At 44.0% G+C, this 72,089-nt stretch overlaps 2 protein-coding genes across 2 annotated transcripts; one reads left to right on the top strand and one right to left on the bottom strand.

Annotated features, from left to right (window-relative positions):
• Positions 1 to 55,387: 55,387 nt before the first annotated feature.
• On the bottom strand, positions 55,388 to 57,334 carry LOC134204460 (uncharacterized). The gene has a single exon (XM_062679286.1). The coding sequence runs from the start codon at positions 57,332 to 57,334 to the stop codon at positions 55,388 to 55,390; it is 1,947 nt and encodes a 648-aa protein (XP_062535270.1).
• An 11,960-nt stretch (positions 57,335 to 69,294) lies between these two features.
• LOC134204459 (uncharacterized) lies at positions 69,295 to 71,472 on the top strand. Its single transcript, XM_062679285.1, has one exon. The coding sequence runs from the start codon at positions 69,295 to 69,297 to the stop codon at positions 71,470 to 71,472; it is 2,178 nt and encodes a 725-aa protein (XP_062535269.1).
• Positions 71,473 to 72,089: the final 617 nt, after the last annotated feature.

Genomic DNA, 72,089 nt, shown 5'->3' with positions numbered 1-72,089 from the left:
ATTTTATCACTATAATATTGGATTTGACACCAAGTACAATTTCTATCCCGAAGGGTATTGAAAGCTTTGATATTGATCTCTATTATTGGCTCTCTGAAGAACCGTTTGTTTTTTGGACACATGCTGCACCATGTGACTTTTCTTCAGCCTGTCTCGGCTCATCACCGATGCCGGCCGGTCTCGGCTCGACTCAGCTGATGCTGCTGCCGGTATCTGCTCAGCATTGCTGCTTTGGCGCGTCTGTAGGGTGGACTGCTGCTGTATTGGCTAGGTTTCGGCTGATGATGGTGGCTTCGATGACTTCATTCCCTGCTAAAAGGTGTGAGTGCTGTTCAATCGATGATGCGGTTGCTTCGCTTGTCCCGGTCAGAATGAAAGGGAAAATCGCGTTGCGCTATTTTATGGCTTCTCGGCAGACCCAGCGGCTGCTCATTCGCTGGTGTCTGCACCAATCAGAACGTGGTAATGGAATGATGCAAGAATTATGCGGTACCCATATTTATAGGTTCCCTTGATCTCAATGTTTTTCATTGAAAACAGTTTCATGCCTATTGAAACAAGTTTTTCGGGTCTTATCAAGCATGAACATGAAAGGCATACTTGAAATCTGTCGATTGAGGGGCTTACCGCAGAAATTCGTCCACTGAGACGAACGCTATTAACGTTTAAAATCTTTCAACACAGCGTAACGCGGTCGATTATAATATTTTGAAATGACACCCGGTATAGTAAAGAGAGACGTAAGTCCTACGTCAAAACTCTTTAGTAAGTATATTAGTGGTTCTGAAAAGATCCATTCACAATGTTAGATGTAAATTTCCTCTTGAGCGGTTCAACTGGGAGTTTATGATTGTTTAAAACATTATGAATCGATGTCTGCAGGAATACCAAACGCTTAACCGCTGCTGCCATCGGCCGAGAAAACTTGATCAGTAGTGTTGTCGTAGACACTCTATCGTCACACACCGCCGTGCCGCACTTACTGTTGGCTTCTCGACAATGCCGGGCTGAAAATGCCGATGATGCTGACCTGAGAATGCTGACGATTCTGCCTTGCTCTTAAAAAGGCTTAGGTTTGCGAATGCGTGGCTGAGACGATGATGCAACCGTTCACAAATTCCGACGATGCGCTGCTGTTATTGCTTTGCCTGTTTCGTTCAGATTGAGAGGAAAAATTCGCGCTGCGCTATTTTATGCCTTCTTAGCAGACCTAGCGTGAGCTCATTCGTTGACGTCTGCACCAATCAGAACGTGGTAATGGAATAATGCAAAAATAGTAGTAGTAAAATTCTTCTTTATTGTTTCATTTTCTGTTCTACAATTATTTTTTACATGTACAGTGCTCGGCCTGCTTGGCCCTCCAACTTCAATTTTAAATTTTTATGTTTACATTGTTATTTAAGTGTTAATATGATATATCATGACGGCCTTTAGGAGGCGCTGGTGTGTTTTTTTTTAAATTTGATAACCTAACTACTATGTACACTAATATTTACAATAAGAAATTTGATAACCTAGATTGGAACTAGCGCCCTAATTGGAGCCTGATCCGAATGCAAGCAACGGACCCTAAACTTTTCTTTACACTCACCAAAGCGTTCATGTAAGGTTTTATTCCGGCCAGACGGTGGACCTCGGATGTTCTTGTCCTGGGAGGGTGTTGAGGATCATCCTCAGGAATTTGTTTTGGACCCGTTGAAGTTTGAGGTGGTGGGTTTTAGCGCAGCTCTCCCAGACCGGCATGCCATATTCGATCACAGGGAGGATGATTTGCTTGTAGACAGCAAGCTTATTTTTCAGGGACAATGACGACCGACGGTTGATCAAAGGGTACAGTAGTTTCAACAAGACGTTACACTTTGTCACCGTTTTGTCAACCTGTTGCCTGAAAATAAGCTTGCTGTCGAGGGTCAAGCCAAGGTAGCCGGCCTCATTGGCCCATTCCACGGTCGTGCCATTGAGGATGATTTTACAGTCCCCAGGCGGAACAAGTTTAGGGGATTTGGAGTGGGGGAAAATGATGACCTGGGTCTTCGCCGCGTTGATACAGATCTTCCAGCTGGTGAGGTACTCTGTCAGGGCATCCAGGCCTCGTTGGAGTTTTGCCACTGGCGCTCTGATCACTCTACCGTTGTAGACGATGGATGTGTCATCTGCGAACAGAGACAGAATGCCGCCTTCTGGAGGTTCTGGCATGTCGGAGGTGAACAGATTGAAAAGCAGGGGCCCGAGGATACTGCCCTGGGGAACGCCTGCGACGATGTTGTGCGCATTGGAACTCGCTCCGCTGATTGAGACCCGGAATGACCTTGCCGACAGGTAATTGTTGATGATTTTCACCAGGTAGCTGGGAAGATTGTAGCGTTGTAGTTTGTACACCAGGCCATCATGCCATACATTGTCAAATGCCTTCTCGACATCGAGTAAGGCCATGGCGGATGTTTTCGAGACAAACTTGTTCCGTCTGAGGACGTTGGTAACTCGGGTCAGTTGGTGTACAGTTGACCGACCGCGTCGGAAACCAAACTGTTCCTCGAGCAAGATGTTGAGATTTTCGGCAGACTCAAGTAACCGATGATGAATAGCTTTTCGAATAGCTTGGATAACCCTGAGAGAAGGCTGATGGGTCGATAACTTTTGGGAGAGGAAGGATCCTTCCCAGGCTTCCGGATGGGGATGACTTTCGCTGACTTCCAGGACGATGGGAAGTAGCTAAGCCGGAGACACTGATTAAAGATCAGCGAGAGGTGCTCAAAGAACGGAGCACTCATGTGTTTGAGCTCGAGATTCAGGATGCTGTCGAAGCCTGGGGCCTTCATGTTCTTCGACGATTTGATATAGGCCGTCAATTCGTCAGCTGAGATCTCCAACTCCTCCGAGAAGTCGTTGGGAATCAAATGGATGTTGTTAGCATGCTCGTTGACGGCTGCTTCGTGTGGACTGACGATGTTCTGCCCAAGATTGTGTGAGCTGACGAAGTGACGACCTATTTCAGCGACCTTCTCTGCAGGAGTTATCAAGCGATCCTTAGAGCCATTATTGTCTAGTGGGATCAAAGGTGGAATGGGCCGAGGCTTGGATTTTAGAATTTTGGTCATTTTCCAGAACGGCTTAGCATAATCTGGGAGAGTGCGGATCTTATTCGAGAAGTCGTTATTTTTGAGGTCCACCATTCTGGCCTTGATAATTTTTGTGATTCGATTGCAGCGTGCCTTAAGCTCAGGCAGTCCAGTACGCTGAAACTGCCTGCGAGTGACATTCCGCAATCGAATCAAATCTTTGGTGAGTGTATCGATGTTTAAGGAGTTGCTTACCTGCCGAGCCGTCGGTACGTGTTGCTCTCGGGCCGCCGTGATCGCCTCCTCGATAGCGCACAGCTGGTGGTCGATACTTTCCGGCGTCTCCGGACGCACCTCGTAGTCGACGGTGTTATCGACGCACTGCTGGAAACGCTGCCAGTTCACTCGGTGGTAGTTCCGCCGTAACTGCTGGTGCCGATTGACCGAGGGAGCCCAGTTCCGCCACCACCGGATAGTGATCCGAACTGAGCTCCTGGTATACAACCGGCTGCGAGACGTGGTCACTCAGGTTTTGTTACGTAGAGGTCGAGCGTTGCGTGGGCACCGGACCGACTCAGCCGAGTGGGGAATCCGGGCTCAGGATCGTGTAGTGGCCTTCCTCCATGTCGTTGCTCCAGATGGTGCCGTTTCGATTGCCGCGACTGTTGCCCCAGGCTTGATGTTTGGCATTCAAGTCGCCGGCAATGATATACTGGCCTTGCCTCCGCGTCAGCTTTACGATGTCCCTCCGAAGGGCAGCCGATGATCCATCGCCGGCTTTGGCTTGCGTTGGACAGTACGCCGCGATGAGCGCGATTGTGCCGACCGAAGTGGTGATTTCGACACCGATGGCCTCGATGACACTGAGCTGGAAGCTTGGAAGCAGACGACAGTTGATGTTGTAGCGAAGAGCGATGGCCACACCACCTCCCTGGTCGGCCGGTCGAGTCGCACGATGCGGAAGTCCGGGATGTTGATGTTCACCTCCGGTTTTAGGTGCGTTTCGGTGATGAACGCCACGTCAATTTCCTTCTCCTCAAAATCCTTCAGCTCGATTGTTTTGCTCTTTAGCGAGCAAGCGTTCCAGTTGACCAGGCCCACCCTAGCAGCCATTTTCAATGATGAACATGCCAAGTGTGAAGACCTGGTCGAATCGGGTTTTGCAGCCGCGCAGTCAGAAGTGACGAGCTGCGCGAAGAGCAGCATCAGTTGCTCCGGAGTGGACAGCGGGGAAGCATCTTCCGGTGGGACGGCTTCGTGCTCCGACTGCGCACGGAGCGCAGGAGGAGAAAGCGGGGCCATTCGCTGGTGGATGGTGCCGACGATGCTGGAGCTTGGACCGATGCAGCTGCCGCTGCCAGTCGCTTGTGCGGCTGTAGCGGTGGAAGTATTGGAATCACACGACGGGGAGCCGGGATAGCTGGAAAGTTCACCTCGTTGATTACAGGAACACGGTTCTTCTTCGGAATGGTCCTGGTGGAAGCCTTCTTCCGGATTTCCAGGAACACGGCTCGCTTTGGGCAGCCCTTTGTGGTGGCCCGATGTTTGTCGCCACAGTTGGCGCACTTGGGATCGGCCACCTCCATTTTGTTGCACTCGTCCGTCGGATGGGGTTCGCCACACTTGTTGCAGCGCGGCTTCATGCGGCAGTTCCTGGTGCCGTGCCCGAAATTGAAGCAGTTGGTGCATTGCGTGACATCGCGGTGCACTGGCCGATATCGCTCCCAGTCAACGACGGTGTAATTTATAACGCCAACCAGCTTCAGGTCCTTCCAGGTAGTGGAACCGTGCTCCAGATGGATCAGGTAAAGCTGGTCGCGATATTTCCTCGCCTTGTCGTGACGAGCGATCTTGTGGACGGCTACTGGCTTCAGTCCGCAACTTTCAAGCTCTGCTTGGAGCTCTTCCTCCTTCATGTCGTGAAGTCCTCGCAGCAAGGCCTTGAGCGGCTTCGTGCCGGGGTGGTCATGAGTGTAGTACTCATACTTGTGGACCTCGAGGAACTCAGCGACGGATTGATGATGGTCCCTGTTGGCCGGCATCACTTTCACGCCCTCGCTGCAGAGCCGAAAAATACATTTCAGCCCTTTAGCGATCAGCTGGCGAATTTTTGGGCGTAAATCCGGCGGATCGACCTTCACAAACACAGGCGGGCACTTCTCCTTCCGCTCCGGTTGCACCTGCGGCAGCTGCGATTGCTGCTTCTTCCTCTTTTCGGCGGATTGCCGGCGTCATCAAGCGGCAACGGCGAGAACACGTTGCTCTGCAAAAGCTGCTTGGAGGGTTACCCGCGCCTCCAAGAGCAGTGCGCTTAGGCACTTTTCCAGCGACCGAATCGGCCACCGAGTCTCCCATGACGGGTCCGGAGAAAATAACGCCAACGCGACAAGCGAAAACGTAAACAGCGAAAGAACGAGAAAAACACTTCGAAAAAATGCGCGAGCAAAAAACACGTCCGTACGTGTTGCTGTTTCGAACTGGAATGAGTGTCTGATGAGAGGAAAAATTCGCGCTGCGCTATTTTATGCCTTCTTAGCAGACCTAGCGTGAGCTCATTCGTTAACGTCTGCACCAATCAGAACGTGGTAATGGAATGATGCAAGAATGATGCGGTACCCATATTTATAGGATTTCGTGAATTCAATGTTTTGCTTTGAAAACAGTTTTAGGCCTATTGAAACAAGTTTTCGGATATTATCAAGCATTAATATGAAAGGCATACTTGAAAGCTGTCGATTGAGGGGCCTACTGCAGAAATCTGTTCACTAGGGTAAAAGCTATTAACGTTTGAAATCTTTCAACACAGCGTAACGCGGCCGATTTAGAAATTTTGAAATGACACCCGGTATAGTAAAGAGAGACGTAAGTCCTACGTCAAAAGTATTTGCATTCTCCGTAATCAATCTAGCCGCTGCCTTCGCTTCAATAGGAGAGCAGCGGGCATGAAAATATTTCTCACATTGAAAACAAAACAGTGGGAAATCGTTGATTGCGATCCCCACTTTGCTCTTTTCGCACTCCATCGTCTACACAGCAGTGGACTCAAACATGCAACAACACACTACACGATTCAGAGACGAATAAAAGAAATGGGGCAAGCAAATGAACAACAACAGCTTGCCGCGCGAACCTATAGGTAGAACCTGGTAGAACTATGGCTTCACGGGGTGCTGTTGAGTTGTTCTGTTGAGTAATAAATATTAAATTAAATGAAAATTTGGCACTGAGGCTTAATGCCTCCTTCTTATCCTGTTAAATATGATCACAAAAAGAGCACACAATAGAAGATTTTTCCCGCGGCACAAGTTCACTTTCACACGTAAAATTAACTTTCCTTTCCGCACAGAGGAAAACAAACTATGATGTCCATCATCACCACACATAATAATAGTTTTAAGTTAGTATAAGACAGAATTGTCCTTCCACCTCTCGGGGTGAGAATGGAAGTTGGGTTGTTTACTTTCAGTAGAAAGCGAAAAGTCTAAATTTTCTCGGCATTAAACGAGACTTGACGCGTCGTTTTACAAAGTTTGAATTCAATCAAATCAACAGAAACAAACTGCGCATCACCGCACCTACATACCAGGTGGCGAATAAAATTGCTGGCGACAGGGCGTACAATATTGAATGTTTAGTTTACATATGTATGTCCCCTCGCGGGAGGTCGAAATAGAAGGGCAGCGAGCTTATGGATGTGCTTGCAGGGAAAGGTCGCTCAAAGAATGCACTGCAATCTACCGTGGATATCCTGGACTGCAAGGAATTGCATTCAGCAACCACAATAGATGGTAAAAAGGTATATGCTAAGTCAGGCTCGCTTTGGGTGACGTTCGCCGGTTCGATGCTCCCAAAATATGTAGGTACATTCTCAATGCTGGAACTATCTATGTCTCCTCTTCTTTCTTCGAACAACTCTGCCCCGGGATGCGATAACATCAAATTCAATCTTCTTAAAAATCTTCCAGATATCGCAAAAAGACGATTATTTGACCTGTACAACTGCTTCATGGAGTACAACATCGTACCTCCAGAATGGCGACAGGTCAAAGTAATAGCTATTCAAAAGCCTGGGAAACCAGCGTCTAATCACAATTCATACCGACCGATTGCCATGCTATCATGCATGAGAAAGTTATTGGAGAAAATGATTCTTTCAAGAATCGACCATTGGGTCGAGCAAAATGCATTACTATCAAATACTCAGTTTTGCTTTAGAAAAGGTAAAGGAACAAACGATTGTCTAGCGCTGCTCTCTCCAGATATACAGCTGGCCTTTGCACACAAGGAGCAACTGGCTTCAGTTTTCTTGGACATTAAGGGCGCATTTGATTCAGTTTCCATTATGATCCGAGTATCCCAAAATTAAATATGTTTTCAGGGGATGTTGGAATGCGATTTTAGGTGAGCAATAAGAAACTTTCGATGCAGAATCAAGACCCATATTAGAGAAGGCAGTGCAAAACTGTAATCGCGGATGCACAACATGTTGGCTTTGGGGGAGTTGATAGTAACTAACAGCGCTCAACTGCGACACATGAGGGCGCCGGTAGTGCGAAGTCGTACTCGCGGATGCACAACATGTCGGCATTGCGGGGGGTGATAGTAACTAACAGCGCTCAACTGCGACACATGAGGGCGCCGGTAGTGCGAAGTCGTACTCGCGGATGCACAACATGTTGGCTTTGGGGGAGTTGATAGTAACTAACAGCGCTCAACTGCGACACATGAGGGCGCCGGTAGTGCGAAGTCGTACTCGCGGATGCACAACATGTTGGCTCTGGGCGAGTCGATAGTAACTAACAGCGCTCAACTGCGACACATGAGGGCGCCGGTAGTGCGAAGTCGTACTCGCGGATGCACAACATGTTGGCTTTGGGGGAGTTGATAGTAACTAACAGCGCTCAACTGCGACACATGAGGGCGCCGGTAGTGCGAAGTCGTACTCGCGGATGCACAACATGTTGGCTTTGGGGGAGTTGATAGTAACTAACAGCGCTAAACTGCGACACATGAGGGCGCCGGTAGTGCGAAGTCGTACTCGCGGATGAACAACATGTTGGCTTTGGGGGAGTTGATAGTTAAAACCGATTGGTTTACTATTTTTGTACACACAGATGATAGTAACTATCATACTGATACCTATGTAGGCGAATCTGAGTTTCAATTAGCTAAAATAGACCAAAACAGATTTTTGCTTTAGTAGAAAGCTTCTTAGTTGTCGACTAAGCGTGACTAAACAGGACAGCAGGGCTGTATGATCCGAAGTATCCCAAAATTAAATATGTTTTCAGGGGATGTTGGAATGCGATTTTAGGTGAGCAATAAGAAACTTTCGATGCAGAATCAAGACCCATATTAGAGAAGGCAGTGCAAAACTGTAATCGCGGATGCACAACATGTTGGCTTTGGGGGAGTTGATAGTAACTAACAGCGCTCAACTGTGACACATGAGGGCGCCGGTAGTGCGAAGTCGTACTCGCGGATGCACAACATGTTGGCTTTGGGGGAGTTGATAGTAACTAACAGCGCTCAACTGCGACACATGAGGGCGCCGGTAATGCGAAGTCGTACTCGCGGATGCACAACATGTTGGCTTTGGGGGAGTTGATAGTAACTAACAGCGCTCAACTTCGACACATGAGGGCGCCGGTAGTGCGAAGTCGTACTCGCGGATGCACAACATGTTGGCTTTGGGGGAGTTGATAGTAACTAAAAACACTCAACTGCGACACATGAGGGCGCCGGTAGTGCGAAGTCGTACTCGCGGATGCACAACATGTTGGCTTTGGGGGAGTTGATAGTAACTAACAGCGCTCAACTGCGACACATGGGGGCGCCGGTAGTGCGAAGTCGTACTCGCGGATGCACAACATGTTGGCTTTGGGGGAGTTGATAGTTAAAACGATTGGTTTACTATTTTTGTACACACAGTTGATAGTAACTATCATACTGATACCTATGTAGGCGAATCTGAGTTTCAATTAGCTAAAATAGACCAAAACAGATTTTTGCTTTAGTAGAAAGCTTCTTAGTTGTCGACTAAGCGTGACTAAACAGGACGGCAGGGCTGTTCCATAGAAATACTGTCAGAAAACTTGCACAGTGATGGATTACCCGTCATTCTAAATAATTTCTTGTACAATTTGTTGTCAGTGAAACATATGAACTTTACTCTCGGCACACTTACAACTTCCAGAAATAGCTACATGGGCCTTCCCCAAGGATCTTTAAGTCTCTTGCTTCATAATTTTTATGTAAAAGATATTGACAATTGTTTGGAAGGACAATGCACGCTCAGACAACTTGCAGATGATACCGTGGTCTCTCTAAGAGGTCCATGTGCAAATGTCTTGCAAGGACCATTGCAAAGTACCCTGGATAATCTGACTGTTTGGGCCAGACATTTTAGGGATCGAGTTTTCACCGCAAAACGAACAGTGGGTAATGTCTGTGACATAACCGCTAAGTAGACGTAGGACTTGACTTGACCATGCCTTTAAGACACATAATATGTCCAAATTTCTCACATCAACTATTTTGGATACATAATCGGCGTTGCATACCATTCCTTGGCCAAATCTTCTCATCAAACCGACACAGAAATCAAATCTACTTCGAACAAGAATCATCAAAAAAAATTCAGGAAGTATCTGTCCGGTCACGAAATATTAGCCTCGACAGTGGCAACCTTCCCACTGAAGGACTGCCTGAAATTAACCACAAGTTGGCTCAGCAGGGATGTAGACTGTATCTCAGCCCTTCCACTGAAGAGCCTTCTAATCCGATGCGATAGCGACTGAAGGAGAACATTATTTTTAACTCTTAGAGCCTTGCAAAAGGCTGTTTGCTTCAACTAAGTGCAGAAAGTAAGAAAACGATCTTTTCAAATAACCGCGAATTTCTAGTGATGGTATAAAAAGACTGAATGCTCTGCGAGCGAATGCACTTTTCTTTTATACTACTTAATTTTGAATCTTCTCTGCTTCCCAATTGGTGGGCCAATCAGCTAGTGTCTTGTATCCCGCTTTTGTCAGACAAAGCGTCATCATCATCAACGCGTTCGAGAAGGGCTTCTTCTTTTTACGCTTGTTGCTCGCTGCTGGCGTCTATTTCCTAACGGGACTTCGTTTGATACAGCCAATAAGCCGTGTGCGTGTTCTTTTCTGAGACAACATTATTGTTGAAAGTAGTAGGGAAGGAAACACCCGGACATGGGATTTCGGGTGATAAGATTTAGAATTGGTAACATGGGACGATCATTCGCTATTTATGAAAATCACGCATAAAATTTTATCACTATAATATTGGATTTGACACCAAGTACAATTTCTATCCCGAAGGGTATTGAAAGCTTTGATATTGATCTCTATTATTGGCTCTCTGAAGAACCGTTTGTTTTTTGGACATACATGCTGCACCATGTGACTTTTCTTCAGCCTGTCTCGGCTCATCACCGATGCCGGCCGGTCTCGGCTCGACTCAGCTGATGCTGCTGCCGGTATCTGCTCAGCATTGCTGCTTTGGCGCGTCTGTAGGGTGGACTGCTGCTGTATTGGCTAGGTTTCGGCTGATGATGGTGGCTTCGATGACTTCATTCCCTGCTGAAAGGTGTGAGTGCTGTTCAATCGATGATGCGGTTTCTTCGCTTGTCCCGGTCAGAATGAAAGGAAAAAATCGCGTTGCGCTATTTTATGGCTTCTCGGCAGACCCAGCGGCTGCTCATTCGCTGGTGTCTGCACCAATCAGAACGTGGTAATGGAATGATGCAAGAATTATGCGGTACCCATATTTATAGGTTCCCTTGATCTCAATGTTTTTCATTGAAAACAGTTTCATGCCTATTGAAACAAGTTTTTCCGGGTTATATCAAGCATGAACATGAAAGGCATACTTGAAATCTGTCGATTGAGGGGCTTACCGCAGAAATTCGTCCACTGAGACGAACGCTATTAACGTTTAAAATCTTTCAACACAGCGTAACGCGGTCGATTATAATATTTTGAAATGACACCCGGTATAGTAAAGAGAGACGTAAGTCCTACGTCAAAACTCTTTAGTAAGTATATTAGTGGTTCTGAAAAGATCCATTCACAATGTTAGATGTAAATTTCCTCTTGAGCGGTTCAACTGGGAGTTTATGATTGTTTAAAACATTATGAATCGATGTCTGCAGGAATACCAAACGCTTAACCGCTGCTGCCATCGGCCGAGAAAACTTGATCAGTAGTGTTGTCGTAGACACTCTATCGTCACACACCGCCGTGCCGCGCTTACTGTTGGCTTCTCGACAATGCCAGGCTGAAAATGCCGATGATGGTGACCTGAGAATGCTGACGATTCTGCCTTGCTCATAAAAAGGCTTAGGTTTGCGAATGCGTGGCTGAGACGATGATGCAACCGTTCAAAAATGCCGACGATGCGCTGCTGTTATTGCTTTGCCTGTTTCGTTCAGATTGAGAGGAAAAATTCGCGCTGCGCTATTTTATGCCTTCTTAGCAGACCTAGCGTGAGCTCATTCGTTGACGTCTGCACCAATCAGAACGTGGTAATGGAATAATGCAAAAATAGTAGTAGTAAAATTCTTCTTTATTGTTTCATTTTCTGTTCTACAATTATTTTTTACATGTACAGTGCTCGGCCTGCTTGGCCCTCCAACTTCAATTTTAAATTTTTATGTTTACATTGTTATTTAAGTGTTAATATGATATATCATGACGGCCTTTAGGAGGCGCTGGTGTGTTTTTTTAAATTTGATAACCTAACTACTATGTACACTAATATTTACAATGAAAATTTGATAACCTAGATTGGAACTAGCGCCCTAAGCGCTTCTTGGTCCGAGTGCAAGCAACGGACCCTAAACTTTTCTTTACACTCACCAAAGCGTTCATGTAAGGTTTTATTCCGGCCAGACGGTGGACCTCGGATGTTCTTGTCCTGGGAGGGTGTTGAGGATCATCCTCAGGAATTTGTTTTGGACCCGTTGAAGTTTGAGGTGGTGGGTTTTAGCGCAGCTCTCCCAGACCGGCATGCCATATTCGATCACAGGGAGGATGATTTGCTTGTAGACAGCAAGCTTATTTTTCAGGGACAATGACGACCGACGGTTGATCAAAGGGTACAGTAGTTTCAACAAGACGTTACACTTTGTCACCGTTTTGTCAACCTGTTGCCTGAAAATAAGCTTGCTGACGAGGTCAAGCCAAGGTAGCCGGCCTCATTGGCCCATTCCACGGTCGTGCCATTGAGGATGATTTTACAGTCCCCAGGCGGAACAAGTTTAGGGATTTGGAGTGGGGAAAATGATGACCTGGGTCTTCGCCGCGTTGATACAGATCTTCCAGCTGGTGAGGTACTCTGTCAGGGCATCCAGGCCTCGTTGGAGTTTTGCCACTAGCGCTCTGATCACTCTACCGTTGTAGACGATGGATGTGTCATCTGCGAACAGAGACAGAATGCCGCCTTCTGGAGGTTCTGGCATGTCGGAGGTGAACAGATTAAACAGCAGGGTCCGAGGATACTGCCCTGGGGGACGCTTGCGACGATGTCGTGCGCATAGGGACTCGCTCCGCTGATTACGACCCGGAATGACCTTGCCGACAGGAAATTGTTGATGATTTTCACGAGGTAGCTGGGAAGATTGTAGCGTTGTAGTTTGTACACCTGGTCATCATGCCATACATTGTCTTTTCGACATCGAGTAAGGCCATAGCGTGTGTTTTCGAGACATACTTGTTCCGTCTGAGGACGTTGGTAACTCGGGTCAGTTGGTGTACAGTTGACCGACCGCGTCGGAAACCAAACTGTTCCTCGAGCAAGATGTTGAGATTTTCGGCAGACTCAAGTAACCGATAATGAATAGCTTTTTCGAATAGCTTGGATAACCCTGAGAGAAGGCTGATGGGTCGATAACTTTTGGGAGAGGAAGGATCCTTCCCAGGCTTCCGGATGGGGATGACTTTCGCTGACTTCCAGGACGATGGGAAGTAGCTAAGCCGGAGACACTGATTAAAGATCAGCGAGAGGTGCTCAAAGAACGGAGCACTCATGTGTTTGAGCTCGAGATTCAGGATGCTGTCGAAGCCTGGGGCCTTCATGTTCTTCGACGATTTGATATAGGCCGTCAATTCGTCAGCTGAGATCTCCAACTCCTCCGAGAAGTCGTTGGGAATCAAATGGATGTTGTTAGCATGCTCGTTGACGGCTGCTTCGTGTGGACTGACGATGTTCTGCCCAAGATTGTGTGAGCTGACGAAGTGACGACCTATTTCAGCGACCTTCTCTGCAGGAGTTATCAAGCGATCCTTAGAGCCATTATTGTCTAGTGGGATCAAAGGTGGAATGGGCCGAGGCTTGGATTTTAGAATTTTGGTCATTTTCCAGAACGGCTTAGCATAATCTGGGAGAGTGCGGATCTTATTCGAGAAGTCGTTATTTTTGAGGTCCACCATTCTGGCCTTGATAAGTTTTGTGATTCGATTGCGGCGTGCCTTAAGCTCAGGCAGGCCAGTACGCTGAAACTGCCTGCGAGTGACATTCCGCAATCGAATCAAATCTTCAGTGAGTGTATCGATGTTTAGGGGTTGCTTACCTGCCGAGCCGTCGGTACGTGTTGCTCTCGGGCCGCCGTGATCGCCTCCTCGATAGCGCACAGCTGGTGGTCGATACTTTCCGGCGTCTCCGGACGCACCTCGTAGTCGACGGTGTTATCGACGCACTGCTGGAAACGCTGCCAGTTCACTCGGTGGTAGTTCCGCCGTAACTGCTGGTGCCGATTGACCGAGGAGCCCAGTTCCGCCACCACCGGATAGTGATCCGAACTGAGCTCCTGGTATACAACCGGCTGCGAGACGTGGTCACTCAGGTTTGTTACGTAGAGGTCGAGCGTTGCGTGGGCACCGGACCGACTCAGCCGAGTGGGGGAATCCGGGCTCAGGATCGTGTAGTGGCCTTCCTCCATGTCGTTGCTCCAGATGGTGCCGTTTCGATTGCCGCGACTGTTGCCCCAGGCTTGATGTTTGGCATTCAAGTCGCCGGCAATGATATACTGGCCTTGCCTCCGCGTCAGCTTTACGATGTCCCTCCGAAGGGCAGCCGATGATCCATCGCCGGCTTTGGCTTGCGTTGGACAGTACGCCGCGATGAGCGCGATTGTGCCGACCGAAGTGGTGATTTCGACACCGATGGCCTCGATGACACTGAGCTGGAAGCTTGGAAGCAGACGACAGTTGATGTTGTAGCGAAGAGCGATGGCCACACCACCTCCCTGGTCGGCCGGTCGAGTCGCACGATGCGGAAGTCCGGGATGTTGATGTTCACCTCCGGTTTTAGGTGCGTTTCGGTGATGAACGCCACGTCTATTTCCTTCTCCTCAAGGAAATCCTTCAGCTCGATTGTTTTGCTCTTTAGCGAGCAAGCGTTCCAGTTGACCAGGCCCACCCTAGCAGCCATTTTCAATGATGAACATGCCAAGTGTGAAGACCTGGTCGAATCGGGTTTTGCAGCCGCGCAGTCGATCAGTGGCGAGCTGCGCGAAGATCGGCATCAGTTGCTCCGGGTGTACAGCGGGGCAGATTCTTCCAGTGGGACGGCTTCGTTCTCCGACTGCCGACGGAACCCAGGAGGAGGAAGCGAGGGCCATTCTCTGGTGGATGGTGCCGACGATGCTGGAGCTTGGACCGATGCAGCTGCCGCTGCCAGTCGCTTGTGCGGCTGTAGCGGTGGAAATATTGGAATCACACGACGGGGAGCCGGGATAGCTGGAAAGTTCACCTCGTTGATTACAGGAACACGGTTCTTCTTCGGAATGGTCCTGGTGGAAGCCTTCTTCCGGATTTCCAGGAACACGGCTCGCTTTGGCAGCCCTTTGTGGTGGCCCGATGTTTGTCGCCACAGTTGGCGCACTTGGGATCGGCCACCTCCATTTTGTTGCACTCGTCCGTCGGATGGGGTTCGCCACACTTGTTGCAGCGCGGCTTCATGCGGCAGTTCCTGGTGCCGTGCCCGAAATTGAAGCAGTTGGTGCATTGCGTGACATCGCGGTGCACTGGCCGATATCGCTCCCAGTCAACGACGGTGTAATTTATAACGCCAACCAGCTTCAGGTCCTTCCAGGTAGTGGAACCGTGCTCCAGATGGATCAGGTAAAGCTGGTCGCGATATTTCCTCGCCTTGTCGTGACGAGCGATCTTGTGGACGGCTACTGGCTTCAGTCCGCAACTTTCAAGCTCTGCTTGGGCTCTTCCTCCTTCATGTCGTGAAGTCCTCGCAGCAAGGCCTTGAGCGGCTTCGTGCCGGGGTGGTCATGAGTGTAGTACTCATACTTGTGGACCTCGAGGAACTCCACGACGGATTGATGATGGTCCCTGTTGGCCGGCATTACTTTCACGCCCTCGCTGCAGAGCCGAAAAGTACATTTCAGCCCCTTGGCGATCAGCTGGCGAATTTTTGGGCGTAAATCCGGCGGGTCGCCCTTCACAAACACGGGCGGGCACTTCTCCTTCCGCTCCGGTTGCACCTGCGGCAGCTGCGATTGCTGCTTCTTCCTCTTTTTCGGCGGATTGCCGGCGTCATCAAGCGGCAACGGCGAGAACACGTTGCTCTGCAAAAGCTGCTTGGAGGGGTTACCCGCGCCTCCAAGAGCAGTGCGCTTAGGCACTTTTCCAGCGACCGAATCGGCCACCGAGTCTCCCATGACGGGTCCGGGAGAAAATAACGCCAACGCGACAAGCGAAAACGTAAACAGCGAAAGAACGAGAAAAAACACTTCGAAAAAATGCGCGAGCAAAAAACACGTCCGTACGTGTTGCTGTCTCGAACTGGAAAAGAGATGACGATAATGCAAAAATGATGCGGTACCCATATTTATAGGATTTCGTGAATTCAATGTTTTGCTTTGAAAACAGTTTTAGGCCTATTGAAACAAGTTTTCGGATATTATCAAGCATTAATATGAAAGGCATACTTGAAAGCTGTTGATTGAGGGGTCTACTGCAGAAATCTGTTTACTAGGGTAAAAGCTATTAACGTTTGAAATCTTTCAACACAGCGTAACGCGGCCGATTTAGAAATTTTGAAATGACACCCGGTATAGTAAAGAGAGACGTAAGTCCTACGTCAAAAAACTCAGTTGGTTGTGTTTACTAAGAAGCGGTACCCTGTTCAACTGAAACTCAAGCTGTTCAATGATGACATCAACCAATCGTTAACTTCTAAATACCTTGGGGTCGTGTTTGTTTCCAAATGTACTTGGAAACAGTGTTGTACATGTACAGTGTTGGAAATGTACATTAAAACACTTTGATTATGCGAATATTTACATTTTATCCAGTCAAATCTCATGCACCAAACAATCCGAAACTGTTTTCCAAAAAAATGTACGCGACATCGTGACATTTTTTTTTGTCGATGAGGCAAACTGTTTATTTGGTGCTACATTAGAGTCGTGCCGGCGTGCAGTCAGCATTTGCATGATATTTTTTGTTTCGGCTCGTGCGCAGCGCAAATAGTACAGAATCGAGTTTAATTACATGTGACACAAAGCTTAGAAGGTGTGCTATCCGTAGGTACTTATTTATTCGTTCTTCGTTGCTGCGGCTGTCGTGGTTTTGTTTATCTGTTATTGCATGGGAGAATGAATGATGAAAAGAAATGTCAACCATTCCCGTCCCTGCTCGGAAACTCCATATTGAGTATTTGATAGAGAAATGCCGAAAAAGGATCCATTTTCTACGTTCTATCTCCGGAACATGGTGGGGCGCTCACCCGGAAGATCTCATCAAACTATATAGAACGACTATTCTCTCTGTTTCTATTCCCCCTACTTTTTCTGAAAAATATGAACATGTCAATTGGAATAACAGATACTTTACTGATGGTTCTCGCATCAACGCACTATGGTCCAGGATACAGATTTACGCGGAAAGATGAATTTTACGCCAAAACTATATTTTTTAGAAAAAACTGTTGTTCTACAAAATTGTTCGAAATAGTAAGGCCATCATTATGGTTCTACCAAAAAATAGGGTGGCCCATCATATAAAAAAAATCAGAAAATATTTTTTTTATTTCTCAGAATATTGACATGTTATGTTCTACAAAGTTGTAGCGCAGCTCATTCCAATCAATTTTTCTAAAAAAAACTTTTTCTGTAGCTCTTAAGTTAGTTGATTTAAAGCAATTTTACCTAATTGGATTAGGCCATTAGGGTGTACCTGAAAAAACAGTACTTTTGATCTACTTTTTTTGTTTTAGATTTCTCGACAAAGTCGTCTTCGGATGACGTTTAGAACTCAAAAAAACAATTTTTGATGGGTAAATATGCTCAATATCTTTTTCCGATCAAAAGTTATAATCATTTTTCTGTCAAAATTACATTTTTTTTATAAGTTGATATCTCCGGTTAGGGCAGACCAAAAAAATATGTTTACACGGCATCTAAAAGAGAAATTAATATTCTTCATTATGTCAAAAAATTGGGGATATGTTATTTTTTTATCTCAAGTTTCACCAATTTTACTAAAATCATGTTTTTTCAAATAAATTGATATAACTCGACAACTTATAGGTAAGTAAAATTACTCTAAACAAGTGAGCTTAAGAGCTACATAAAAAGTTCATATAGCAAAGTTGATTGGAAAAAGCTGCGCTACAACTTTGTAGAACATTTTACGTCAATATTCCGCAAAATAAAAAAAATGAAAATTTTACATTTTTATAAAATGTCCCACCCTATTTTTCGGTAACTCTATAATAAGGGCCCAAAAATCCAGAACAACTTTGTAGAACAAATTTTGTTTCTTAAAAGTATGCTTCAGACCGAAAATGCATATTTTCTCGTAAATCTGCAATACGATGATAATGATAAAACTTATAAAAAGTGTTAGAGCTGTAGATTTTTTATTTTTCATTTCTCACGAATGTCATCTTCTGAAGACTTTTGGGGCTTTTCATAACGCGTGTTTTGCTTTAAGAATATCGTCTGTATCTTTTTCCGTTGTCGAGTTATATTAATTTATTTGAAAAAACATGGTTTTAGTAAAATTGGTAAAACTTGAGATAAAAAAATAACATATCCCCAATTTTTTGACATAATGAAGAATATTAATTTATCTTTCAAATGCCGTGTAAACATATTTTTTTGGTCTGCCCTAACCGGAGATATCAACTTATGAAAAAAATGTAATTTTGACAGAAAAACGATTATAACTTTTGATCGGAAAAAGATATTGTGCATATTTACCCATCAAAAGTTGCATTTTTTTGAGCTTTAAAAGTCACCTGAAGACGACTTTTTCGAGAAATCTAAAACAAAAAAATTAGATCAAAAATACTGTTTTTTTGAGGTACACCCTAATCCAATTAGGTAAAATTGCTCTAAATCAGCCAACTTAAGAGCTACAGAAAAATTTTTTTTAGCAAAATTGATTGGAATAAGCTACGCTACAACTTTGTAGAACATAACATGTCAATATTCCAAGAAATAAAAAAAATATTTACTATTTTTTTTTATATGATGGGCCACCCTATTTTTTGGTAAAACCATAATGATGGCCTTACTATTGCGAACAATTTTGTAGAACAACAGTTATTTCTAAAAAATATAGTTTTGGCGTAAAATTCATCTTTCCGCGTAAATCTGTATCCTGGACCATAGTGCAACGGATCCACTGGCTTCGGTGTTTTCAATGAGATTTCTACCACCTTCCGAAAACTTCAAGAACCGTGTTCGGTGTATGTTGCTGAGCTGGCAGCAATTAACTTTGCTTTGGGGATAATTTCGATCAGCCCGTAGACCATTATTTCATCTTCTCGGATAGTCTTAGTTCTATCGAGGCACTCTGATCGATGAAACCAGTTAAGCACGCATCTTACTTTCTTACAAACATAAGAGAGCAGATGCGTGATTTGGTCGAAAGATCATTCAAGATTACCTTTTTATGGGTCCCATCCTATTGCCTAATCTATGGCAATGAGAAGGCGGACTCGCTAGCAAAGCTGGGCGCACAGGAAGGTGATGTTTATGATAGACAAATCTCGAATAACGAGTTTTTCCCATTAGTCCGTCAGAGTACTCTTCAAAACTGGCAAATGAATTGGTCACACAATGAACTTGGACGGTGGCTTTTTTCCATAGTTCCTAAAGTTTCTGCGCGAGCGTGGTTCAGAGGTGAGGACTTAAGTCGAGGCTTCATTCGCGCGATGTCGAGGCTTATGTCCAAGCACTATTCACTAAACGCACATCTCCACAGGATTAAACTGGTTGATAGCAATATAATGTAGGTTACGATGACATCGATCACGTAGTTTGGTTTTGCACGGAAAATGACGCCTCTAGAGAGCAACTATTGGATACCCTTGTGGCCCGAGGTAAACAACCCTTCCGGGAAGTAAGAGGTGTTTTGGGAGATCGCGATGTGGTTTATATGCAGGCCATCTATGCCTTTCTTTGCTCGTCTGACATCAAAGTCTAATACCTCATTTTTTGACGTAGGACTACGCCTGTCTTTTCTATATTGGGGTACACTTTACGATTGCGAAAATCAGGTCATCAACGATGAACGACACTTTCCAGTTCGAGACAGCAACACGTACGGACGTGTTTTTTGCTCGCGCATTTTTTCGAAGTGTTTTTTCTCGTTCTTTCGCTGTTTACGTTTTCGCCTGTCGCGTTGGCGTTATTTTCTCCCGGACCCGTCATGGGAGACTCGGTGGCCGATTCGGTCGCTGGAAAGGTGCCTAAGCGCACTGCTCTTGGAGGCGCAGGTAACCTCCAAGCAGCTTTTGCAGAGCAACGTGTTTTCGCCGTTGCCGCTTGATGACGCCGGCAATCCGCCGAAAAAGAGGAAGAAGCAGCAATCACAGCTGCCGCAGGTGCAACCGGAGCGGAAGGAGAAGTGCCCATCCGTGTTTGTAAAGGGCGCCTGATTTACGCCCAAAATTCGCCAGCTGATCGCTAAGGGGCTGAAATGTACTTTTCGGCTCTGCAGCGAGGGCGTGAAAGTGATGCCGGCCAACAGGGACCATCATCAATCCGTCGTGGAGTTCCTCGAGGTCCACAAGTATGAGTACTACACTCATGACCACCCCGGCACGAAGCCGCTCAAGGCTTTGCTGCGAGGACTTCACGACATGAAGGAGGAAGAGCTCCAAGCAGAGCTTGAAAGTTGCGGACTGAAGCCAGTAGCCGTCCACAAGATCGCTCGTCACGACAAGGCGAGGAAATATCGCGACCAGCTTTACCTGATCCATCTGGAGCACGGCTCCACTACCTGGAAGGACCTGAAGCTGGTTGGCGTTATAAATTACACCGTCGTTGACTGGGAGCGATATCGGCCAGTGCACCGCGATGTCACGCAATGCACCAACTGCTTCAATTTCGGGCACGGCACCAGGAACTGCCGCATGAAGCCGCGCTGCAACAAGTGTGGCGAACCCCATCCGACGGACGAGTGCGACAAAATGGAGGTGGCCGATCCCAAGTGCGCCAACTGTGGCGACAAACATCGGGCCACCACAAAGGGCTGCCCTAAGCGAGCCGAGTTCCTGGAAATCCCGAAGAACGCTTCCACCAGGACCATTCCGAAAAAGAACCGTGTTCCTGTAATCAACGAGTTGAACTTTCCAGTCATCCCGGCCCCCGTCGTGCGATTCCAATACTCCCACCGCTACAGCCGCACAAGCGACTGGCAGCGGCAGCTGCATCGGTCCAAGCTCCAGCATCGTCGGCACCATCCACCAGCGAATGGCCCCCGCTTCCTCCTCCTGGGTTCCGTCGGCAGTCGGAGAACGAAGCCGTCCCACCGGAAGAATCTGCCCCGCTGTACACTCCGGAGCAACTGATGCCGATCTTCGCGCAGCTCGCCACTCAACTGCGCGGCTGCAAAACCCGATTCGACCAGGTCTTCACACTTGGCATGTTCATCATTGAAAATGGCTGCTAGGGTGGGCCTGGTCAACTGGAACGCTTGCTCGCTAAAGAGCAAAACAATCGAGCTGAAGGATTTCCTTGAGGAGAAGGAAATAGACGTGGCGTTCATCACCGAAACGCACCTAAAACCGGAGGTGAACATCAACATCCCGGACTTCCGCATCGTGCGACCGGCCGACCAGGGGAGGTGGTGTGGCCATCGCTCTTCGCTACAACATCAACTGTCGTCTGCTTCCAAGCTTCCAGCTCAGTGTCATCGAGGCCATCGGTGTCGAAATCACCACTTCGGTCGGCACAATCGCGCTCATCGCGGCGTACTGTCCAACGCAAGCCAAAGCCGGCGATGGATCATCGGCTGCCCTTCGGAGGGACATCGTCAAGCTGACGCGGAGGCAAGGCCAGTATATCATTGCCGGCGACTTGAATGCCGAGCATCAAGCCTGGGGCAACAGTCGCGGCAATCGAAACGGCACCATCTGGAGCAACGGCATGGAGGGAGGCCACTACGATCCTGAGCCCGGATTCCCCACTCGGCTGGAGTCGGTCCGGTGCCCACGCAACGCTCGACCTCTACGTAACAAACGTGAGTGACCACGTCTCGCAGCCGGTTGTATACCAGGAGCTCAGTTCGGATCACTATCCGGTGGTGGCGGAACTGGGCTCCTCGGTCAATCGGCACCAGCAGTTACGGCGGAACTACCACCGAGTGAACTGGCAGCGTTTCCAGCAGTGCGTCGATAACACCGTCGACTACGAGGTGCGTCCGGAGACGCCGGAAAGTATCGACCGTCAGCTGTGCGCTATCGAGGAGGCGATCACGGCGGCCCGAGAGCAACACGTACCGACGGCTCGGCAGGTAAGCAACTCCTTAAACATCGATACACTCACCAAAGATTTGATTCGATTGCGGAATGTCACTCGCAGGCAGTTTCAGCGTACTGGACTGCCTGAGCTTAAAACACGCTGCAATCGAATCACAAAAATATCAAAGGCCAGAATGGTGGACCTCAAAAATAACGATTTCTCGAATAAGATCCGCACTCTCCCAGATTATGCTAAGCCATTCTGGAAAATGACCAAAATACTAAAATCCCCATTCCACCTTTGATCCCACTAGACAATAATGGCTCTAAGGATCGCTTGATAACTCCTGCAGAGTAGGTCGCTGAAATAGTTCGTCACTTCGTCAGCTCACACAATCTTGGGCAGAACATCGTCAGTCCACACGAAGCAGCCGTCAACGAGCATGCTAACAACATCCATTTGATTCCCAACGACTTCTCGGAGGAGTTGGAGATCTCAGCTGACGAATTGACGGCCTATATCAAATCGTCAAAGAACATGAAGGCCCCAGGCTTCAACAGCATCCTGAATCTCGAGCTCAAACACATGAGTGCTCCGTTCTTTGAGCACCTCTCGCTGATCTTTAATCAGTGTCTCCGGCTCAGCTACTTCCCATCGGCCTGGAAGTCAGCGAAAGTCATCCCCATCCGGAAGCCTGGGAAGGATCCTTCCTCACCCAAAAGCTATCGTCCCATCAGCCTTCTCTCAGGTTTATCCAAGCTATTCGAAAAAGCTATTCATCATCGGTTACTTGAGTCTGCCGAAAATCTCAACATCTTGCTCGAGGAACAGTTTGGTTTCCGACGCGGTCGGTCAACTGTACACCAACTGACCCGAGTTACCAACGTCCTCAGACGGAACAAGTTTGTCTCGAAAACATCCGCCATGGCCTTACTCGATGTCGAGAAGGCATTTGACAATGTATGGCATGATGGCCTGGTGTACAAACTACAACGCTACAATCTTCCCAGCTACCTGGTGAAAATCATCAACAATTACCTGTCGGCAAGGACATTCCGGGTCTCAATCAGCGGAGCGAGTTCCAATGCGCACAACATCGTCGCAGGCGTCCCCCAGGGCAGTATACTCAGGCCCCTGCTTTTCAATCTGTTCACCTCCGACATGCCAGAACCTCCAGAAGGCGGCATTCTGTCTCTGTTCGCAGATGACACCTCCATCGTCTACAACGGTAGACTGATCAGAGTGCTAGTGGCAAAACTCCAACGAGGCCTGGATGCCTTGACAAAGTACCTCACCAGCTGGAAGATCTGTATCAACGCGGCGAAGACCCAGGTCATCATTTTCCCCACTCCAAATCCCTAAACTTGTTCCGCCTGGGGACTGTAAAATCATCCTCAATGGCACGACCGTGGAATGGGCCAATGAGGCCGGCTACCTGGCTTGACCCTCGACAGCAAGCTTATTTTCAGGCAACAGGTTGACAAAACGGTGACGAAGTGTAACGTCTTGTTGAAACTACTCTACCCTTTGATCAACCGTCGGTCGTCATTGTCCCTGAAAAATAAGCTTGCTGTCTACAAGCAAATCATCCTCCCTGTGATCGAATATGGCATGCCGGTCTGGGAGAGCTGCGCTAAAACCCACCACCTCAAACTTCAACGGGTCCAAACAAATTCCTGAGGATGATTCTCAACACCCTCCCAGGACAAGAACATCCGAGGTCCACCGTCTGGCCGGAATAAAAACCTTACATGAACGCTTTGGTGAGTGTAAAGAAAAGTTTAGGGTCCGTTGCTTGCATTCGGATCAGGCTCCAATTAGGGCGCTAGTTCCAATCTAGGTTATCAAATTTCTTATTGTAAATATTAGTGTACATAGTAGTTAGGTTATCAAATTTAAAAAAAAACACACCAGCGCCTCCTAAAGGCCGTCATGATATATCATATTAACACTTAAATAACAATGTAAACATAAAAATTTAAAATTGAAGTTGGAGGGCCAAGCCGGCCGAGCACTGTACATGTAAAAAATAATTGTAGAACAGAAAATGAAACAATAAAGAAGAATTTTACTACTACTACTGCGAAAATCAGGGACCGTCACGAAAATATGATAGACTTTAAACTTTAATATCTCAGCCGTTTCTTGATGGATTTTCAATTTTTTTGGACCATTCGATCAAGGATGAGTCAACGCTTCCTTCCATCCATATGAAAATACTGATTTTTAACTATTTATTATCGAAAATTGATAAAAAGTTTAGAAATAGGTAAACCAACCAATCACGTACATGCATCACTAGCACAGACATCAAAAATCAATCACTTGCGGGTTTGGATCTAATACTCAGTTTGAACAAGATTTCACGCAGAGCGGACGCATCAAAGCGATCGCAGCGGAGCGGACACAGCATCACGGAGGCGCTGGTAACATTTTCAACGGAAATCCATCGCATTGGTGGAGGTCCTCGGTGTGTTGCTGCAGATGATTCAACCTCAACGAACCAGCATTTTATATGAAGAAAGGGTTGACTATAAAAATAGCACTGTTGCGATCCCATGCCGCCAGTGGCGATGCTTTTATTACATTATTGGGAAAGCGCATTGGGGAAAGAAAATTGGCTCTTCTCAGGACTAGCATTTTCTGAACAGAAAGGTTCAATTGCGAAAATGGACTGTTTCGGTGGCATCGGCGTTTGGCGTGGAAGCTTGGTTTCTGTTAGTGATTGCATCCATTCAAATTTACGGGCTTATTTTATTGAAAACAAGAAAGCTGCTTTCCGGCGCGCGACCCATTTTGATCGGGATTCCGCAAAGAGCAGTTTAACCATTTATAAGGCAGTGGAGCGATTCCAAGCAACAGCATCAAAATTTAAGAAAATTTTTAATTCATGATTTTCTATTGAGTTGAAACTTTGCACAGTTTTTCAATTTCATCTAAATCGTCATTTTTCGATATCAAATCTTCATATTGAGTCACGACTAACTTTTCAAAAGGGTGTATGTGAAAATGGTTCAAAAATATTTAAAAAGCTGCACAGCAAAAACGGAATGTTCGATTGTTATGATTTTTTCAGCAAAGTTAGACAGCTAAATGGTGATTCTTAAAAAAATGTGCACAGTAAAAAAAAATTTTTTGCCTTTAAAATATAATTTTTGTCACAAAAACTCAAATATCTCACAACCCTATCTTTTTTCGAACGTAATTTTTTTAGGGAAAACGGCCCATTATATTAGCTATCTAGCATAAAAATTTGGTGATGGTAAACTGATAAACAAAGAAGTTATGACATTTTAAACATTTCACAATTTTCTCATTTAGTAAAAAATAATTTTTTCTGTGTAAGTTATTTCTAGAATTGCAGTTTGATGCAGATTTTATTGTTAAGGGACGTGATTTAAACAAGTTGTTTTCATGATATTTTGATTTAATTATTCATAGCATCTATAAGAAACTTAGACACGATCCAGTGTTGTGATCAAAAGTATTGATAGTGTCATAATTTTCATTGCACGTGACTGGCGAAAATTCTTTTAATAGTGTTGAAACCTGTTGATAATAACGTTGATAGAAACATATCAGAAATGTTATTTTTAAGACAAAAGCTGCAAAATCAAAGATTTATATACACGTGTACGTCTATAGTTTACCTGCAAAAAATATACCTCTTAGAGAATAGACTTTATGATCGGGAGGAAACGGGTATCTTCAACAACAACAAATGCATGATAGGTACATACCATGACAATGCTCACGAAAAAGCAAAAAAATTACTACTACTAAGGTTGTTAAAGATCTTATAGTACACTGCTCCTGAAACCAAACCTCCAAGTAAATTAATTCAATTTCTGTTGAATTCGATTCCTCCTAGAAGTGTGCACCACCGCTACCGACACTTTTGCATCGGCGCGCCTATGCTTAAAATCTGTCATACATCTGACCTACAACTATTCACGCCGGTTCAAATTTGTATAAAACCGAAGAATTTTCAGAATTTCCGTTAGAAAAGTTAGAATTATTTTCCGATGTAATTTTAAGTTTAAATGGACATTCCGAAATATTTCCCGTGGAATTTTGGAATGGTTTCCTACGTTCTTGCTTGCAGATTTGGAGCAATTTCCTGAAGATTTTTTTGACGTAAACTACGTCTAAGGGGAAGACTCAGATACAGGGTGTAAATCCGAAATTTCCAAATTCGAGACCGTCACGAAATTAGGATAGATTTCAAACGCTAATAGCGTCTTTATCTTTCGATGGATTTTCGACATTTGCTTATCAATCGATTCAGAAACTCTCCAGCAATTTGCCAATTCTATTGATACTATTGATTATCAACGTTAAACTATTGAAAATGTTGTTTCTTTCCAAACCGGGTGAAAATTCAATTCCGTTCATAAATCCCCAACACGGACATCAGATTGCAGTAAGGTACGGGCCTTTTGATCCACTGCTTCGTTTTCCCTGTGTATAAAAAGCCCCGTGTTTCGCGTGCGCGCGTCATTTTCATTCTGGATGTCACGGCGAGCGGACCAGGGCGTCCACAAGCGGTCCCAGTGACAACGGCTGTCTCAGCGGTGTGGTGGTGCGGATGAAATTTTTTCGGTCGGTGGTGGTGGCGGTCGTGGAAGCAGCAGCACATCATTTTCATCCGTGTCCCATCTTCGGCGGATCTGTCAATCGACGGCGTTCGTTGAGCCGAATCATCGGATGGCGGTCGCGCAGCCCAGTGGCTGCTGATAAGGCACATAAGTGGCAATTAATCGGTTCTTTTCAGGACCATCATTATATTTGGGAGGAAGGTTAAGTTGAAATAATTTTCCTAAAGTGCAACCGTTAGGAACTGGAAAATTCTTCGGTGAAATTTTCTAGCGTAATTCGGAGTTGTATGATTTTGGTGTTTGAGAATGTTGATATAAGCCGCACTTCCGTCACAGAACAGAGCATAGATGTTTGGCACCGGTAGCGGAAGCGTCGCATGAGTGCAGGTCCGAGCATCGGCTCTCATCGGAAGATTGCTACAGCAAATTATTCACTAATGTGGCGTTTGCAACGATTTGGATGTTGTCGGCACAACATGAAATTTTCCCGCGAGACTAATTTTGTATTTTTCCTGTTGATTGAAAAGAAATCGGTTCCGAGATGAACTTTATTCAAAGCGCAACGTTAACGTCGGTAGTTGAATCCCAAGCAAGTATCGGAAGGAGACCATGCAAACAATTGATTCGCATTATGACTGAAAAAAATTGTAACGCGTCAGTATTGATGTTTGCTACAGATTTTTTGACGTAAACTTCGTCTAAGGGGAAGACTCAGATACAGGGTTTAAAACGGAAATTTCCAAATTCGAGACTGTCACAAAAATTAGGATAGATTTCAAACGCTAATAGCGTCTTTATCTTTCGATGGATTTTCGACATTTGCTTATCAATCGATTCGGAAACCCTTTAGCAATTTGCCAATTCTATTGATACTATTGATTATCATTAATGCTTAATTTTTTTGACGTAAACTACGTCTAAGGGGAAGCCTCGGATACAGGGTGCAAAATGAAAATTTCCAAATTGGGGACCGTCACGAAATCATGTAAGATTTCAAACGGTAATAGCGACTTTATCTTTCGACGGATTTTAGTGATTTTCTTATTAATAGATTCGGAAACTTTCCACCAATTTGCTAATTGTATTAAAACTATTCATTATCAACGGCAAACTATTGAAAATGTTATGTCTTTCCAAACCGGATGAAAAATTCAGAAATAATCAGTCCCGTTCATAAATCCTCAACACGGACATCAGATTGCAGTAAGGTACGGGCCTTTTGATCCACTGCTTGGTTTTCGCTGTGTATAAAAAGCCCCGTGTTTCGCGTGCGCGCGTCATTTTCATTCTGGATTACATGGAAAGCGGACCAAGGCGTCCAGAAGCGGTCCGGCTGTGGTGGTGCGGATGAAAATTTTTCGTTCGATGGTGGTGGCGGTCGTGGCAACAGCAGTACATCTTTAAATCCGTGTTACAAGCAGCATTTTTGGATCTGGCAATTAACGGCGTGCGTAGAGCCGAATCATCGGATGACTTCCGGTAGCAGCTCCGCCGAAGCCGATGGTGGGACTACGATCTGCTTTTCGTGACATCTCGAACGAAATGGCTCGCGCGCTGAAGAGCTGCTTTCTTGTAATCAATAAAGTTAAACCTGTAACCACGCCCCTTTGGTGAGTGTTACGGTTACACAATATTTGCACTCATACCGATCAACAAAGAGGCGGGACCAATGATCCATCTTTATTGATTATACGAAAACTGCTTTCCCCCGCGCGCGAGCCATTTCATTTGAAATGTCGCGGAGAGCGGTCTTAGCATTGGCGGAGTTACTAAGCAATTTATGTTTTTTTGTGGAGTGGATCTTGTGGTCGTAGTCAACAGCTGTTAGTGATTCAAAATATGCATTATTTGGAATAAATCGGTTCTTCTCAGGGCCACCATTTTATACAAAGGAAGATTGAGGCGAGACGAATATTATTCAAAGGGCAAATTAACCGTTTGGCGACGCCATAATGTATGGATCAGTGGCAGCCAAGTGAAATTTTATCAAGCTTCTTAATTGGTTTTGTTACAGTTTGTGATTGGGAAGGCAGATTATTAACAATCTATCGATAGATCACAATTTTGTGGAAGCGAAGGTTAAACCTAGACGATTTTTTCCTAAAGTGCAAATTATAATCGCTTGGCGACAGCAAAATGTTGCCGTCGGTAGTAGAATCACGAGCGCGTGTCAGAAGGAGAAGCTGCAAATATGTATTCGCATGGATGAAAATAAAACCTGAAGCAAATAGCAGACTATCTACTAAAATTATAATCTTGAGGGGAAATTTCACTTGACTGCCACTGCTATCCACGCGAATAATTTTCGGCATCGTCTTTCTCTGACGCGAGCTCGTGATCATGCTACCGATGAAAAACAATCTGCCATCACCAAGCAATTAAGTTTAACTTTGGTAGCCAATCGTTAGTACTTCAGAAAATTTTAATATGAGCGCTGCTGATGTTGATGATGACGACCGCACGACCCACACCATCAGTGAGAATAAGATTTCCGGTAGGAGCTCCGCCAATGCCGATGGTGGGACTACGATCTGCTTTTCGCGACATCTCGAACGAAATGGCTCGCGCGCGGAAGAGCTGCTTTCTTGTAATCAATAAAGTTGAACCTGTAGCCACGCCCCTTTAGTGAGTGTGTGACGGGTACACAATATTTGCAGTCATACCGGACAACAAAGAGGCAAGACTAATGAGCCATCTTTATTGATTATAAGAAAACTGCTTTCCCCCGCGCGCGTGGCATTTCATTTGAAATATCGCGGAGATTCGATTACTGACAACAACAGATATCGCAAATTAATCGATTACTTCGATTAATCGATTATTTGTTGTGATAATCGATTAATTTTGAATCGATTACTTCCCAACGATTAATCGATTCAATAATCGACAAGAATCGAGAGTAATCGATTAGTTACTAATCGATAATTCGGGATTTTACGACAACTTTTAGATGGCGATTACTTCGATTAATCGATTCATCGTTATGATAATCGATAAATTTTGATTCGATTACTACTCAACGATGAATCGATTCAATAATCGTCAAGACTCGAGAGTAATCGATTATTTACTAATCGATTAATCGAGATTTTATGATATCTCTAAGCATCGGTGGAGTTGCTCAGCAAATTTTATTCCAAATACATATGGGATATTGGAAAAATCGGTTCTTCTCACGAAGCAGAAGCAGAATAACGAGCGCGTATTGTAGAGAGCTGCTGCAAATATGTATTCTTGCACTGGCACTAGATTCTTCATTTCACCAAACTGTTTTACGTAGTTTACGTCAAGCGGTCGTGTCTTGTACACAACCCTTATGATTTTTTCAATCAATCTTTGGAAAAATATATTAAGCTCGTTTAGTGGAATGTATTAAACCGTCTAAGACGAATTAAGTACTTAATTCGTCTTAGACGGTTTAATCAATCTTTATTTATTTCTCAATTTTGTTTAACAATCATTTTTCTTACATTTTAAGTGATACCGCATAGATGCTTTTCAGTCTTATGTTTTCATCTGTTATAACTAACAATTTGTAAATTAACCATTTGGTATTATAGTTTTTGAACATTTCAATGTTTTAGTTGGTTTTTATTATCCTAGCCTAACTTATCCTAACTATTTACACTATATACAAGAGGGGGGGTTGGTAATCCAATTATGGATATATGTTTCTTATGGTTTCCCATTCTGAGTTTAGAGCCCTGGCTCGATGACGTGTGGCAAAACTATCAATTCTTTTGTCGATTGGGTCAAGACATGCCAGCCGATGGACCTCGGTTGTTCTGGTGTGACGAGGAAGCTTCAGAATCATTTTCAGGAATTTGTTCTGACACACCTGTAGTTTCCTGATATGTGTGCGTGCACAGCCCATCCAAACCGGGGAGCCGTACAACAGCATAGGTAGTACCACCTGCTTATAGGTGGCAAGCTTGTTGACGATGGAGACCTTTGATCGGCGGTTGATGATTGGGTAGAGTTTCTTCAGCATGATGGTGCTCTTAATGACCCGGTCGTCCACATGTGACCGGAAGAGGAGCTTCTTGTCCATTATCAGTCCAAGGTAACGAGCTTCGTCCACCAAGTCGACTTCATTTTCCAATATCTTGATCTTCGTCTTCGGCTTCAGGGAGTCAGAGTTGCGATGGGGGAAAACGATGACCTGTGTTTTCGCAGCATTAACCCGAATCTTCCACGTGTGGAGGTATTTCACGTAGGCGTTGAGTCCTGCTTGGAGTTTGTTGACGAGGGCACGGATGATTCTACCTATGTAGCTGATAGCCGAGTCATCAGCAAATAATGATAGGGTACCATCTGACGGAAGAGGTGGGATGTCGGAGGTATAGAGGTTATACAGTATCGGTCCCAGAATACTGCCTTGCGGGACCCCGGCTGGGATCGGGTATGGGTCCGAGAGCACGCCGGAGACACAAACCTGCGCCGCTCTTTCATGGAGGTAGTTGGTGATAATTTTCACGATGTAGATTGGGCAGTTCTGCTGCATGAGTTTGTGCGTCAGGCCGTCATGCCAGACGTTATCGAACACCTTCTCTATGTCGAGCAAGGCCATGACGGTGGTTTTGGACAACTCTTTGGCACGCTTGACCTGGTTGGTTACCCTTTGTAGTTGATGGAGCGTAGAATGACCTCGTCTGAAGCCGAACTGGACGTCCAGAAGTATGTTGTTCTCCATCGTGTGGTCGAGCAGTCTGGTGTAAATGACCCTCTCGAACAACTTGCTGACGGACGAAAGAAGACTTATGGGCCTATAGCTGGCAGGATTCGTTGGGTCCTTTCCTGGCTTGAGAATGGGGACCACCTTTGATAATTTCCATGTGGAAGGAAAGTAACCGATCGCCAGGCAGCGATTGAAGATGCATGCCAAGAGGTTAATAGCTTTCGGACCGAGATTTTTCAGGACAATGTTGAAAGTGCCATCAAAACCCGGGGCCTTCATGTTTCGAGAGAACCGAATATGGTTCCTCAGTTCATCCGGTGAAACTCTTTTATCCTCTGGGAACTCGCACGGAAGAGTGGAGAGACGGTTGACGCTGGCCGTTACCGATGCTTCCATCGGACTGACAATGTCTCGACCCAAGTTGTGAGACGCAAGAAATTGTTTGGAGACTACATTTGCTTTTTCACTAGCAGTTATATGAATTTTAGAAACATCTTTAAGCGGAGGTACAGGCTTTGGTTTTGTTTTCAAAATCTTAGTTAGACGCCAGAAGGGCTTTGAATAGTTCGGAAGGTTTTTGATTTCTTTGTTGAACTGCTTGTTTTTTAGTTTTTCTACTCGTATAGCAATTATCCGATTAAGTTTTTTATAGAGCACTTTTCGAGAAGGATTCTGTGTCCTTTGAAATTGTCTTCGTATACAGTTACGCAGGGAGATTATACGTTTAGTTTCAACATCTAGTTGGGTGAACTTACTTGTAACTAATGTTGTTGGGATGTATCGGATCTCCGCCTCACCGATGGAATCAGTGAGCTGCTGGAGAACTCGGTCGATGTCATCTGTCGTCTCAAGCACCGGATTTTCGTCTATACGATCCTCTACGAAACGTAGTAGTTGGGGCCAACTCGCACGATGGTAATTCCTTCTTCGATGCCGCTGATGTTGGATAGTTTTTTGATTCACTTCGAGAACCACCGGGAGGTGGTCCGACGAGAGGTCGGTAATCGCTGTAGGTTTGGAGCAGCTTTCAGCAATGTTGGTGATGATAATGTCCAGTGTAGACCCGACACCGGCTGACGAATAGAAGGTTGGAGAGTCTGGGTGGAGGACCACATAGTGTCCTGATTGTAGGTCCTCAGCTAGCACTACGCCATTTTTGTTGTTCTTTAGGTTTCCCCACATTGAGTGCCGGGCGTTCAGGTCGCCAGCGAGTATAAACTTACCATGCCGGCGAGTCAGCTTCTGGATTTCATTCTTCAGTCGTGCGATGGAACCATCCGAACTCTTACATTACATTGAGTCGGACAGTAGGTAGCGATGATCTCCACAGGTCCTTCGGGTGTCATAAGCTCGATGCCGATCGCTTCAATGATCGACAGATGAAAGTCGGGAAGAGTCTTGAATTGGAGTCCTTTTCGAATGGCGATAGCAACACCGCCACCCTGTCGTTGTCCGGTTCGATCCAATCGGTAGATGGTGTGGTCCGGTAGGTAGAAGTTTACGGATGGCTTCAGATGTGTTTCCGTGAGAATTGCAACGTCGATTTGGTTGAATTGTAGAAACTCGATGAGCTCTAACTTTTTGGTCGCCACCGAATGGGCGTTCCAGTTAAGGATTTTGGTGGTGAATGTTGGAGTTCATGAACATTTGCATCATATGCATCATCATCTTTTGCATTTCTGCTACGAGCGTAGTTAGCTGTGCAATCGCACTCGTAACAGATGCTGGAATGACCTCCGGGTTGGGCTGGGAGGCTTGGAAGTTTGGATGCGTTGGATGCTGTCCATAGGTCGGATTGTTCCACCTGAAGCCTGGTGGAATTGCTCCGGGGGGAGCAGATGACGGCGAACGACCGCGTTGTCGACTGCGTTGCTGATCCTGAGCCGGGGTGGGTCTCGGCGCTGGTGGTGGAAGGCCGGGGAACGAATCGAGGTCGATGAGGTTCTCCTTCTTCTTCTTCTGTTGGTTCGGTTGGTTCCGTGATGAGGCTAGCATTCGGATCCTACGGTATTCCTCTGGCTTAGGGCAGCGCTTGTCTGTCGACATGTGGTTTCCGGCGCAGTTGGCGCACTTGTACTTGCAAGCACCCTCGATGAAGCAGTGTTCCGTCCAATGTCCCAGAGAACAGAAGTTGCACCTCGGCTTCATGTTGCAGTTGCGAGTGCCGTGGCCGAACCGCATGCATTGCGTTACGCTTTTGTTAGGGCCCTTGTACGCTTCCCATCGGACGATTGTTTGGTCGATTGAGCGAACAGCATTCAAGGCACCAAGCGTGATGCTGCCCTTGGTAAAGTGTACCAGATACAGAAAGTCTCTGTATTTTACACTTCGGTTCCGTCTGGTGATAGGAATTACCGCCAGCGGTTTCAGGTTGTAGTCATCCCTCAGTTCGTTCAGGATGTCCGCCGCTTCCATTGTCGGCAAGCCATGGATCACCGCCTTGAACGGCTTCTCAGACGCCATGTCATGCGTGTAGAATTCTGCACCAGCTTTGGTCAGGTATTCCTTCGCTTTGCCGTAGTCCTTCTCCGACGCAATGCTGAGCTTGATGCCCATACTGGTGAGCTGGTATTCGGCGGTAACGCCGATGGCCTTCATCGTTTTCTTCAGCTTTTCGTGCGGAATTGCTTGAACTACCAAAGGAGGTAGTTTCGCCTTCGCCGGGAGCGAATTTGCCGGCTGGTCGTCGTTGTGGCGCTGAGTGGTGCCCTTCCTGCGGCAGGGGACCTGTGTCTTCGGTGTGGCTGAAGTTTTCACCGACGATTGGTCGTCCTCGTCGTCGTCGTTGATGCCATTGTCCTCGCTCAGCAGCGCAAACATGTTCGTTTGTTTAGGGCGACTTCGGATGCCGACGAAATCAACACCGCCGCCGGTATGTTTCTGCTTCTCTTTCTTCTTCGGCTGACTATTCGAAGAGAGGACCTGGTGGTCTCTCTTCCCCATCGCGCTCGCACTCGCGTTCAACTTTACTTCGCGCGTTCGAAATTCAAGCCACATTTGTTGCAGCGCGGCTTCATGCGGCAGTTCCTGGTGCCGTGCCCGAAATTGAAGCAGTTGGTGCACTGCGTGACGTCGCGGTGCACTGGCCGATATCGCTCCCAGTCAACGACGGTGTAATTTATAACGTCGATCAGCTTCAGGTCCTTCCACGTGGTGGAGCCGTGCTCCAGGTGGACCAGGTAAAGCTGGTCACGATATCTCCTCGTCTTGTCGTGACGAGCGATCTTGTGCACGGCCACTGGTTTCAATCCGCAACTTTCGGGCTCTGCTTGGAGCTCTTCCTCCTTCATGTCGTGAAGTACTCGCAGAAAAGCCTTGAGCGGCTTCGTGCCGGGGTGGTCATGAGTGTAGTACTCGTACTTGTAGACCGAATCGGCCACCGAGTCTCCCATGACGGGTCCGGGAGAAAATAACGCCAACGCGACGAAGCGAAAACGTAAACAGCGAACGAACGAGAAAAAACACTTGGAAAAAATGCGCGAGCAAAAAAACACTTCCGTACGTGATTGACCCCGTTAGCCTCGCCTCTTTGCAGTAAGTAGTAAAATTCTTCTTTATTTACACAATTGTTTTACAATTATTTTTGACATGTACAGTGATCGGCCGGCTTGGCCCTCCAACTTCAATTTTAATTATTATTATTATTATTATTATTTATATGTTTCTACTTAATTTTTAAAATATAATGTATCATGACGGCCTTCAGGAGGCGCTAGTGTGTTTTTTAAAATTTGATAACCTAACTACTATGTACACTAATATTTACAATACAAACTTGATAACCTAGATTGGAACTAGCGCCCTAATTGCACCCTGATCCGAATGCAAGCAACGGACCCTAAACTTTTCTTTACACTCACCAAAGCGTTCATGTAAGGTTTTGACGTAGGACTACGTCTGTGTTTTCTATATTGGGGTACACTTTACGATTGCGAAAATCGGGGACCGTCACGAAAATATGATAGACTTTAAACTTTAATATCTAAGCCGTTTCTCGATGGATTTTCAATTTTTTTGGACCATTCGATCAAGGATGAGTCAACGCTTCTTTGTATTTATTTGAAATTACTGATTTTTAACTATTTATTATCGAAAATTCATAAAAAGTTTGGAAATAGGTAAACTAACCAATCACGTACATGCATCACTAGCACAGACATCAAAAATCAATCACTTGCGGGTTTGGATCTGATCCTCAGTTTGAACAAGTTTTCACGCATAGCAGACGCATCAAAGCGATCGTAGCGGAGCGGACACAGCATCACGGAGGCGCTAATAACATTTTCAAAGAAAATCCATCGCATTGGTGGTGGTGCTCGATGTGTTGCTGCAGATCATTCAACCTCAACGAACCAGAATTTCATATGAAGAAAAGGTTGACCATAAAAATAGCACTGTGGCGATCCCGCACCGCCAGTGCCGATGCTGAAAATTTATTACAAATTGTGGTGTCAGTTAGTTGGAAAGGAACATTGGGAAAAGAAAATTGGTTCTTCTCAGGACCAACATTTTATAAAAAGAAAGAGTTTATTGCGAAAATGGACTGTTTCGGTGGCATCGGGTTTGGCGTGGTAGCTTGGTTGCTGTTAGTGATTCCATCCATTAAAATTTTCTACATCATCACGCGCTATCAAATTCGCTATTTACGATTGAGTTTTGAACTTTGAAGAAAGTTTATTTTGGATCAACTTTCTTTTGTATAAAATCCATGAAGACGCCACCTTTGTGAAAACTATCTACCTACAGCAACTACCTATTAGTGAACGTCGCTTGGACAGACAGATATCAAGAGATAATGTTTAATGGTAATATGAAGAAACTTCGTCTTGAGTCAAATTTCTGTAGTTATTCCTCGCAACAATACGCATCTTAGATAAACAACATCTCATAACCAAATTCAGAATCTTTCAAGAAAGTTTCATTGGATTCTTTGAATGCATAATTCTCCGAACGGTCCGTTGTCTGTGGAAACCCGATCGAAATGGCTCGCGCGCGCCGGAAAGCAGCTTTCTTATATCTAATGAAGTAATTCCATTAGCCCCGCCCCTTCATCAATCGTTATAAGTGCACATTATATTTACACCATATCAGCTCACAAAGAGACGGGGCTTACGGTTTTGATTTATTAAATACAAGAAAGCTGCTGTTTGACGCGCGCGCGAGCCATTTCGATCGAGAAGGCGGTGCGACATTCGATGCAGCGAAGCGGACACAGCAGCACGAAGTGGGTGGCAGTGTGGCAAATGCTGCAAATTTACACGATTGGATTGGATGCAGTTAGTGATTGGAATGGGAATTGGGAAAAGAAAATTGGTTCTTCTCAGGGCCAACATTTTACGAAAAGAAAGAGTTAATTGCGAAAATGGACTGTTTCGGTGGCATCGGGTTTGGCGTGGTAGCTTGGTCGCTGTTAGTGATCCCATTCATTAAAATTCACTACATCATATCCCTCCGACGCGCTATCAAATTCGCTATTTACGATTGATCTCATAACCAAATTCAGAATCTCGCGAGAAAATTTAATAGGATTCTTAGAATTTGTCATTCTCCGAACGGTCCGTTGTCTGCGGAATCCGGATCGAAATTTCTCCCGCGTGCCGAAAAAGCAGTTTTCTTATATCTTATGAAGTAATTCCGTTAGCCCCGCCCCTCCATTAATCGTAATGAGTGCACATTACATTAACACCCATATCAGATCATAAAGAGGCGGGGCTTGCGGGCTTAATTTATTAAATACAAGAAAGCTGCTGTTCGGCGCGCGCGAGCCATTTTGATCGGGATTCCACAAAAAGCGGTTTGACATTTAATGCAGCGGAATGGACACAGCAGCACTAAGGCGTGGAGTGGCAGTGGCAATGCGGAAAATTTATTCCAAATTTTGGAGGCTGAGCGAAAAATCATCAGGTGGCGGTTGGACAGTTTCAACGCAAGGTGCCGGCAAGCGTTTGGATGCAGTTAGTTATTAGAAAGTCGCATTGGGAAATGAAAAATGGTTCTTCTCAGGACTAACATTTTATGATAAGAAAGAGGTTATTGCGAAAATGAATTGTTTCGGTGGGATCGGGTTTGGCGTGGTAGCTTGGTTGCTGTTAGTGATTCTATCCATTCAAATTTACTGCATCATCTTCCTCCGATGCGCTATCAAATTTGCTAGTAACGATTGAGTTTTGCACTTTGAAGAGAGTTCATATCGGATTGTCGGATCAACCTTTTGTATAAAGGCTTTTTTGGAGGACATCATCCTCAAAAATTGACGAAATAAAGGAGAAATAAGCAGTGGCGTGAAACCAAACGGAAATACATTTATTTGCAACGTTTGGTTTTCGCCCGCGATGTAAGCGTACGTGGCAAAGTAAGGATTGTGATGTCCCCGATTGAAAGCCAGTCGAGTGGCTTTAGCGGTCGATGAGTCATGTTAATTCCACGGTTAGAGACTCAAAGTCCATCCAACTTGGAACAACTAATCGACTTCTTGATTGAGTTGGCCTCCGAGCAGTTTGCTCAATGTTAATAAAACGAGACAAATTATTATGGTAAATACCATCATTTTCGAATAGCTACGTAGTCCTACGTCACCTTTGCGTACAACCCGATTGGGCTGCACCTTTGAGTTTTGTGGAATCCCGATCAAAATGGCTCGCGCGCGCCGAACAGCAGCTTTCTTGTATTTAATAAATTAAGCCCGCAAGCCCCGCCTCTTTATGATCTGATATGGGTGTTAATGTAATGTGCACTCATAACGATTAATGGAGGGGCGGGGCTAACGGAATCACTTCATAAGATATAAGAAAACTGCTTTTTCGGCACGCGGGAGAAATTTCGATCCGGATTCCGCAGACAACGGACCGTTCGGAGAATGACAAATTCTAAGAATCCTATTAAATTTTCTCGCGAGATTCTGAATTTGGTTATGAGATCAATCGTAAATAGCGAATTTGATAGCGCGTCGGAGGGATATGATGTAGTGAATTTTAATGAATGGGATCACTAACAGCGACCAAGCTACCACGCCAAACCCGATGCCACCGAAACAGTCCATTTTCGCAATTAACTCTTTCTTTTCATAAAATGTTGGCCCTGAGAAGAACCAATTTTCTTTTCCCAATTCCCATTCCAATCACTAACTGCATCCAATCCAATCGTGTAAATTTGCAGCATTTGCCACACTGCCACCCACGTCGTGCTGCTGTGTCCGCTTCGCTGCATCGAATGTCGCACCGCCTTCTCGATCGAAATGGCTCGCGCGCGCACGCCAAACAGCAGCTTTCTTGTATTTAATAAATCAAAACCGTAAGCCCCGTCTCTTTGTGAGCTGATATGGTGTAAATATAATGTGCACTTATAACGATTGATGAAGGGGCGGGGCTAATGGAATTACTTCATTAGATATAAGAAAGCTGCTTTCCGGCGCGCGCGAGCCATTTCGATCGGGTTTCCACAGACAACGGACCGTTCGGAGAATTATGCATTCAAAGAATCCAATGAAACTTTCTTGAAAGATTCTGAATTTGGTTATGAGATGTTGTTTATCTAAGATGCGTATTGTTGCGAGGAATAACTACAGAAATTTGACTCAAGACGAAGTTTCTTCATATTACCAAACATTATCTCTTGACATCTGTCTGTCCAAGCGACGTTCACTAAAAGGTAGTTGCTGTAGGTAGATAGTTTTCACAAAGGTGGCGTCTTCATGGATTTTATACAAAAGAAAGTTGATCCGAAATAAACTTTCTTCAAAGTTCAAAACTCAATCGTAAATAGCGAATTTGATAGCGCGTCGGAGGGAGATGATGTAGAAAATTTTAATGGATGGAATCACTAACAGCAACCAAGCTACCACGCCAAACCCGATGCCACCGAAACAGTCCATTTTCGCAATAAACTCTTTCTTTTTATAAAATGTTGGTCCTGAGAAGAACCAATTTTCTTTTCCCAATGTTCCTTTCCAACTAACTGACACCACAATTTGTAATAAATTTTCAGCATCGGCACTGGCGGTGCGGGATCGCCACAGTGCTATTTTTATGGTCAACCTTTTCTTCATATGAAATTCTGGTTCGTTGAGGTTGAATGATCTGCAGCAACACATCGAGCACCACCACCAATGCGATGGATTTTCTTTGAAAATGTTATTAGCGCCTCCGTGATGCTGTGTCCGCTCCGCTACGATCGCTTTGATGCGTCTGCTATGCGTGAAAACTTGTTCAAACTGAGGATCAGATCCAAACCCGCAAGTGATTGATTTTTGATGTCTGTGCTAGTGATGCATGTACGTGATTGGTTAGTTTATCTATTTCCAAACTTTTTATGAATTTTCGATAATAAATAGTTAAAAATCAGTAATTTCAAATAAATACAAAGAAGCGTTGACTCATCCTTGATCGAATGGTCCAAAAAAATTGAAAATCCATCGAGAAACGGCTTAGATATTAAAGTTTAAAGTCTATCATATTTTCGTGACGGTCCCCGATTTTCGCAATCGTAAAGTGTACCCCAATATAGAAAACACAGACGTAGTCCTACGTCAAAAAGCGGTTTGACATTTAATGCAGCGGAATGGACACAGCAGCACTAAGGCGTGGGGTGGCAGTGGCAATGCGGAAAATTTATTCCAAATTTTGGAGGCTGAGCGAAAAATCATCAGGTGGCGGTTGGACAGTTTCAACAGTTACCTCAATGTCTTGTTAGACAAAGATGTAGGCACCTTCAAGCGCTATAAGATCGTCATACCTCATGAATTGATAGCTACCTTCTGAAAAAAGTTATGGTAAAATTATACAAACGAATGCAAATGACATTTTACAACACTGAGGACTACATCCCCGACCCACTAAACCGTTTCCATTGCCGCCAAGCCCATAGTCCCTTCGGTACAACCAGAAAGTAATGCTTCAAAGGGGGGCCAGTGCACAACGCACCCTCGAGGTTAGCTGCGTGTCCTTGCAGCACCGAACATCGTGACTCGCTTTTTTAGAAGAACACCATGGTATCGTGCCAGCGCGTTGCCGGCTTTCCAGGTGGCCTTACCACGCCCTATATCCTCGGAAGGTGGGAAGGGTCGACTTCGCGCCTGCTTCCCTCTGCACGACTGGTATCAAGAATGATGATGCCGCGTGCACCCCAAATTGACCTCTCTGCGATAGGGTCTATTCGCCAACATACAGAGGGACTTGCCGACGCGGTGCCTACGCCTGCCCCAGCCTTGACGAGGACCCCTTTCCGTCCTCGGGTTCGGAACCCGCCCGGTTGACCGACGCCGCGAAAGCGACGATACCATGTTGTTCTTCGCGCGACCACTTGTTCGATTAAAGGATCGAGTTCGACCACAAGGCATGACCACCGGTATGACCCATGAAGCCGACTCCGATCCCTTGGACCACCTCTTATTTGCGCCTGAACTAGCCATCCTTGAGTCCACGCGCCACCTTCTGAGTAGCTCCGAGACGATTTGGGCGATAGCCGATAAAACGGCCTTCCAGCCAACTTCATCTTTACACATCCTCCGAACTAGGGTGTCCGGGGTAGTGTCCAGACCACATGTGGCAAGCATGTGGTCACGCATTGCGCGAAAACGAGGGCACACGAACAACACGTGTTCCGCCGTTTCCTCTAAACCTGCGCACACCAAACACTCGGGCGAGGCCGAGCAAGCCAGCTGCATTACCTGCACTGTGATTTAGCAGCACGTTCAAACGCCGGGCACTTCGAACCCCCCATGGGGTGCTTGCTGTTCACAGCTTTGCTGGAACAAATCAAACAATTGGGAGGGTTCGTGCAGCATTGTGCCGTATGTCCCTCCAATCTCATGCTGTTTGGTTTGGGTGGTGTGTATTGTGGGTGATTTCAAGGGCAAATTTAAATATAACTTTCGTTTTATACATCTTCTTATTTCCATATTATATTATGTATACGGGTTTGTTTGTCCCCTATTTATATTTAGGAGTCGTTCAAAAATGGCATCGGAGCCTTGACAAAGGGGGGGTGGGGGTGTCGTTGGTTGAAAAATCTTAATGTATTTGACGTCATATTTAAGTCGACCTTGAGAATTATTGGCTTAATTTTCAAAATGTTCGTGTACATTTATTAGACAAAGGCACACAACTTTTGCCAACTCAATTGAATTCAACTGTGTTGTTTAATAAACTTGACCTGTCAAAACGTAACAATTGGGTACGTCATAATTTGAACATAACGCTTAAAGGGGGAGGAGAGAGGGTGTTGGAAAAGTGTGACGGTCCAAACAAATTTTTCAGCTGATACATATATAACAACCCGACCAGTTAGTCATAACAATTATATCAATATGTGTTACAAATAACAATACTGCAAAACCTCTTTTTGCGCCCAAAACGGGGGAGCGTAAATGGAATCAGAGCGTAAAAAGAGGGAGCGTTATTTCGAATTTAGGGCGTAAAAAGAGGGAGCGTTATTTGGAATTTTGAGCGTAAAAGGAGGGAGCGCTATTTGGAATTTGGAGCGTAAAAAAAGTTTGCAATCTTTTAGGTAAGCAAAATTTGATATTTAACTCACTTTTAGTCTTAGGATGTGTCTTTTACCAATTTTGGTATTAGGGTCGTCCGAATTGTTTCCGTTATCACGGTCGTCCAATTATTTGAATGCTGAGGCCTTAAGATGTTCTTGGTACGCCAAAAAATCAACAAGTCATGAGTGGTGCAGATCCTTGATAACGCACAGTAAAACGTTCATCATCGTTTTCACGTATTTAAAGTTTTACAAGAACCTCCTGGAGCTTGGACCTGTGTTTTGTGATACATTGGATAGAACGCAACCATTGTATAGGTTCACGGCCATCCAAGAAAACCCTGGAATAGGCCTCAAGATCTACACGCGTAACCAGAAATCTTTCGCCTTGTTTCAAAAATGGTACAACCCCTTTGTGGTACATAGAATAGAATGCGTCCATTGCATAGGTCCACGGTCATCCAAGAAAACCCTGGAATAGGCCTTAAGATCTACACGCGTAACCAGAAATCTTTCGCCTTGTTTCAAAAATGGTACAACCCCTTTGTGGTACATAGAATAGAATGCGTCCATTGCATAGGTCCACGGTCATCCAAGAAAACCCTGGAATAGGCCTTAAGATCTACACGCGTAACCAGAAATCTTTCGCATTGTTTAAAAAGTGGTACAACCCCTTTGTGGTACATAGAATAGAATGCGTCCGTTGCATAGGTTCACGGCCATCCAAGAAAACCCTGGAATAGGCCTTAAGATCTACACGCGTAACCAGAAATCTTTCGCATTGTTTCAAAAGTGGTACAACCCCTTTGTGGTACATAGAATAGAATGCGTCCATTGCAAAGGTCCACGGTCATCCAAGAAAACCCTGGAATAGGCCTTAAGATCTACACGCGTAAACAGAATTTTTTCGCCTTGTTTCAAAAATGGGACACCCCTTTGTGGTACATAGAATAGAATGCGTCCATTGCATAGGTTCACGAACATCCAAGAAAACCCTGGAATAGGCCTTAAGATCTACACGCGTAACCAGAAATCTTTCGCCTTGTTTTAAAAATGGTACAACCCCTTTGTGGTACATAGAATAGAATGCGTCCGTTGCATAGGTTCACGGCCATCCAAGAAAACCCTGTAATAGGCCTTAAGATCTACACGCGTAACCAGAAATCTTTCGCCTTGTTTTAAAAATGGTACAACCCCTTTGTGGTACATAGAATAGAATGCGTCCATTGCATAGGTCCACGGTCATCCAAGAAAACCCTGGAATAGGCCTTAAGACCTACACGCGTAACCAGAAATCTTTCGCCTTGTTTCAAAAATGGTACAACCCCTTTGTGGTACATAGAATAGAATGCGTCCGTTGCATAGGTTCACGGCCATCCAAGAAAACCCTGTAATAGGCCTTAAGATCTACACGCGTAACCAGAAATCTTTCGCCTTGTTTTAAAAATGGTACAACCCCTTTGTGGTACATAGAATAGAATGCGTCCATTGCATAGGTCCACGGTCATCCAAGAAAACCCTGGAATAGGCCTTAAGATCTACACGCGTAACCAGAAATCTTTCGCATTGTTTTAAAAATGGTACAACCCCTTTGTGGTACATAGAATAGAATGCGTCCGTTGCATAGGTTCACGGCCATCCAAGAAAACCCTGTAATAGGCCTCAAGATCTACACGCGTAACCAGAAATCTTTCGCCTTGTTTCAAAAATGGTACAACCCCTTTGTGGTACATAGAATAGAATGCGTCCATTGCATAGGTCCACGGTCATCCAAGAAAACCCTGGAATAGGCCTTAAGATCTACACGCGTAACCAGAAATCTTTCGCCTTGTTTCAAAAATGGTACAACCTCTTTGTGGTACATAGAATAGAATGCGTCCATTGCATAGGTCCACGGTCATCCAAGAAAACCCTGTAATAGGCCTTAAGATCTACACGCGTAACCAGAAATCTTTCGCATTGTTTTAAAAATGGTACAACCCCTTTGTGGTACATAGAATAGAATGCGTCCGTTGCATAGGTTCACGGCCATCCAAGAAAACCCTGGAATAGGCCTTAAGATCTACACGCGTAACCAGAAATCTTACGCCTTGTTTCAAAAGTGGCACAACCCCTTTGTGATACATAGAATAGAATGCGTCCGTTGCATAGGTTCACGGTCATCCAAGAAAACCCTGAAATAGGCCTTAAGATCTACACGCGTAACCAGAAATCTTACGCCTTGTTTCAAAAGTGGCACAACCCCTTTGTGATACATAGAATAGAATGCGTCCGTTGCATAGGTTCACGGTCATCCAAGAAAACCCTGAAATAGGCCTTAAGATCTACACGCGTAACCAGAAATCTTTCGCCTTGTTTCAAAAATTATACAACTCCTTTGTGGTACATAGAATAGAATGCGTCCATTGCATAGGTCCACGTTCATCAAAGAAAACCCTGGAATAGGCCTTAAGATCTACACGCGTAACTAGAAATCTTTCGCCTTGTTTCAAAAGTGGTACAACCCCTTTGAGGTACATAGAATAGAATGCATCCATTGCATAGGTTCACGGCCATCCAAGAAAACCCTGGAATAGGCCTTAAGATCTACACGCGTAACCAGAAATCTTTCGCCTTGTTTCAAAAATGGTTCAACCCCTTTGTGGTACATAGAATAGAATGCGTCCATTGCATAGGTCCACGTTCATCAAAGATAACCCTGGAATAGGCCTTAAGATCTACACGCGTAACTAGAAATCTTTCGCCTTGTTTCAAAAGTGGTACAACCCCTTTGTGGTACATAGGATAGAATGCGTCCATTGCATAGGTCCACGGTCATCCAAGAAAACCCTGGAATAGGCCTTAAGATCTACACGCGTAACCAGAAATCTTTCGCCTTGTTTTAAAAATGGTACAACCCCTTTGTGGTACATAGAATAGAATGCGTCCGTTGCATAGGTTCACGGCCATCCAAGAAAACCCTGTAATAGGCCTTAAGATCTACACGCGTAACCAGAAATCTTTCGCCTTGTTTTAAAAATGGTACAACCCCTTTGTGGTACATAGAATAGAATGCGTCCATTGCATAGGTCCACGGTCATCCAAGAAAACCCTGGAATAGGCCTAAAGATCTACACGCGTAAACAGAAATCTTTCGCATTGTTTCAAAAGTGGTACAACCCCTTTGTGGTACATAGAATAGAATGCGTCCATTGCATAGGTTCACGGTCCAACTGGCAACTCTGTTACTGGTTACTAAGTGCGATTTCTACCGGCTCTCGAAGTTCTTAAACTAATCTCCGTGAAAGTGAATTATAAATTCGCGAGTGACAAGTGTACTTAACTTTCAAGTGCTAGGAATCATACTTTGTATGTAAGTACAGAGATTATTGCAAATAATCATAAAAAACAGTTTATCTCCCAGAAAGTGCTTCTATTATAAAGGAGAAAACAAAAAAAAGTGAGCAACAATTGCGAACAATAAATAGCATACAAAGTGCTTCGTGTCATTGCATGCAAGTTATGTTCATTTTTTGGTGAAAAGTGAGAACACATGAACACAAACAAACAAATCTTCTCGTTCCGATTCAGATTGCTTTGCCTGAACCTGGAATTTGTTGTGATTTGCCTAGCAATACTGCTACAACATAGCAACCTTGGCGTGTAATTAGTGTTAGATCTGTTTTTTTTAGACAAACAATTTAAATTGCATGCATAATTACCATATTATTCGCTCACTAATCCATTAAATAACAAGTGAGTGATTAACAGTGAGACCGATAAACTCACATTACTGCAGTATGGTGGCACATGATTGCCATCGACTGCAAATCATGCGTTGGGGAGACTGGACAAAAAATGCTCTTGTGAGGGGCATAAACAATAATAAAAGAATATAACACCTTAAATAACTTCAATAAACTTTTATTTGAATATTTTGGTATTATTTCTTTCCATTTTTTTTTTTTAATCATTATTTTTAGTTTTATCTCTTAATTATTTTATTCTTCTATTTTATTTTATTTTTTTTTTTTTATTATTTATCATTACACTGTATATTATTTATTTCCTTTAAAACGATAGAATAAAACTTTGGTCGGCTTAACTATTTTAATTACACCAATAACTCTCTTTTAATTGAATATCATACAGTGTCCGTTACCTTCTCGTAGTGAAAATATTTACAAGTTGTGACCATATTATTAATTAAAGTCTTCATTTATTTTTTTTTTTTTTTTTTTTTTATTTATCTACATAATCTTTATAATCGCATAAATAACCACATAACAGTTTTCAAAGCTTACGCAACTATGTACTATTTTCTAACACAATAAAATAAGTAATTTCATACCAAAGTACTATTGGGAATTGAAGTGAATGCTCATATTTCGTTTGAAAGAGACAAATGTCGTTTCGCTTCTATGATTACGAGGTAATTCGTTCCAAATTTTGACAGCACGGGCACGAAAAGAATCTCTCAAATTATTAGAAAGGGCTCTTGGAACAATAAGTAGTAATGCTCGAGAAGAGCGGGCAACCTTGAAGAAGTTTCGGAGGTAAATTGGGGGGTCATTTATAATTTTATATGTTTGGATGCATGTTCTTAGCTTAAGATGATTCACAAAATCACAACCAAGTAAAGACTTCTTATAGGCAGATATATGGTCATATTTTTTAGATTGTATGCGTATCTTACAACTGCATTGAAAGCCTGGTTTAGTTTTTTGAGATTTGCCTTTGATACAAGACCAAACAATATGTCTCCATAATCGAATAGAGGTACTAAAAGTGACTTGGCAAGTTGAATCCTGATGTGTTGAGGAGTACAATGCCGCAGCAAAAGTAGGGAGTGCAAGGCGTTGTAGACTTTACTGAAAAGCATTTGTCTGGTTTGTCCAATTTAAATTTGAATCCATAAGAATGCCAAGATTTTTAACCACATTAGAATACGTGATGAAATCGTTTCCAACTTTAATTAGAGGAACAAAAGGTAAGGTTGCACGTTTAGTGTGAAAAATTATAGTCTGTGTTTTTTTCACGTTAAGAATCAGTCCGTTCTGTTCACACCACTCTAAAATATTTTGAACATCTGAGTTCATCCGACAAACGATTTCAGGTGCGGTGCTCGGTTCTCCGGAGATGTACAGCTGACAATCATCCGCATATAGGTGAAATTTACAGAAAGATAAACTCAATGGTAAGTCGTTTATAAACATCGAGAAGAGTAATGGACCGAGTATTGAGCCTTGTGGTACCCCAGTTTGGACTGCAATAATTTCGGATTGATGATTATTGTAGTCGACATACTGCAACCGATTGGAAAGATAGGATAGAATTAAACTTGAGGAGAAATGGTCTAAGTGGAAATTGTGTTTCAACTTTTCACATAATCGTCGGTGGTTAATAGAATCAAATGCCTTACTAAAATCTAAGAGCGTAAGGATAGTGATCATTTTTTTATCTAGTGCTTCCCTTATGTCATTTTCAATATTAATCAGTGCAGTCACTGTACTACATGCCTTCCGATACCCCGATTGCAAAGCGCATAGCAGGTTATTTCGGATTAAATATTCATTCAGTTGTTTAGAAATTACTGACTCAAAAACTTTAGAAAGAGCGCAAAGGATGCTTATTGGACGATAATCTTTTTCGATACATGGATTATCAATCTTACTAATTGGAATAACTTTAGCAATTTTCCAATCGACAGGAAATTCGGATGATGTAATGCAGCAATTGAAAATATCAGTAATGTACGTAAGAGTGACACCTAAAGAAATTTTTAAAACATTCAATGGAATAAAGTCGTTTCCTACAGCATCGCATGAGGCAGTGGCGAACTCAGCTAAAACTTCATCACTAGTTACACATCTGAATGAAAACTTTGGTTGTGTTTCAACATCTTCACTTTGATTGAAACTAAGGGGCGGGAAGTGTGCTGCAAAAAACATATTCAGGGAGTCAGCAGTTACGTCACCTCCACCTACATGAGTGTTCGTTTGTTTCAAGCCCAATCGTTTAATGTTTTTCCACAACTGCTTTGCAGGAAGATCAGCACTAAGTTGAGAGTTAAAATATTCTCGTTTTGTGCGTTTGATTTCGCGGTTGGCCAAGTTACGAAGGCAGGTGAAATTTTTCCATTTATTCTGGTTACCTTGGTCCCGTTTCCAGCACTCATATGCTTCGGAGCGATTTTTAATCAATCGATTAGCATACTTGTTGATCCAAGGATTTCTTGGATCTTTGGTCGTCTTTTTCTTGAGTGGGGCATGTATGTTAAGAACGGAGTAAAGTAGATCATTGAAACACCGAAGCTTTTCGTTGATTCCCACACAGTTGTAGACATTATCGAAATTGACACAACGAAGATCAGCAATAAACGAGTTTTTATCAACTTTATGATATTCGCGAGTCCAATAAGAATCAGTAGAAGTTTTAGATAGCCTAAACTTGTAACGCTCCGTTCGGTTTCTATAAGCAAGCGGCTTAAGCGCCACCTTCTGTTTCCGAAGGACCGCTAGCTCGTTTAATTTCGCCCGGATGAGACTGCCTATTCAGGGCAGGTCTTATTTCAACCAGAACCGAAGTTCACACTCCGACACACAAAATAGATCGTAGGCAATTAACCAAGTTCAAATTCTTCGACTTCAATGTCGGACTTAATCTAAGAAAAATATATACAACCCTCGATGTTCTACCAATCAGGGAAAAGCTTAGCTTAAAGTAGGAATAAACCAGTCAGTAAATAATTCAATTTATTACGTGACGTTTGATTGTGTAGTGTAATTCTAAATTGGAAGTAATTAAAGCAATTTACAATTCCACGATCGCGAATTTCAATCGATCGAATTCATCGAATCCTATTTATTATTGCAGCTAGTTTATTTGATTCAAGAAAACCTAAGCTAACCCTGTGACGTCACGCAATCTCTAAATTTATCCCTTATTTGATAGATCGTGAGCTACTTGGACAGTTCTGACCTGATCGGCGGGGCTTTTGACGGATTCCCGCTGCGGACGTCCCACGGAGTTGAAAAAACAGGAGCTCGGCTCGTTTCTCGTGGCAAAATTGGCCCAACAGTATCCCTGGTCGTCACCAGAGTTCGTTGCGGGTTACTTCCAAGTAACCGGTCGGAACAACCCACGTGACTCGCGCGCAGGTTCGAATCTCGGGGTATAGATGTCCCCTAGCGAAGTGGAGTGCCGCCGGTCGTAATAATTCGGCTATTCCCCGCGGCTTATTGGCTAGCGAGATCACAGTCGTACTCTACGACGGGTGTTACTCGACCTTCAAACAACTATGGCCAAGTTTCGCTTGAGCTCCGGACGGATCCTTGATCCCAGACTAACCGCCCACGTTGTTTGGGCTTCACTGTCCTATACAACGCAGATAATCTTATTGATCTTTGCTCACAATGGTGGATTATTTAGGCTTACCTGAATTACAAATTATTTAATGTTCAATTATTCGAACTCGTATCTCAAAACTTTGAGTTTTCGACAAATTCAACCGCTAATAAGAATTAGATAATAGTAGTTAGACATTTTAATCATAATTGATATTTAAGCGACCGAAACTTACTTCAGATTTAGAATAATTTAATTTAGATTTAAAACTTTTGAAATTTCACTCCGACAAATAATCAACTATTTGATTCAAAGCACTCCACAATTGTGAATAGCCCGACGCGATCCCGATTGGTTTTTACCTAATCTCTGCTGCGCAATTTCTACCCATTGGTTGAATAAAGAGAGATATTCTCTAAATCGTCAAACTATTTCAAAAGAAGTCCTTGGAAAATTCTCTACGACGCAATTTAATATTTAATACGCAATAGATTAAAATTTTGAAATCTTGCTAGGTAATTTACTACTTCACAACTAGGTGGCGTGCCTTCGGTTCTTGTATCGGAATAAACTTAAAGTTCAATTTACAGCATGGCAGAAAAAGTATGATACCGACGGCTCCATGCTTACGCATGAATACAAACGCATAAAACTGGGTTCACACCAGGTATGTTTCATCATTTTTTATCATTTTCATCGATTGAGTTGTTACAAACTTATAATCAACACAAATGAAATCGTGATCGCTGATTCCCCCCACTGACGACTGGTACACATTGTTCAAACTGTCCGTGCAATTACCTGTAAACAGATCAATGGTCGATGAAGAACCGGTCCTATGGCAAGTTGGATGAGTAGAGACAAGTTTGAAATCAAATGATGTTAAATAATCAATTAGTTTCACAGTCTTGTTTGAATCGCGTTTCATCAAATCAATGTTGAAATCACCCATCAACAGAACATTGGGATTTGAAGATGAAATTTCTGAAACTACACTGAAAATTGTGTCTAGTTTTGAAACATTAACGTCCGGGGGTTTATAGACGACACCGCAGACTAAATTGGCATGCTTAAGTTTAATAAACAAATAATCAATTTCACTTTCAGTTTCAGGTTTTGCAATAACGGTGCATTTAACGTTTTTCTTAAGGTAGAAGGCAACTCCTCCTCCTCTTGATTTATTTTTATTTTGACGATCAGATCTGATGATTTTGTATCCATCGAGTTCAATAGACTTATTAGTGATTGATGGTTTGAGCCAGGTTTCAGTAATAGACAGAATATCTAATTTAGAATTCTCTAAGAAAGAACGATAGTTATCTATGTTACTTCCCAAACTCCTCGCATTATGAAGTCCAATTTTGATGAAGTTTTTAGACTGTTTCTCAAGTGAGTTTCTCATGTGCATGTAATCAAAATAATGGAACTTAATTTTGACTCGTAAATTGACATGTCCAAACATGGAGGGAGTAAAGGAGCAGTTACTAATAAATTAGAATCAGATAGTACGTTGGTATGATTATTACTTACGCTGATTATGTCGAGACTATTCGTCTGGGTACATTGTCGACACCCTCTGGCCAATAAAATGTATCATTGATAACTGTGGCAAGATCTTCCGAAACAGATAATTTGAACGACACGAAGGATAGTTCGTTAATGTCCTTATTTCGCGGGACGAGTTTAACACATTTAAGCGAAGATTTGTCGATATTAATGGTCTCGCGGAGATACTCGATGATGTCTTCCTCAGATTGTTCAATGTGGAACGGTGTGACGTAGAATGATTTCATAGTTTCTTCGGTAGGTATTTGGCGCACTGGGGGACGATTCCTGTTAACTACCTTTAATCGACAGTCATGTGGCACTTCACATGTTGATGGTGCAGCAGAGCGAATTTCGGTATTTGCAACAGCAGCAGGACGAGTAGCAGTGTTTGCAGCAGCAGTAGTCCTGGAAATCACACTGGCGTAGGTAGTGGTAGTGGAGGCAGGATTTGAGGTAGCAGCAGCGGAGAAAGTGACGGTGGCTGGTTCGGCGGTGGACGTGGTGGCAATTACTCGACTAGTAGTTGAGGTAGTGGTGGTGGCGAGTGCGGTGGTGGCTGGAGCGGCGGCAGGGGCAGTGGCATTGTTGAAAGTCTCGGTTTCGGTGATAGTTCTAGCATTCATTCCGGTAAAAGAAGCAGTAGGCAAACAGACTTCTGGATGATTCGGTGCGTTTTGGCCATCATTGTTGTAAAGGTCATCATTATCCAAGGAAACATCAAGATCTCCTGCGTCAGCGATAGTATTGTTGGCAGCACTTGAGCGGAGCGAATGATCGAGATTGAAACGATCGATGGTATTGTGGAACTCGGTAGGATCATGAATTGCCGTTCCGGACATCGCAAACTGCTGCAGTCTTGAAGAAAAATTCGAATCACGCCTGACAGTTGTAGAGATAGACACTAAGCCATTAAGCGTCTTCAAATTTTCACCAAATTGACCGACTCGTAGGTCCATTGAATCGACGCGTAATAAAAGATCCCTCATAGTTTTCAAAATCACAGCTTCTCGATCCATAACGCTGGGGTGGAAGTTAACCCTGCAGTTTTCGCAAAACCAGAGTAGTCCAACGTTCGCCGCCCATGCTTTAAAGTTTGTCGCATTCAAACCAACGCAGCCAGGATGAAAAACCCTTCCGCAAGACCCACTGCACAAAACATTTCTGTCAGACCGCGCAAAGCTCCTAGCGCACGCTTTACATGCATCCATAATTTTCAATTATCTCCTACCCCACAGAATAAGCCAACCCAGAATAGATTTCCCTACGACAACGAAAAATTAATGTGATAGCTAGAAGGCAGTATAAAATCACACACAATCTTGTGTCCAAGCGAATACAGTGTGTTCATACAAATCCCCTTTATCGTTCACCCTATACTTTCACTCAGGCCGTTGTCGAACCAGAGACATGCGCGTCGATCGATGTTTCAGCTTTTGATATAACCAAACGCAACGAGACACACTACTCTATCCTTCTTCAGCGCCGCCGCAGATGAAGCGTGTGGATGCGCACTGAATGGACCTCCACCAAAGCCGTTGTCGAAGCAGAGTCTCGCACGTCAACTGCAGTGTTTCGGCTTTTGAGACTGCCGAGCGCACCAGGACTTGCTGCTCTATTCGAATCAACAGCACCGATTCGGACGTGTGAATGCACTGAGCAAAACGAACCGGTGGATAAATAATATTACTAACGACTGAGTGACTCGATCACGGGCGTGAGTGTGAAAGTATAACACCTTCTAGTACCACTAATAACTTTGTTGTTTTCAGTACTTTCTTCGTTTCTGGGCTGGATTTCGTAGTGAAGAAAACAATTTAGAATCACTTTTGCACTTCAGCACGCTTGAAAAAAAGCTAAGCCAACAGTTGTGTTCCGTTTAGCAGGAAATGTTCTAGGGTTCACCAGGCACAAACTGACCGATTGAACAGGAAAACTCGCAAAAAAACCAAAATAAGATCACCACAAGATTTGCTGCGAATGAGTTAGACCGTTACGTTTTTTCTCCTATAGTGTATATATATATATATATATATATATTTTTCTTTATTTCCTTTTTTTTTTTTTTTTAAATTTATTTTCTTATTATTGATTATTTAAATAGATTATTTATTCTTTAATTGATGACCTCATTAACCTTTTTTTTTTGTTTCTGGAAATTGCTGTTCGTTTCTTATTTGTTTATTTATTTTTTTTCTTTACTTTATTCTGAGTTGTGAGTGTTGTTGTGTACTTCAATAGCGTTTTTTTTTTCAATAAATAAAGTGTTTCTTACCATTTGCTAGTTTTTTTTTTACCTTTTTTTTTAATTTTTTGTCATCTTTGTTCATTTTAAAACCCTTGCGTGTGTGTGTTTTGTTCTTGTAACAGTGATCAACGCAACAATGAGTGCATCAAAAATGGAAATCGACAGAGAAAGGAAGACGAGATTCTACAGCCTCCAGGCGAATAAGTCGAAGATGCACTTTCCTGTTCGTCGTCCATTCTGAACACGGATAATGATGGTGCCGAAGACGCTAATGATTACGATGATGATGATGACTTTGAAGATGGCATCAACGTAACATTATTGTCTTCACCACCACCAATTATTGTCCCAAATACCTCCGATGGGCAGAAAAATACACCATCTCAGGACAACGGCAGAACAACAAGAAAACTGAGCGGTGCTGGACAAAAGCGCCTAAAAAAACTGTTGGATCGTGGGATTAGCTATGAGGAAGCTTACCGTCTGGCTGAAAAACCACCTCAATCATCGGATCCCTCCAAGCGCCCAAGACAAATGGACTTGAATGGATCAAATCTTCTTCTTCTTCTTATTGGCATTACATCCCCACACTGGGACAGAGCCGCCTCGCAGCTTTGTGTTCATTAAGCACTTCCACAGTTATTAACTGCGAGGTTTCTAAGCCAGGTTACCATTTTTGCATTTGTATATCATGAGGCTAACACGATGATACTTTTATGTCCAGGGAAGTCGAGACAATTTCCAATCCGAAAATTGCCTAGACCGGCACCGGGAATCGAACCCAGCCACCCTCAGCATGGTCTTGCTTTGTAGCCGCGCTTCTTACCGCACGGCATCAAATGGATCAAATACAAGCGGAAATCCAACACCCGCTAAAATTGCTCGTCGAAACAAGGGCAGTAGAACCCAAGCCAAGACCAGCTCAGTGCAACATAGAATCGACACGGCTCAGACAGGACACTCGGCACCTACAAGAAATTCCGAGGGTAAAGTCAAGCCGTCATATAGAGATGTTGCGAATTATGTGAAGCTAGGGATACTCTCGACGGGATACCCTGAAACAGAGCTCACAACCGAACAGTTGAAAACTACCCAAAAGCCATCCTGGCTAAAGTAGCAGGGCAATGGAAGGAACAACTGAAACCGAAATTTGGTGACTGCGTGTTCAAATCTGGCTATTTAGTAATAGTCTGCAAAATAAAGAAACAGCAGACTGGCTGAAGAGCATAGTTTCTACAATAACTCCCTGGCCTGGGGCTGAACTCACAGCGGTGGATGAAAAAAATATCCCGCAACCTGAAATATTGATCGGCTTTTTTCCGTGGAGTACAGAAGATAAGAATGAAGAAATTCTGGCACTCCTGGAAAGCCAAAATGATGGGCTAGCAGTTGATGCATGGAGGATACTACAGCGCAACACCATTAGCCAAAGACATGTCGAACTAGTATTCACAGTCGATGGAGCTTCATTGAACTCAATCAAGCAATGTGAATTCTCACTTGACTACAAATTTGGGAATGCATTCCTGAGGAAGAAATTCCGTAGAAAAAATCAGCAAGAAGGAAGTGAACGACCAAAGCATAGGGATGAAAATGACTCTCATATGACACGAGAAGGAACTGGAGATGACAAAATGATCGTCGATCAATCTGTTCAGATCCCAGGACCGAGTGGAATAGAGAGGACAAAAACAAACCATAATGCTTCTGGCCACACTACAAGCACCGACGTTCATAAGCAGAGCGAGCCTCGAACGTCAAACAAACGGATAAAGTCGATGTACCGAGACATTAAAGTCCAAGTAGACAAACATCCAATTAAAGGAGGCCGCGAAACCAAAGACAGGGAGATACTAAATCCCCATGCAAGCGGTAAACAAAAAAAGGACCTTCAATAAAAATATCAAGTTCATTCAAGTGAACCTCCATCACGCAAAGGGGGCATCAGCCGTACTTTGCAAAAGGTTCACGGAGAGCAAACTGGATGTCGCATTCATCCAGGAGCCATGGGCAATAAATAGTAGGATACTTGGAATAACTACAAATTTCAGTAAGCTAATTTACTATGAAGGGCAACTTGCACCAAGAGCTGCCATTTTAGTGAACGGAAGAATAAACATAATTCCAATTACAGAATTCATCAAAAGAGATATTGCTGCGGTCATGATGGAGGTGCCAACAGCCCATGGGACAACGGTTGTTGCGACGGTTACGACAGAAGGATTTTCGGACGCCTCTGTAGCAAACCCGTTTTTATGGGAGAATGCTTTAAGCTGCGGATTTTAATGTTTCGTTATTTTAGCACTAGGGTACATAATTTACTACTCACGTTAATAGTCCTAATTTTAGTCTGTCTGTCTACTGTCCGCAACTGTCTGTTTACTTTGTTCTCGTCTGTATAATTTCAATTATTAAAGTTAGTTCACATAGTATAATTTAATCATTTCAATTAAAGAAGGTTTCATAATATCTACTTACATAATTTTAGCTGATTTTAAGTAAATAATATTTTATAATTCAACCGCGTGTTCAAAGTATTAGATTTCAGATTGTTGTTTCTGTTGTCGTTTTTCTGTGTCCTTATCCTTATCTTTATATATACCACAGTCGCTGTGTAGAAGGTTGCCCTCTTCATCGGCTGGAGTATATTAGTGCGTAAGATGGGTTTACACGGATAAGGCAGGCGTACTCTCGAACATTCCCCGACCCGTATTGCTGCTAGTCATCCTCAGCCATACCACTAGTAGCCACATCAAGAACTGCCACTTTGGCAACCGGTCGCTGGAACACTCCATTTGAAGTCTGTACCTCTACTTTACGTACCCGACCGTCTTTGCCAGGAAACGCCTTGATAATCTTCCCACGAGTCCAGCTGTTCCGCACACCTTCATCGACAACGACAACCAAGTCTCCAACGCTGACCGGTTTGACATCGTCGAACCATTTCGTACGACGGCAGATCATCGGCAGATAACCTTTGATCCACTTTGTCCAAAATTCATCCAGTTGACTCCGTATTTGGTCCCAGTTGGTCCTGAGTTTACGTCCGCTGTCATCCAACGGCAACTGCGTTGGCTGAACTACACCGCTAGAGCTCAACATAAGGAAATGGTTGGGTGTGAGCGCTTCGTCATCTTCCGTTTCTAACGGTACAAAGGTTAAGGGCCTGGAGTTAATGATTCCTTCAACTTCGGTCAGAAGTGTCTGAAAGGTTTCTTCATTAGGTGTCCTGCTGACGGATATTGTTTCCAACGTAGACTTCACCGTTCGTACCAAGCGTTCCCATGCTCCACCCATGTGTGGTGCCGCTGGAGGATTAAAACGCCACTGGGTATCATGATTGGTGAAGGTTCCAGCTAATTCACGATTTACTGCCGAAACTTCGGCACGTAATTCCCGGCTCGCACCGACGAAGTTGGTGCCCTGATCGCTGTATATTTCCTGCGGGGCTCCTCTTCTAGCTATGAATCTCCGGATAGCCATCTTGCAAGACTCGCTGGACAAACTGTAGGCCACCTCTAGATGCACGGCTCGCACAGTCAAACAAGTTATTACGACAATCCATCGTTTAACATTGCTCCTTCCAACACGAATTAAAAAGGGTCCGCAGTAATCAATACCGATGAAGCTGAACGGTCGAACGTACGGGGTTACTCTAGCAGCTGGAAGCGGTGCCATCCGTGGGATTTTGGGAACAGCACGATACACTGCGCACCAAGCACATTTCCTGGCTATTTTTCGTACAAGAGTCCTTAAACTGGGAATATAATAAATCTGTCGAAGCTCATTCGTTACTGTTTCCCCATACCCGTGTGCGTAACGTTGATGGAAGAATTCAATGACTAAGTCGGTAAAGCGGTGTTTTTTCGGAAGAATTACGGGAAACTTGGGTCCGTATGGAACAAATTTAGCAGCACCAATTCGCCCTTCAATACGCAGGACCCCTTTTTCATCCAGGAACACGGACAGCTTGCGCAGTGGGCTGCTCTTCTCCAGCCGATTCGCTTGCTCTGGTAGCAACTGTTGATTTTTTCGCACTGTTGACAGCTCATTTGAGTACTCTTCGGCTTGAACCAACCGCCACATTGCATTTTCTGCATTGAAAAGTTCTTCTCTCGATAGTATTCTGTCATCACAACGTTCGGAATCAGCTCTTCTCCGGCAACGATCGATAAAGCGTAAAACATAACCCATAGTTCGCAACAGCTGTTGATATTTGGAGAATCGGCTATATTGAATTAGAGATTCTGCAGCAACTCGATGGTGAGCTTGAGTCGTTCGCATTTCTTCCGGAGTATTCGGTGGTGAAGACTCTTGAAATGGCCATTCAGATTCGTCCTTGTAAAGAAACTCAGGCCCTACAAACCACCGATTGTCAGTTTGGAAGCATGGTCCTTTGCCCCATTTCGTACCCTCATCCGCAACGTTGAGCCGCGTCGGAACCCATCGCCATTCATGTGGACTTGTTTCATTGAGAATTTCGCTGACTCTAAACGCCACAAACTGTCGGTATTTCCGTTGGTCTGAATGAATCCAGGACTGCACTGTCCTAGAATCACCCCAGATCACGCGTCGGGTGATCGGCAAAGTGTGACTTTCCTGTACCGACTTCATCAACCGTACTCCGATAACCGCAGCTTGTAACTCTAGTCGGGGCACCGACATTGGTTTCAAAGGGGCGACTTTTGTTTTGGCAGAAACAAGTGCACAGCGGACTACGCCACGGTCGACAATCCGGAAATAAGCAACGCAGGCGTACGCTGCCTCGCTCGCGTCGACGAAAACATGAAGTTCCAAGCTGTGAAGACTTTGGGGTTCATATCCAGGGAAGTAACACCGCGGAATCCTCACGTGGTTGAGATTACAGAGTACTTCGCCCAGCGCCGCTATCGATTTACCAACTCCGCAGGAATCTGTTCATCCCAGTCCACTCCTGCTCTCCAAATGTCCTGAATCAAGCACTTGCCATGAATAACAAATGCCGCCACAAGTCCAAGGGGGTCAAAAATACTCATCACGACTCTAAGGACCTGACGCTTTGTTGGGATTATCTCTCCTCCCAGCAGCTGTTGAATGTCAGGTCGAAACTTGACGGCAAATGTGAGGTTGTCGCTTTCTGGAAGCCACGTTATACCCAGGACTCGTTCCGCATCGGCGGACTTTCCCACAGAGAAGCTTTTCGCAGTATCCAAACTTTGCTCCCCGACCCGTTGAAGAACTTGTACGGAATTCGAGAGCCAGTTCCGAATTTCGAATCCCGCGCTTGCATGAATCTCCTTCACTTCGAGTGCTACACGAGCTGCTTCTTCAATCGTATCCGAACTGTTCGCGTAATCATCTACGTAGGTGTTCTCCATTATGGCTGCTGATGCTTCGGGATATATGTGTTTCCATTCCTCAGCGTTTTTATTCTTTACGTATTGGGCAGAGCATGGTGAACATGTTGACCCAAACGTTGCTACGTCCATAACGTATTCCTGCACTGGTTCTTCTGGATGGTTCCGCCACACGAAGCGCTGAGCTTGCCGGTCTTCTGGCCGAATAACGATCTGGTGGAACATTTCCTTAATGTCGCCTGTAATAGCAACTTCTCGTTGACGAAAACGAAACAACACCGATGATAGCGATGTGAGAAGGTCCGGGCCCGCCAAGAGCATCGAATTCAAGGAAACACCACCAGTTTTGCAGCAGCGTCCCATACGACCCGAACTTTTCCGGGTTTATTGGGATTCTGCACGATTCCTAACGGCAAATACCACAATTTCCTTTCATCACTGCTGACAGATTCTTCATCGGTTAGCTTGTGCGCGTAACCTTTCGCTTGATAGTCAAGCATCTGCTGACGAACGTTCGCATACAACTCCGGTTTCTTTGACAAGCTACGTTACAAACACTTCAATCGTCTCTCCGCCATGAATCGGTTTTTAGGAAATTCAACACAGTCATACCTCCACAACAGACCAGTTTGAAATCTCCCAGTCGCCAGACGAACGGTTGTTTTTTCCAGAATTGCGCGTGCCCTGCGATCTTCTTCGGCTTCAACTTGCGGAACCAAAGCTACGCCCATGCTTTCAGTTGAAAAGAAATTCTTCACAGCATCGTGCAGTTGTTGATCGGATGACCGGGTACAAATATGGAGGAGACGATGTTCCGGTAAGCCAGTAAGACCTTCTGCTTTGCCGTAGATGCTCCAACCTAACCTCGTTTTTGCTGCAACCGGTTCGCAATACTTGCCTTCTCGCTTCTTCAGAGTCAACAACATTGTATCATTGTCGGCGTCGAACAAGATGCGATGTGCTGCGCTAGAATAACTGTCAACAGGAAGACCCTTGAGGTTGTCGAATCTGTGCGTCATTTCGTCGTAATGCAACGACTGCGGAGGTAGATCCACATAGTCCAACGAGTGCTTCCGATATTTACCAATCGCCGATACTTCAAGCTGAACGTTATGAGAATCTTTTTCTGTTCGTCGGATGTTTCCGGTCCATTGTAGGCACAAGGGTTCCACTTCATCGGAAATGTCCAGCTCGTCGGCTAAGTCCTTTTCGATCAACGTGTGCGAAGATCCATCGCCAAGAAATGCTAATGTGTTGACTGACGAATCTTTTCCGTAGAGTGTCACAGGGAGTATCCGGAAAAGTACCGGACACGGAAGCTGTCGATGGATATTTACGGTGGCTGATGGTGTAGGATGGCTTCTCGTTGGGTTTACTGCGCCTGCAGCTGACGATTGGGGATCTCCAGGATGTAACAGCTTATGATGACGTCCTTCGCAGCCTCCAACACCACAAATCGTGGCCTTGCATGGCCACTTTCCGTGCGGGATCAGGCAGCGACGACAAAGACTCAACTGTTGAGCGATTTTCCAACGATTTACAACATCAACTGCCTAAAAACGTTACAGTCTTTCACTTTATGTCCATCCCTCTTACACAGCAGACACGGTTTGGTGACCTACACTTACGTTAACTTCCTCCTTTTTAGCGTTGCGTTCAGTTTTCCTGTGGGCTTCCCTTTTCCTTCCCCTTAGGCTTATCTGGCTTCCTAATTGGTTCTACGTAAAGTGTGACATTGCTTGCTGCAGACACGATTGTTGTCATGTAAGTGCCGAAAGCACGCAAATATACCACTGGAACTTGTCGCTGATACATAACCCAGTCCAGCTTGATGTTAGCTGGCAACTTGTCTACGAGTTCATGGAGAAGAGAGGGGTTGGACAAATGGGTTTCCATACCCATCGACTGTAGCTGGCTGCCAAGGTTCTGCACGACGAGTCCGAAGCTGATGAGGCTTTCCAATCTGTCTGCTTTCGGTGCCGGAGTAGAATACACTTTGTTCGTCAAGCACTTCACTATTAGCTCCTGGCGCCCATAAAATGTTTCCAAGGTGGCCATGATCTGCGGTACGTTTGATGGGTGGTAAAGATGCCCTCGAACGGCCTCCTTCGCATTCCCCTTCAGGCAGCGTTGCAGCCGCATGAGGTTTTCGTCGTCGGTATATCCACACATACGCGTCGAATTGTTGTAGCTGCTCACAAACAAAGGCCAGTCTATGGGATCACCGGTGAACTCCGGAAGCTCTTTGGGTACCACGTGCCTTGCGGCGATTTGCTGCGAATTCAGTCCGCAATAATCGGCCGAGGGATCAGGAATCACTCTTTGTGACACTACCGGCGTAACAATTAGATTTGGAACACTCGGTACACTCGCGACGAACGGACGGGAGCAAACATCAACAGGAAAGGCGATTTGCGGGTTAATCGGATTCGAAACATTTCTTTCACTCGTGACGCACGGATAAGGATGTGCCTCAACCGAAAAAACAGGTCGATTGAGGAAATTTGACAGGTTTGATCGGTACTGTTGGGACAAGTTTCTTATTGGGAACCACTGACCGGTCCGATGCCAAATTGCTTGAGAAACTATCTAGTTCCAGCGAGGAAGAAAACTAGCGTTCGAAATAGTGTCTTGTGTGGTACATTGTGTAGCAAAACTGACATTTGCCTGAGGCCCTATTGAGTGACTGCGCGGAAACTGTGTGTGTCTACCTACTTCTTGGGCCACTCGAAACGGAACATGCAAGTTTGACGTACCTGTTCCTATCGTATCACTTAGGCTAGTTACCGGAAATGAAACGTTGTTAGTGTTGCCGTGGGCTGGGCATTGATCGGATGAACTTCGCTTGAGGTTGGCTAACTGTTGCTGCAGTTCCAGCAGCTCTCGTTCTAGATCCGCTCTAGACATTTCACCGACGTGAGGTGGAGATATGTCCATGTCGAACACAGGTGGGCCAACTGGCTTCGTTCTCACTGAGGGATAACTGTTAGCTGCTTCATGATTGGTGGTGTGAGAAATCTGCCTTTTTTCCACTGGAGTACTGGACGTTGTTGGTTGCGATGAATGAAGAATCGAAGCTGAATTCACTGGGCCTTGAACAGAACGAGGTACGAGTATTCCCCACGACGCAATGTTGTTGAAGTCGTACGAACCAGCAGCTGCTATAGACGTATAGGGACATCAGCCTGTGTCGAAACGGTCGGAAGTGTACCACCACCCGAACTGCCAGCGGTTGCTTTGGGGTTAATTTCGGCATTCGGCGTGGCACCGATAGGGACTTGGCTTGTCCCGGATCCAGTGGCCATGGCCAAAGCTTGTTTATCAACCCACTTCTTCGGAATAGTACCCACACATGATCTACCAGCGGTTGATTTGGGGTTAATTTCGGCATTCGCCGTGGCACCGATGGGGACTTGATTTGTCCCGGATCCTGTAGCACTTCGTACTTCTTGGTAATATACCGCTTGGCAATGTCCAACTTCTCCTGCATGATCCTCTTCCGACGCTCCTTTTCCTCTTCCGCTAACTTCTTCTGTAGCACGGCCTCCTCTTCAACTTATTCCGCCAGCAATTTCTCCTGTACTTCCTTTTCTTCTTCTAATCTTAAAAGCTCGAGCCGTCTTCTCGCTGAATTGGTGCTGGACGTGGTTGATCGGGTTGATTCTAAACCATGTTGCAGTGCACAAGTGCCACACGCAAAACTACGGTCTCTAACACTCTCGTCGACTCTCGCGCATGAGAAGTGAAACCACCGTTGGCATAAATCACATTGGACCATCCATCTATCAGCTACATCTGGGCGGTCGCAGGAGGGGCAACTGCCGGCGACGTAGCTTTCTTCGTCCGTCAGCTGTCGGATGACACCGCGACGCTTGTCTGGCACTCTATTCGAGTCCGACATTCCGACTGCTAGTAGCACTCACTTCGAGATATTAACCTTAAAGTTTGTTGCGACGGTTACGACAGAAGGATTTTCGGACGCCTCTGTAGCAAACCCGTTTTTATGGGAGAATGCTTTAAGCTGCGGATTTTATTTTTCGTTATTTTAGCACTAGGGTACATAATTTACTACTCACGTTAATAGTCCTAATTTTAGTCTGTCTGTCTACTGTCCGCAACTGTCTGTTTACTTTGTTCTCGTCTGTATAATTTCAATTATTAAAGTTAGTTCACATAGTATAATTTAATCATTTCAATTAAGGAAGGTTTCATAATATGTACTTACATAATTTTAGCTGATTTTAAGTAAATAATATTTTATAATTCAACCGCGTGTTCAATGTTTTAGATTTTAGATTGTTGTTTTTGTTGTCGTTTTTCTGTGTCCTTATCCTTATCTTTATATATACCACAGTCGCTGTGTAGAAGGTTGCCCTCTTCATCGGCTGGAGTATATTAGTGCGTAAGATGGGTTTACACGGATAAGGCAGGCGTACTCTCGAACAACGGTAATATATGTTGCTTCAGCATACTTTCCCGGCGACGTGGGCGATGTACCTCCACCAGAAGTAGCAGCTTTCGTTTCTTATTGTAAGAAACAAAACAAGTCGTTCATAATTGGCTGTGATGCCAATGCTCATCATACCGTATGGGCCAGCACGGACATCAACAACAGAGGTGAGTACCTTTTGGATTACATTTCTAAACATGAAATAGATATATGTAATAGAGGAGATGCTCCAACATTCATGAACGCAGTAAGGCAGGAAGTTCTTGACTTAACGCTGTGTAGTCCATTCATTTCGGACAATATAAATAACTGGCATGTTTCAAGTGAAGAATCCTTGTCAGATCATAAAAATATCATTTTTGAGTATGAGGCTGGAAAACAACTCACACAATATATCAAAGATCCCAGAAAAACTGATTGGGAGCTATATAATTCTAAGTAAGATGCCGAAAAAAATATATTTGTATCTAACTTAAACTCTTGGGATGAACTTGAGAAAAGCTCAAACCAGCTTTCTAGGCTAATCCAAAACTCTTTTAATGAAAGTTGTACCCTTAAGTTACGCTCTACAAATAGAGACATACCATGGTGGAACAACAGACTACAAAAACTGCGCAAAAGAACCCGAAAACTTTTCAACCGGGCTAAGCGAACACAACAGTGGGAACAATACAAACAATCCCTCACCGATTACAACCGAGAGATTAGGCGATCTAAAAGGATACATTGGAGGCATACATGTGAAAACATAGAAAATACTCCAGCAGCTGCCAGGTTGCAAAAAATCCTAGCCAAAGATCATTCTAATGGACTCGGTACTTTAAAAAAAGATAACGGCTTATTCACTACATCTGTGAGTGAAACTTTAGAATTGATGATGAACACTCATTTTCCGGGGTCTATTATCAGTTCAATCTACAAAACGCTCATTAGACCGGTACTCCTCTACGGACACGAGACCTGGACGATGCTCGTGGAGGACCAACGCGCACTTGGAGTTTTCGAAAGGAAAGTGCTGCGTACCATCTATGGTGGGGTGCAGATGGCGGACGGTACGTGGAGGAGGCGAATGAACCACGAATTGCATCAGCTGTTGGGAGAACCATCCATCGTTCACACCGTGAAAATCGGACGACTGCGATGGGCCGGGCACGTAGCCAGAATGTCGGACAGTAACCCGGTGAAAATGGTTCTCGACAACGATCCGACGGGCACAAGAAGGCGAGGTGCGCAGCGGGCAAGGTGGATCGATCAGGTGGAAGATGACTTGCGGACCCTCCGTAGACTGCGTGGTTGGCGACGTGTAGCCATGGACCGAGCCGAATGGAGGAGACTCTTATATACCGCACAGGCCACTTCGGCCTTAGTCTGAATAAATAAATAATAATTATCAGTTCAAATGAAGACCTAAATGCGAATGCAATAGGAACTGAAATCATTGAAATCAGCCATCAGATTCATGGAACAGTGAACGAAATGACTGAGCTAGAAAGATCCAGGAACGATGCACGTATTCTGGCCACACAAATTTTTACTGAAAGAAAGGTTGAATGGGCAATAGATTCCTTTGAACCTTTCAAATCACCGGGTAGTGATGGAATTTTTCCTGTACTACTGCAAAAAGGTAAGGCAATTTTAATACCTATCCTCACAAAGCTGTTTCAAGCAAGTTTATCGTTGAGCTACATTCCATCAGTTTGGCGACAAGTACGGGTGACATTTATCCCCAAGGCAAATAAAAAGGATAAAACCTCACCAAAATCCTATAGGCCTATAAGCTTGTCCTCCGTTCTACTGAAAACAATGGAAAAAATAATAGATGAACATATCAAGTCATCATATTTAACCCAACTACCGTTAAGCAAACATCAATTCGCTTATCAGGAAGGTAAGTCATCAGTAACCGCATTACATGCAGTTGTTACAAAATTAGAAAAATCTTTTGAAGCAAAAGAAATTTCCCTTGCTGCTTTCTTAGATATAGAGGGAGCTTTTGACAACACTTCTCATAATTCCATAAAAAAGGCAATGTCAAATCGTGGCTTCGATAAATGCATTGTAGATTGGATTAAAGAAATGTTAACAAAAAGAGAAATATCAGCTAACCTTGGAAACTCTCACATTAGTGTTAGATAAGGGTATGCGATAACACAATTTTTCCTGACGAAACGAAACGAAACGAAATTAGAAATGCTACTGTTGGATCGGAACGAAACGAAACGAAATTCAAATTTTCTTCCGAAACTTCGAAACGAAACGAAATCAGGGTCCATTTGATTCGAAATTTTTCGAAACGAAACGAAATTTAATTTTTTTTCCGCGGAATTTTTATTAAATAGTAATATAGATAATGCACAAAACGAATAAAAAAAATCCGCTTTGAAAATAATTTTGTTTAATATTTTTAGAGTCAGATAAGGTCGATACAAATATATAAAAAAGTTTGCCTTCCCTAGAATTGTTTTTCTCTAAAATAAAATTTGGATGCGACAACAAAAAAAATCGGAAAATTATAAGGATTTTCAAAATATTCTTTAACCAATCCTAGGAGGTTTTTAAATGTAACGGGCTTTGAGCACAACCAGCAATGCTCATTTTGAATATGAATATTGAACATGATATCTGAAACTTTTATTTGCCCAGCAGCTATTTTAGATTCAGACACCAGTCAACTGTCAAAAACTTAAAACTGGCAAAACGCTCAGTTATATTTTCTGCAGATTTGAACCATCAATGAATCACAAGTTTCAAATATTTTGGCTTATGAATGCGTCGTCTTATCTACGGATCAACCCACTTTGTAATTACGGCGCCTTTCTTGGCAGCAACATAATGATTTTATTTAATTGAAAATTTTGAAAACATGTGTTGGGGAAACAAACGAGCTCGTTCTATTTTGCTCCAGATTCAAAGTAGAATAGTGATCGAAAATTTGAAATGAAACTGAATCACTACTAATTTCATTCTACAGAATTGTTACCCAAATGCCATAAGGAAAATGTTACCTTATTTTACAAAAGGACATAAGTAACAGATCATTTTGGATCTATTCACCATTTTCAAAAGTATGGCCCTCACCATAAACAACGTGAAAATATTCATCGCTTAATATCGCTCAATATTACCAACAAATTTCATATTGATTATATCTGTTCACCATTTCGAAAAGAATTACAGATTCAAAGTGCCACTCCTCCATTCCAATTAACATCTTAAATAAAGTCTCCAGGTAATATTTCGACCAAATTCATGAAGATTTATTGAATCTGTAACTGTACTGTAACTGTACTGTAACTGTACTGTAATCTGTACTTTCCACAATGGTCTTTTCAACAGATCTAAGCAGTATGAAAGCTGTTGATTGCAATACAAAACTGGACTTTTAAAAAAATTTGGTCTTTTTTAATTTAAAATAATTTTTTTACGTTGTTATGGTGAGGGGCATTTTTCATCCATCACTTTTTTTTATGGAGCTAGCCGTGGAAGATAAACGAAAATCGTGACTGCTAGATGAAAACCTTTTTTCGTTTTATCACTTTTTCACAAATTCTTTGCTGCGCTGCGGTGGGAGTTGAACCTTAACAATAATATCCCTGGGATGCGCTGACTCTAGCAACATTTTCACGCTATCTGCATGTAGGCTAGAGTGATTCAAATTTTGAATTTTTCGTTTCCTTATGCTTAAACGATGGCATTTAGTATTAAAATAGTTTTCCTAAATGTTTAGCTAATTTGGTTGTAATTTGACTGAGCACATGCAGTTTGAAGTTTGTATGAAAATTACTATGAAAACAGTAACTTTTGTGGAAAACCGTTTCGCAGCGTTGCCCATTAAGCTTCAAAATACATGAATACACTCCCAATATAGACAATTTAGCCAGGAAACAGATCGTCTTTGTTGCGAAACCATTTGATGCTGGCATGAAAAGTTATTACGGAAATACTGAATCGTGTGAAATTCAATTTAACATGTAAAAGAATAACATCAATATCAATAAAGGGCATTTTTGTTTTTTTTATAACTTTACTTACAGCAGTCAGATCGTTTCGCAACAACCATTGACTTTCAGCTTAAAAAGCATTCTACAAAGTTCGAATATAAATTAGATTCAAATAGTTTATGGGCCACCTCAGGAAATATTCTTTCCCGTAAGTGGCGTTTTCCATAGCAATTTCAGTACAATCTTCAGATGACGCGTGCACAATCAAATTACATCCAAATTAGCTAAAACTTAAGGAGGCCTTTAAAAATGAAAAAAACAATCGTTTAAACATAGGGGAGCGAAAAAGTGAAAATTTGAATCACTCTAATGTAGGCATTACGTAGGCTTACAGTGGCAGGGTGGCCACTCACCCGGGAATCCGGGAAAACCGGAAAAAAACACGGGAAATTTAAATCACCGGGAAAAAGCCGGGAAAACCCGGGAATTTGGTCAAGTTACCGGGAATTTCTCCAAATTTATATTAAATTTATATTCCAGAAGTATTATGTTAATTAATTCTTGAATTATTTATGTCAAAATAGCAGATTTGCTAATAACACTTGAATTTGAAGCTTATTTTCGGATAGTTGAATACTTTTTTCTAAATTTGTATCAGCAATGCTTACTGCTTTTACAATATTCTGAGATAATTTCGAAGATTCCTACGCATTTAAATGTCGTTTAATACTGCAATATTGTTCAACTGTTCAAGCTTCCTATCTTTATTTCGCAATCTATTTGAAATTAAAGAAAAAGACAGTTCAGCTAAGAAGGTACGCATTAGAAAGATGTGCCAAAGGTACTGCAAAACTATAAGATCTTTCGACAGTATCGAGTACAGAACAGTAGAAAGCCCATTTTGCCTTTCTCAAATATTTTATAATTTCTCGTATTATAATACTAAGTATATGGAAAGACTATTGGACCGGTCTTAAACCAAACTTCTGATAGAAAGCTTAGAGACCCATAGTGTTGAATACCAATCGAATCAGCTTAACGAATTGAGGTAATGTCTGTGTGTGTATGCACAAAAATGGGAGACGCACTTTTTGGTATTAAGCATTATCCGATTTGCTCCCAACAAGTTGCATTCGACGCGGAACACGCCCAAGTAACCATGGAGCTATATATGCTTGCAAATAATACAGCCATTAAAGTTGACTTAACGTGTAAAAAGGCCTGTTTGGAGATGAATTTATTATTATTGATAAAATTACTTAAGTTATTCTAAATTTGAACTATTACGTATATCAAATAATTTGAATTTTGTACCTAAAGTATTTGCGAATTTATCATGTTTTGTAAACCCTAACGAGAAACTGAGTAGCTCTTTTCTCTCTAAAGACCCAATTCACACCATCACAATGAAATCAGATACCTATACGAATGAATAAAAGTTAGTTGGAATAGATCACTGGTCCACGAAAGTCGAACCTAGCGCGTACTCCGCATCGAATCGCAATCCGAAATTGCCAGTTACTGCCCCTTTCTTCGACGGTTGAGTGTTCGGAGGATTGTCCACCTTGTCGTCGCGAATCAGACCACGTCAACTTACAAATTGGTGCCGAAACCCGGGAGGAAATCCCATAAGAGTGCTTGTGTGAACCACCACGTTGAGCGTCTCGTACAGTGCCACCTTATCGAAATAATCATATTCCCTGCTTGTCGTTGCTGACATTCAGCGAAAACCCTCGTTATCGTTCGTTCTGGTTGGCACTGGTGACTATTTTTCCGGAAATTGTTTAGTGTGGCCATTGTGTCGAGTAACCGTCAATCCGACGGTGATAGGTACTAACCTCAAACGACGAGGTAGTACAGTGTATATAGTGAAGTGGTGGGAACAGTCCAAGTGTTTGGTGTGAGATTGCACTTCATTCCAAAATGAAGAGATCGTCGTTACGCAAAAATACTCTCCACCACAAAACGCTTTTGCGACGGAGAAACAATGTGCTTGGATCAGCCAGGCTAATCCAGCAGTTCGATGAACAATATGATCCTGAAACTCAACAAAATCAAGTGTCATTAAGAATCACTCGTCTCGATGAGCTGTGGAAGACGTTCGAAAGTGTGCAAGACGAGATCGAAGTGATCGAAGACGAACAAGAAGAGTTCGCGGAGTCACGGCAAGAATTCCATGATCTATATTTCGCGTTGAAAGCTTCGTTGAACGGTAAACTACCTCGAAATGACCCTATACCAGTGAATCAAGTACCGCAAATAGTCGCGCCGCCGGTTCATCAAGTGATGTCCGTTAAACTTCCGGAGCTGAAGATGCCAGAATTTGATGGCCAACCGGACCAGTGGATCTAGAGATGTCGTAAAATCCCGATTAATCGATTAGTAACTAATCGATTACTCTCGATTCTTGTCGATTATTGAATCGATTAATCATTGTATAGTAATCGATGCAAAATTAATCGATTATCACAACGATGAATCGATTAAACGAAATAATCAATTAATTTTCGACATCCTTATGATGTCGTAAAATCCTGATTAATCGATTAGTAACTAATCGATTACTCACGATTCCTCTCGATTATTGAATCGATTAATCGTTGGGTAATAATCGATTCAAAATTAATCGATTATCACAACGATGAATCGATTAATCGAAGTAATCGATTACTTTACGACATCTCTAAGTGGATCGAGTTTCGCGATTTGTTTAAATCCGTGATTCATACGAATCAACACCTGTCTGCAGTTCAAAAACTGCATTATCTACGCAGCAGTTTGAAGGGTGACGCGTCTCGACTCATTTCGTCAATTGCTATCACCGCGGACAATTATCACCTCGCGTGGAAAATCATTTGTGATCGCTTTGAGAACACAAGCTATTTAGTGAAACAGCACATGTCCGCTCTTTTCCGTGTTCCCGCTGTTCGGAAAGGGTCAGCTTCTACCTTGTCTGAATTGGCGGACGAGTTTAATCGCCATGTTGGAATACTCGATAAGCTCGAAGAGGAAAATGCCCACTGGAACTCTTGTCTAGTGGAACGATTGAGCAGCCTACTTGATGAGAAATCTCTGCTCGAGTGGGAAACCCAGTGTAAGGAAGAAGAAACTCCACAGTATACTGAACTACTGGAGTTTATTCGAAAAAGATCGCGGACTCTACAAAAGTGCAATACAGTGTGTGTTAGTTCACCTGCTTATACTCAAGCGAAACCGGCAAAGTCCAAAACCACCTCTTCTCACGTTGCCTCCGAAAATGTAGTGAAGTGTCCGAGTTGCAAACAAGCTCACCCTTTGATTCAGTGTGAGGCGTTTAGCAAGCTGAGCCCAAACAATAGACTCGATTTCGTTAAAAGGCATCGTTTGTGTATAAACTGTTTAAGAGGTGGGCACATGGCTAGGGATTGCCGTAGTAGTCTGTGTCGTATGTGTGGGAAAAAGCATCACAGCATGCTACATCTACCAATGCCGGCGTCGACTTCAGCAGTCGCCGCAACTCAAAATGAAGAACAATCATCAAACACTTCCCAATCCTGCACAGTTGTTTGTTCTACACCAACCACTACATCTCAAACGGAGATTTCGTATTCGGTCGCAAAGGCATCACCGGTGGTGCTCACGCGTACATTACCCCAGGCTGCTGCGCCAGTTTCGCAAAACGTAGCATCGCCTCTCGTCGTTGTCGATAGCCCCCCTCCTCCGTCGCCGGTTGTTTCGAATTATCGTATCGATCCTGAACCCCCATACTGCCCCCAGCAACCTGCTGCCTCGCTAACGCAAGCGAACAATACATTCGAGAGCATTGTGTTTCTATCAACAGCCATCGTTAGAGTTCGGGATGTCAACAACGTATTTCACTATGCACGAGCTCTTTTGGACAGCGGTTCCCAATCGAATTTTGTATCCGAATCACTGTGTCAAAAATTAGACCTGAAGCGAACCCGAATAAATCTTCCGGTCAGCGGTATCGGACAAGCAACGGTAAACGTTCACTACAAGGTAAATATGTCTCTTTCGTCACGATTTGGAGGATTTGAGCAAAAGATAGACTGCTTGGTTCTTCCGAAATTGACAATTAGTCTCCCTAGTCGTAGCATCGATATTACTCGTTGGACCATTCCTCGCAATCTTCCATTAGCGGATCCGAGATTCAACATTTCCCATGGAGTCGACCTCATTATAGGTGCGGAGATGTTCTACGCTCTTCTCGAATCTCAGAGATTAACCCTTGGTGAAGGGTATCCTGTTCTACAAAAAACGGTATTAGGATATGTGGTCTCTGGAAAGGCCAACTCACAGGAGCTGGAAACTGTGGTGTGTCATGTGGCTACAGATCAAGATCTCAATGCTCAGCTGGAAAAAATGTGGGAAGTCGATGATTTCGACATTGGACGTGCTTTAACACAAGAGGAGCAATATGTTGAAGATCATTTTACTCGCACAGTATCCCGTGACAACAGTGGACGTTACGTGTTACGATTACCGCTCAGAGAATCTCGAATCCCACTCCTTGGCGATTCCTACAGGTCGGCTGTAAATCGTTTCTCAATGATGGAGAGACGTTTCGCCAAGGACAACGATCTACGTGTGGAGTATACGCAGTTCATGGAAGAATATATCAAGCTGGGGCATATGGAAGAGTGTTCACGCGTCGCGGGCCCGCAGTTTTTTCTTCCGCACCACGCAGTTCGTCGGCCTGAGAGTACAACTACCAAAACTAGGGTAGTCTTCGACGCTAGCCACAAATCTCATGGACAGCTGTCGCTAAACGAAGTTCTTTTTACTGGTCCAACGGTTCAACCTAGTTTGCTTGTAGTGGTCGTTAATTTCCGGATGCCGAAGTATGTATACTGCGCCGACGCCGAGAAAATGTTTCGGCAAGTGTGGGTGCATCCCGACGATCGAAATCTTCTCTCTTTAGTCTGGCGTTCTGACCCGTCACACCAATTGAAGCATTATCAGTTGAAGACGGTGACGTATGGACTTGCCTGCTCACCATTTCAAGCCGCTCGTGTACTCAACAAACTCGCCGAGGATGATGGAGGTCAGTATCCGTTAGCTGCGCCAGTGATTTGAAGGGATTCTATGTGGACGATTGTCTTGCTGGAGGCGACAACCTTGACCAGGTCGCTGAAACATGCCATCAACTACAAGAGTTGCTCGCCCAAGGGGGATTTACTCTTCGCAAGTGGTGCACTAACAATTCGGATGTGTTGCGTCACATCCCCAAGGAACTCTGCGGTACCTCCGGCCCAACAGAAATAGGGCGTGGCACTATAACGAAAGCTCTAGGGCTTCTTTGGAATCCATCAACCGATCAGCTCAGTTTCCAAGTTCCCAAATTTGGAGAGTTATCCATCATCACCAAACGATCTGTTGTTTCGGAAATGTCAAGGCTCTTCGACCCTCTTGGTCTTCTGGGACCGGTAATCATCAGCGCTCGTATATTTGTGCAGGGATTGTGGTCAAAACGGTTCACTTGGGATGAACAGTTACCTGGTGAAGAAAGTCAATGGTGGCGAGTATACCGAAACGAACTGGCTCAACTGAGTGTCATTGCAATTCCAAGACACGTAATCTCGAATTGTCACCAAGATTATCAACTTCATTGTTTCTGCGATGCGTCTTCCAAGGGATATGGTACTTGTGTCTATGTCGTGGGGCCGGATATCAAAGGAAAGGTGGAAAGCAAG

The sequence above is a fragment of the Armigeres subalbatus genome, unplaced genomic scaffold, assembly GCF_024139115.2.
Source record: "Armigeres subalbatus isolate Guangzhou_Male unplaced genomic scaffold, GZ_Asu_2 Contig597, whole genome shotgun sequence".
In the NCBI taxonomy this organism is placed as follows: Eukaryota; Metazoa; Arthropoda; class Insecta; order Diptera; family Culicidae; genus Armigeres; species Armigeres subalbatus.
Note: the sequence above shows the minus strand (reverse complement) of the source record. Positions and strands in the feature narration are given on the sequence as shown.

Bases quoted from the DNA above. Each gene is read 5' to 3' on its own strand.
- LOC134204460 (XM_062679286.1), bottom strand. From the start codon at position 57,334: ATGTCGGTGCCCCGACTAGAGTTACAAGCTGCGGTTATCGGAGTACGG.
- LOC134204459 (XM_062679285.1), top strand. From the start codon at position 69,295: ATGTCCGCTCTTTTCCGTGTTCCCGCTGTTCGGAAAGGGTCAGCTTCT.